At 32.7% G+C, this 71943-nt stretch overlaps 7 protein-coding genes across 12 annotated transcripts in view; 3 read left to right on the top strand and 4 right to left on the bottom strand.

Moving 5' to 3' along the window:
- Positions 1-7811: 7811 nt before the first annotated feature.
- On the top strand, positions 7812-10792 carry LOC108327985 (short-chain dehydrogenase reductase 2a). Of its 4 annotated transcripts, none has more exons than XM_017561741.2 (3): positions 7812-7954; positions 8141-8218; positions 9800-10792. In XM_017561741.2, the coding sequence occupies exons 1-3, from the start codon at positions 7935-7937 to the stop codon at positions 10593-10595; spliced, it is 894 nt and encodes a 297-aa protein (XP_017417230.1). In that variant the 5' UTR covers positions 7812-7934; the 3' UTR covers positions 10596-10792. The 4 variants fall into 4 exon arrangements, with proteins under 4 accessions (XP_017417230.1, XP_017417231.1, XP_052728093.1 ...); XM_017561742.2 differs by having other exon boundaries at positions 7814-7954; positions 9803-10792; XM_052872133.1 differs by having other exon boundaries at positions 7934-8070; positions 9803-10792.
- Positions 10793-23715: 12923 nt separating this feature from the next.
- Positions 23716-26849, top strand: LOC108329663 (transcription factor ICE1). 2 transcript variants are annotated; one of them, XM_017563988.2, is made up of 4 exons: positions 23716-24730; positions 25280-25510; positions 26057-26227; positions 26507-26849. In XM_017563988.2, exons 1-4 carry the CDS (start codon positions 23912-23914, stop codon positions 26591-26593), a joined length of 1308 nt encoding a protein of 435 aa, XP_017419477.1. In that variant the 5' UTR covers positions 23716-23911; the 3' UTR covers positions 26594-26849. The 2 variants fall into 2 exon arrangements, with proteins under 2 accessions (XP_017419477.1, XP_017419478.1); XM_017563989.2 differs by having other exon boundaries at positions 23721-24730; positions 26510-26849.
- A 4166-nt stretch (positions 26850-31015) lies between these two features.
- Positions 31016-31816, top strand: LOC108329565 (protein PXR1-like). Its single transcript, XM_017563824.2, has one exon. The coding sequence runs from the start codon at positions 31106-31108 to the stop codon at positions 31682-31684; it is 579 nt and encodes a 192-aa protein (XP_017419313.1). The 5' UTR covers positions 31016-31105; the 3' UTR covers positions 31685-31816.
- A 229-nt stretch (positions 31817-32045) lies between these two features.
- Positions 32046-34766, bottom strand: LOC108329564 (putative pentatricopeptide repeat-containing protein At2g01510). The gene has a single exon (XM_017563823.2). The coding sequence runs from the start codon at positions 34637-34639 to the stop codon at positions 32225-32227; it is 2415 nt and encodes an 804-aa protein (XP_017419312.1). The 5' UTR covers positions 34640-34766; the 3' UTR covers positions 32046-32224.
- An 11146-nt stretch (positions 34767-45912) lies between these two features.
- LOC108328080 (light-regulated protein, chloroplastic) lies at positions 45913-46802 on the bottom strand. The gene is made up of 3 exons (XM_017561869.2): positions 46555-46802; positions 46324-46482; positions 45913-46120 (listed from the first exon to the last, which is right to left on the bottom strand). Exons 1-3 carry the CDS (start codon positions 46737-46739, stop codon positions 46045-46047), a joined length of 420 nt encoding a protein of 139 aa, XP_017417358.1. The 5' UTR covers positions 46740-46802; the 3' UTR covers positions 45913-46044.
- A 707-nt stretch (positions 46803-47509) lies between these two features.
- LOC108327487 (sialyltransferase-like protein 1) lies at positions 47510-60815 on the bottom strand. Its single transcript, XM_052872972.1, has 11 exons — positions 60465-60815; positions 60302-60378; positions 59976-60062; positions 59783-59860; positions 59602-59693; positions 59308-59509; positions 58968-59058; positions 51770-51828; positions 51487-51635; positions 48451-48532; positions 47510-48369 (listed from the first exon to the last, which is right to left on the bottom strand). Exons 1-11 carry the CDS (start codon positions 60580-60582, stop codon positions 47977-47979), a joined length of 1428 nt encoding a protein of 475 aa, XP_052728932.1. The 5' UTR covers positions 60583-60815; the 3' UTR covers positions 47510-47976.
- An 11074-nt stretch (positions 60816-71889) lies between these two features.
- LOC108329111 (uncharacterized) overlaps positions 71890-71943 on the bottom strand; it is an 8944-nt gene continuing 8890 nt past the window's right edge. For both annotated transcript variants that reach the window (XM_017563144.2, XM_052872798.1), the window contains exon 9: positions 71890-71943. This exon is cut by the window's right edge and continues 297 nt beyond it. The gene's annotated coding sequence lies outside the window, so the exon portion shown is untranslated.

Raw genomic sequence — 71943 nt, 5'->3', positions numbered from 1 at the left:
ATTTATTTTAAGTTAACTTATTTATTTTTATTTATGTGATAATTACTATAGTGTGTTATGGTATCATAACAAACGATGTTGTAGAATAAGAAAATGAAGTGAGACTAGCATAGAAGAGCATTGTAATAGTTTCTCTATAACCTTTTACTAGATAAAATTACAGTTATTTAAAGTATAAAATGTTAATAATGTATAAAGATTTTATATTATGTTACAGCCTCTCCCTTTCTTTCCATTTTAAATGCTTCCAATCAAAGAATTAGCAGTAAATGGAGAGAGAATTCATTGACATTTGAGACAAAACAATATTATCAAAATCAGTACAAAACATTATTAATGAAAACGGAATCAACAATGGATATTTTTCTTTTATATTTCGCTATGCTTTCGGTGATACGGATTTGGTATCAAACACATTAATAACAGGTGGAGGAGCTTGTTTGGCGTGAGTTTATAGAATCACTACAAAAGAGTTTCATAAATAATAAGAAAATGAATTTTAAAGAGGTCAATTCAGAAAAGGGTGGAACAACCTACCATAATAACAGGATGAAGTTTAATAAAATAAATCTTTTATAAATTCATAGCTGCTAAACATGCCAGAGAGAAAATTTATAACACAAAACCATTTTCAGAAGCTTATTCATTTCATTTTACAATTTAGATTTTCCTCATGCTAAAGATAAAAATATTACACTTTAATGCATTTTAATATAAATAAATCTTTTAACCTTGATGATTGATTTGGTATCAATAAGTGTTTCTAATTTTTTTTAACTAATATTACTATAATGGTGTTAATGTATAACTTTAAAATTTTGTTATTAATTTTACTTTTTGAATTAATGTTGACCTTTAAATTTTATGGGTTAAAATTCAAAGTTAATACTAATTATACCAAAGTCAAAATTATCTTTCATGATGTATAGGAAACACATAACACAAAAAAGAAACTATATCACTTTTTTATGAATGAAAATTCATCATACTAAACTAAATCAAAGTATAATATTCACCTTTTGCTTAGAAGAGTGTATTTTTTTTTCTTAAATGAAAAGATATAAGTATTTTTCAAATAAGGAGACCTAATTTAATTCAATCTTGTACTAATTAAATTCGTTTGAATTATTTTATAACTATTTATTTAAAATTTTATATAGATATATTTAAAAAATAATATTAAATATTTAACAATTAGATTATTACATTTCGTATTTTACAAAAGAAAAAATCAATGAGTTTTTTTCTCCCTCTCTCGCTAAAGTACATCAATAAATAATAATTACAAATTATAATATTTTAAATAACATGTATATAGCTTGTTAACATAGTCTAATATTCATACATATATATCAAATGTATGATTAAAAAAAGTAAAACACATTTAGTGTAATTTAGTAATGTTTTTCAACCAAAAAAGTAGGTGTCTATCAAATTTCGTACACATACCACACTTGCACATAATATTTATTTAGTTTGTAATTATAGCTTGTCCTTATTAAGTTGTCAAGAAGGTGCATTCGAGAATAAGTTTTTATATAAGGAACAAATAAAGACCAAAAAAGTTCAACAAAAAATATTTAAGATAAAAGAAAGGATGTGGCTAATTAATAGAGGATCTATAGTCTTTTAAAAAGTCTTGCCCTTTTTGTTTCTTTTCATTTTGTTATTATGAATCAAATATAATACTAATTTATAAGCGTTGGTCGGTGGGACACATAAACTTGCATGAGAATCCATATCCTCTTTGTTGATATTCTCCTTTTTTTTTTCTTTGTAAGAGTCAATCGATTTCCAATGTGTAACAACTGGCTAATGAATGAATTTTAAATGGCTAGGGTTTATCACGTGGCTAACATTTAATTGGAGCCATCATCGTACCATATTATGAGTACCATATTAATTATATCAATATGTTCGTGTAATGTTGTAGGTTACCCTACAAAGTTTTCAATTTATTTATATATTTTTGAAGGAGGTTAATTTTAATTTTAATTTTTTTTAATTAAAATTTTGGTTGGAAATTTACGGTTGTTCATGAAAATTTAGTAGGATTATGTCTTAATTTAAATATTGTTATTTGTTTGAAATGTACATTAAAGAATAAGTATATTGGGCATCTATAATATTAGGTGTTTTGGATGGTTGTTTTTATTTTATTTTTATTTATTGATATTTTGAACAAGTAAGAGTGAGTTTCCTATTTTCTAGGAGTTAAATATGTTGTTTTATGGCCTCTTTAAAAAACTATGTTATTGGAACTTAGTTATTACCTTTTGTTATAGTAACATTTTTTGTTCTATCTTTGCATAATACTCTCCTTATATTATCATTGTATTACAATCTCATAATATCATTAATTTGGTATTAGAAGTTTATTCTGGAGGGATATTTGGAATGGACATTGCATCAACTTTCTTGCAAGTTACTTTCCTCCTATATTTGATGGGGAGAATTATGGTCTTTGAAAAATGGAGTCTTACCTAAAAGTATTGGATTTATAGGAAGTCATGGAAGAAGATTATGAAATATTTCTATTACTTGACAATTCCAAATAAAGACCCACAAAGAGAAGAAAACCAAAAATAAGGCAAAGGAAAGATCATGCCTATTTATTGGTGTTTTTAAAACCATATTTACTAGGATTATGAATTACAAGTCAGCAAAGTCAATTTGGGATTACTTGAAGGAAGAGTATATAGGAATGAGAGAATTTAAGGCATGCAAGTTTTGAATTTTGTGCAGGTGTTTGACCTGCAAATTGTGCAAGAGTTTAAGATGATTAAAGGTTACTCAGATAAATTAATAAGCATTACTAACAAGTTAGATTGCTTGACGCTAACTTTTTTTACTCAAGAATAGTTAGAAAATTTTTTGGTTACAATTCTTGAAAGATATTAAACATCAATAACTACATTGGAGAATACAAAGGATTTGTCCAAGGTTGCTTTGGCAAAAGTCATACATGCTTTACAAGCCCAAAAGCAAAGAAGACTTATCCAAGGTTGTTTCGGCAAAAGTCATACATGCTTTACAAGCCCAAAAGCAAAGAAGACTTATAAATCGCATGGTTGAAGGTATTCTCTCTAAGCAAAAGGTCAAGTGTTAAGATAAGATCGTCTAGAGAGAATAAATTGTTTAGTAACTCAAATTTTGAAGTTTAACATATAACACTTAACGAAATATCATTTGGTGAAGTATAACATCTAAGCAAAGTGCATATTAGAACATCCTTATTAAACACAAGCAAGATAAACAATGACGTGTGAATAATGAAAGGATAAACAATAACTAACAACATCGTGTCTAATGAAAGAAGCAGTAAACAATGTATATCTTATCAATTGACACTACTTTGAAAAGCATAGACTCTCGTTGAACACTTATATGACGAATCATGCTTCAACGCTCTTTTAACGTAAAGAACTTTAAATGCATGAACATATTATACTTTTTGTATGCTTTGTTTCTTCTCTCTTTATATGTGTAGATATTGACAATACTAAGTTTTACTCAAAAGCACAACACATGGATAAAAAATACATTGTGAAATAGCAAGACATTCCTGAAATGTTTCCCAAAAACTTTATGTCCTACCATAGTTGTACAAGTTCTTATTTCTAAAATAATGTTGCTCTCCTTAAGACAAAGAAAAATAAAAATCTTCGTACGAAAAGCCACTTACTCTGAAGAAGGTCAACTCTTTCTGATTAATAGTCATATCGAAGAAAGCTATATAAGGAGAACTCACAAAAGATAAAAAAAAAGAACCTTTGCTATCATTGAACTGTTACGTTGTTATTCACTTTAAAAGCTTACATAGTTTGAGTCCATTCTTAGAATAAGAAAGAATTATACAAGTTTTCAGATCTCATTGTATTCTAATTATCCTCTCCTTGAGAGTTATAAGAATATATACTTATATTCAAAACAATGATTAAGTTTATAGATTCAGAAGTGAATTAAAACACTTGTATTACTTAACTTAGTTGAGTTAAATGTTCTAGATAATTATCTAGGGTTGATACTAAAAATGGTTAAACTCCGACTAGTCACGTTGACTAAGGGATCCAGAAGTTGATGATAATACTTGTATACCAAGAGTGATTTATACTCGTTTGTAAGCTTTGAAAAAGACTAGTGAAACTCGTTAAGAGGTCTTAAGGGAGAATTAGACATAGCTCAGGTTCAGTGAACCAATATAAAAATACTTATGTTATTTATTTTTCTATTTAAAACGTTTTCCTAAACACTTGATTGAAAACACAAGTGTTTAACAACTATTGCAGTTTAACTAACACTCGCAATAATTATTAAATGTTATTTTTGCGAAAAGTTTTGAAACAATATTCAACTCCCCTCCCCCTTTCTAGTGTTTTCCTGTATTTAATGTTGGAACACGTAAAAAGAAAATCTACAACAAAAACAAGTTTTAAGGAAGTTACAATACTTAAAATAATTACAACAAAGGAAAGAGTATAAACAAAAGTTACCCACCTTGTCAACATTGTGGTAAAATGGGTTACCCTCCATTTAAATGTTGGAAAAGGCCTGATGCAAAATGCAACAAGTGAAACAGACTTGGTCATGAAGCAATGATTTGCATGGATGCTCAAGTTATTGATCACAAGGAGGAGGATCAACTCTTTGTTGCTACTTGTTTCTCAAGTAGTGGTTCAAGTGAAAGTTGGTAATTGATCGTGTTGCACTAACCATATGACTCATAACAAGGAGTTGTTCAAGGAATTAAAATGCACACAAACTTCAAAAGTCAGAATTGGAAATGAGCAACATATAGCAGCCAAGGGAAAATGTACCATTGCAATTAAAAGTTTTATTGGAACAAAACTTATATCTAATGTTCTATATTTTCCAAAAATTGGCCAAAACTTGTTGTGACTTAATTGATGGAAAAGAACTATGAAGTTTATTTTGAAGACAAATATTGTTTGATAAAATATACCTCTAGTCAAGATCTTTTCAAGATCAAGATGAGAGGAAAGAGCTTCACCTTTAATCTATAAGAGGAAGAACATGTTGTTTTTCCTATCATGGAGAATGTCACAGAGTTATGGCACAAGAGGATCGATGATTATCATCATCAAGGATTATTATTATTTCAAACAAAAAAAAATAGTAGTGAAAGGTCTACCTAATTCAAAAGTTCATCTTCCTCATTGACAAGGATGACAATTTGGAAAGCAACACAATTTTTTTCATAAAATACCCTAGAAAGCAACACAAAAGCTTTAATTGGTCCATAACGACTTATGTGACTCATAAAGAACATCATCTTTCAAAGGTAGAGTTTACTATATTATGTTCATTGATGAGTTTACAAGATTTTGCTAGATTTTCTTTTTAAAATTCAAGTTAGAAGTAGCTAAAGTGTTATGGAAGTTCAAACAAATGATGAAGAATCAAATGGACTGCAACATTCAAGCTCTACGATCAAACAATGAAAAAGAATGCACCTCAGGAGAAATTAATTAATTTTGTGAAGATGCTAGCATAGATCACCAATTCACTACTCCTTACACTCTCCTAATAAAGTAGGAGAAGAAACATATACATTATGGAAATAACAAGATGAAACATGAGAAAAATCTATCGAAACAATTTTGGGTTGAGGCAACAAATACTACAGTCTTTCTTCATAATAGACTTCCTACAAAGGCACTAAAGAATCCTACACCGTTTGAAGCTTGGTACAATGTTTAAGGCTTACAAAGTCTTTTAGCCATAAATAAGAAATATTGGCATAAGCAGGGTTGTACACTTTGTGGAGAATGAAGAATGGAACTGAGAGTAGAGAGATCAATTCGTAAAACAACCATATTTCCTACTGTCATAAGTTTGAAGAACAAAGAGAAGAAGATTGGAAAAATGAGATGGTGGATGCCACTTTAGTCAAGGGCACTAGATTGCTTTATGATATTTATCGATCTTGTTGCATTGCACTTTTTGATCTTGCGAGTTTTGAATAAGCAAAGAATAATCAAAACTAGAAGGCTGCAATGGAGGAGGAACTTCACATGACCATAAAATATAATACATGGTAGCTTGTAGACAAACCTCAAGATAGAAAAGTCATTGAGGTTAAAAGATTGTTCCAAACCAAGATAAATGAAGATGGATTGATTAATAAGCATAAAGCAATGTTTGTAGTTAAAGTTGATGCTCAACTTTTTGAAATGGACTACTCAAACATTTGCACTAGTTGCTAGGCTAGCTACCATCGGGTTGCTCCTAGCTGTTGAGCTCAAATGGACTGGAAGATGTACCAATTGGATGTTCAATTAAAATTTTTGAATGATTTCTTGTAGAAAGAAATTTGTGTTGAGCAATCTGAAGGATTTGAGAAAAAAAAGGAGAAGGACACAAAGGCCTATCTTTTAAAGAAGGCACTTTATGTATTGAAGCAATTTTCAAGAACTTGGTACAATATAATAGACAATCATCTATTAAATATAGGCTTTGTAAACAACTTTTCTAAGTCCATTATTTACATTAAACACTATAAGGTTGACACTATCATTATTTCTTTTTATATTGATGATTTTTAAGTGATTGGAAATCATTCAGTCTTAATTGATAAATTTAAGATGGAAATGATGAAAGTGTTCGAGATGATTGATCACAAAGATAATCGGATAGATGTGTTGTGCTCTAAGTCCATAATCCTATGATAACATATGATTTTAAAGAAAAAAAATGGAGTAAAAATTCTAGACAATATATATATATATATATATATATATATATATATATATAAAGAAGTAGAAAATAACTTTTTTTAAATAAAAACTTTTATAGAATAAAATTCAGCTAATTAATTTTTTATTTATAATTAAACTTTTTAATAATAAAATAATCTAATATTATTTAAGAAAATTAGTATAATTCTGTTTTTTTTATAGACCAAATATTTACCACTACTTTATTTTTATTAGACAAATTAAAGATGTATTGACTTTTTATTAAGACATTTAATACCTAATTGTTATATATATATATATATATATATATATATATATATATATATATATATATATATATATATATATATATATATATATATGAATGAATAGAGAGGTTCCGGTTAGACATTAAATGTTTGAACAAAAAAGTCAATACATCTTGAATTTGTTGCTTTACCTCAAATATTGTTTTTTTTTTCAAAATCTTCTTTAAAACCAAAGAATAAATATTTGAATAAATATGTTTTCTATTTTTTTAACTTCATGAGATTAATTGTTTTGATGCAAACACTTTTCATAATTTGGATTTTATTATTAAAAAAAACAGATGCATCTTAATTGTGATCTTATAAATTGCGTCAAGCTACGTGTTTAAAAATAATATTTTTATTAATTTAAATTGTTATATTTACTTTGCGTTTGGTTTCATTCCTAAACTGTCTCTCTTATTTGCATCCCATTGAAGCATGCAACTTGTAATTATCTTTGACTTAAAAGACATGCATTTCGTGAAATTTACTCATGATCTTATTTTTTTAATAAATTTTTATCGATAACAGAAAATATTCGTATTGGACAATGTCAAAACTCTTAAAGCAGCAATAATCACCATACTTCAAGAAGTTAGTAGTAAGAAAAAACTTATAATTTTTTTAACTAATTCAAATTTATTAATTATGATAAAAACTAAATATAATATCAGTTTTAACTCAATAATTCTTTTTGTTGATTTATAAATTTGATTATTAGGAAAGTATTTTAGGAAATGTGGTCTTAATATAATAATAGTATAGACACAACACAACACCGAGACAAAAATGTTGCCTTCTCCTTCCATAAATACTGTCATCAACCTTCATTTCTTTCTGTGCTTTGAGTTTAACCTGAGATCCATAAAAGTACACACTCCACACCTCTTCTTCTTTTCTTCAGATCTTCACACCAGTAGTAGCCATGCTCACAACACTAACCAGGTTCCTCATCTTCAACATCAATCCCTTCATTCCCACTCACTCACATCAAACCTTAATCACTTCATTAATTATTTTGCTTCATGTCTTCTCTCTTCTTAATTAATCATCACTTCCAGGTTTCAACTATTCTTTGTTTTAGTGTAAACTTTTTCTTCTGATTATGTTAACTAATTAATCTTTTTGCAGGGTGTTCAAGCACACCACCCTAGCCAATTTGCTTCAAAAACGCACCAGATTCTATGCAACTATGGTTGGTGAAAGAAGGTGAGTCTCTTTAAAGTTCTTTACTACCATTGCCAGACTTTTAAGTCCTTCTTCATTTAATGAATGCTATTATTTATCTAAATTCTTTCTTTGTAAGGAAATGAAAAACAAATTTGATCCTTCATAGCAGAAACTTTTGTTCAAAGTTTGTGTTTAGACAAATTGGTCTTGAAAATGTGAACTTGTTAACAGTTTCACCCCACCTTGTGAACTAATAAATATCACAAAAGTAGCATTGTTATGAACTACATCAGTTTTGTTTTTTTTCTTCTGGGATCCGAGACCCTTTCAAAATCTCCACTGCGTTATTGTGGAGCAAGCTTTTATTTATATATTGGAGGAAAAAGTTATTCTCTTTAAGTTTTCCATTTTCTTTCTAGAAATGGATAGTGGAATGGTAATGCTGTTGCTTGGAACTAACTTGTTTCAGATTTGAGTTTATACATATTCCAACACATAGGAAGTAAAAACCTAAGAACTATGTATATCCTGTTCTTAATATCAGATGAAATCTGTCCTATAACTCTTTCTCTCTTTCTGTGTCATCACCAGATGTGAACGGTTAATTCAATGTATATCAGATAAGAAAGAAAAAGTGAAAGAAAAAGTGAAAGAAAAAGGGTTACTGCCAAAATCTAAGAGCAATAGTTAATTGAATTTGAGTCAGTGGCGTTGACAAAGAAAAAACAACACACTGTAGAATATATATATATATATATATATATATATATATATATATATATATATATATATATATAGTTAAGTACATAGCCTTGAAGTTATCAGAAAAATGGAAATAAATTTAAACAAGTGAAGCACATGGAAGAAATGGTGCTAGCTGCCTCCAATTTGCATGTTCTCATGCTGTAGATCTACCAAACACAAACAGCTAACGCGATTTCATGGCCCAATTTTATTTTTAAACGTGTCAGCTTCTAATTAAGCTATTCTTCTACATTTCCCAACTAATAATGGATCCATCCAGCACACAAATTTGAAACCAATCTCAGTCCCCTTTTCCACAACCAAGCCATTTTCTTCTTGGTCACCACATTCTGAACCAGAATTTGTAAGTTAGTGGCACTGTAATAATAATGTCCTAGTTCAGATCATTATTATTTTCTTCCTGTGTATGTCTGTCTTCTTTAAAAGTTTATTTGAATTTATTATTTAAATGTTCATAGAAAAGATTTAGTGAAGTTTGTATATAGATAGAAAGAAAGAAAGAAAAGGTCTGTCAACTTTGTTGTTCTAAATATGTGAAAGCAAATCCCATTACCAAGGGTACTTGCTTTCCTTGTTTGGTGTTACTTTTTGAAGGGGTTAAGGAACATGCAATCTAAATCAATCTTGTGGGAAGAGGATTTGGTTTGGTCCAAGACATCATCCTCCAACTTTGCGAAAAAGAAATTATGCTTTCTGATTTAGACTTGAAGATAAAGGTGACAGCATTATTTAGATAGAGGCCATGACCATTTATGAGTATTCCATTATTCCCATCATCTGCACAATATCTAATTCTTTTCTTTCCCATCATCATTCACAATCATCATTCATATTCACCCATCTCGCTTCCAAAAGCAGGCTAGAGGGAAAAGTGGCAATCATAACAGGCTCAGCAAGTGGACTTGGCAAGGCCACGGCCCATCACTTTGTCCACCATGGGGCCCAAGTCATCATTGCTGACAATGACACCATCCTTGGCCCACAAGTTGCAAAGGACTTGGGCCCATCAGCCCGTTATGTGGAATGTGATATTGCTGTGGAGGCCCAAGTTGAAGAAGCTGTGAATGTTGCCATGGCCCACTATGGCAAGCTGGACATCATGTACAACAATGCTGGCATCCCAGGCCCATCGGTTCCCCCAAGCATAGCAGATCTAGACCTTGATGAGTTTGACAAAGTCATGAGAATCAACGTAAGGGGAATGCTTGCTGGTATAAAGCATGCAGCCCGGGTGATGGTACCCATGGGCTCAGGCTCCATTCTATGCACATCAAGCATAAGTGGGGTAATGGGTGGGCTTGGGCCTCATCCTTATACCATATCAAAGTTTACAATACCTGGGGTAGTGAAATCTGTGGCCAGTGAGTTATGCAAAGTTGGGGTGAGGATCAATTGCATATCACCAGCTCCAATTCCTACACCTATGGTTTTGGCTCAAATACAAAAGTTTTATCCTGGTTTACCCCAAGAACAGATAGAGGGTATTGTGAATGGTTTTGTTGGGTTAAAAGGTGCTAAGTGTGAGGACATTGATGTGGCAAAGGCTGCATTGTATTTGGCATCAGATGAAGCAAAGTTTATCTCAGGTCACAATCTCATAGTTGATGGAGGCTTCACCAGCTTTAAAACTTTCACATTCCCTTCTCCATAACTAACCTTAACAAACAAAATCTTCATCATTGAGTTTAGTTTTTATGCACTCTCAGTGTAAATCAACCAATCATCCAAAATCATGTTAACTATTAATTTATGATTGTAAGAGTGTAAAATTTCTCTTTTCTCTTGTCAATTTGTGTAATGTTTTATGACATGACTGGGTTAAGAATATGTTGGAGCATTTTGTGTATACATGTTTTGATCCAATGCAGCTATTTTGAGAGTCACTAAAGTCCTTAGGAAGGACAGCAAAAGGGTGATGAGATGGGATGAAACTCTTGTGTGGTAGTTGTTTAAGGCATAGAGATAGGGATAAGAGTCCTACACATATCTGGCCTGACCCAAGAGATGGTTGACATGAGCAAGCTGTGGCCTATATTTGATAATTCTGTACATTTATTGTGATGGGACATATGTGATTGAAGGTACAACACACTCCATTTTTCTGCATATAAAACTTTAATTTTCAAATTTTATTCATATCACGAGCCTCACAATTCAAAATATTAATAAACTTACCCAACCACCATATATTGTAAAACATGTTAATTAATTTGGTATTACAAACCTAATACCTCAAGGTAAAATGTTATGAGATAATGAAGTTTTATGACAGTTAATTACAAATTATTGAACCTGATATAGAATCATGTGCCATGTTTTTATATTTTTAGTTCATTATAATTTTTGTAGGAAATATAAGTATCTAATGAGATTTGTCTTAAGTTATAAAAAGTTCATTTATTGTATAAATAAAGACAAAAAGGAAGTTTTCGAAAGACAAAACAGAAGGACAGTAGCCAGACAGTACACAGTGTTCAAAAATCGCTATTTCAAATGTAAATATGTGAAGGTAAGGGTAACTTTTTTGCTTTTTATATTTTGTCACGAAAAATCGTATGTGCGTATGTTTTCGTTTCGATTTTGGACGGAACATAAAACGAGAGGTAGGGAAATACACTAAATGTATTTATTAACAATAGTTAGTTTAGTTCCTGTAGTAAAATTAATTATGTATTTGTATTATATGGTGTAGACGACTGAGCGAAAGCGGTCAGTCCGTTCAATAGGAAGGAACCGGTTGGCAGATATTTAGTGACATTAATGGGTAATAAAGGTAAATAATTATTATATCAAATGTATTATAGTTGTGGCTAATCAACAAGTGATATCAGACAGATTATGTTGGATATAAGGAAATTAGCAAATGATGAGACACAAAATATATTACATTAAATGACATTCAATGGACTGGACAATTACAAAGCCTATAAATACATAACTAATGACTAGGTAAAGTCTGATTTTCTGAGATACATTAAGACCTTGGAAGACACCTCATTGACTTGAGCGTCAGAGTGTTTTCTTACAGGTCACCCCTTGTTGAGCCGATCGGAAAAGGAGAGTTGAGCCATTAGTTACACACTTTGGTAGAGAGGAAACACGTGGAGCGCCTCGGATCCACATTCAACGTAAACAGTATTAATACATTTGAAAATAATTATGAAAAATATTTTTAAATAATTTAATATAAAAAATCAGTCTTAAAAATGTAAGTTAAACTTAAAATAAATTTTAATTGAGATAAAAGTTATTGTAAAATTTAATGATAAAAAAAGTATTTTTAAAACGATAATAATATATTAAAATACCTTACTTCAAAATTATTAAAATTTAAATTAATTAATTTTATTTTATTCAATATTTTATTATTGTAATATGTTTATTTTAATTATTTATTTATCGAAAAACGTAATTATAAATATATATAAACATATATATATATATATATATTAAATTTATAATAAAGAATTTAATTTTTTTCAGTAATCTCTTTTAAGAAAAACATTAAATTGAATTTCTAAATATAAATAAAATAAAATTAACTGAACTAAATGATCTTAATATAAAATTAAAATAATAAGAAAATATTATGAGATGATTTTGGAAGAGAAACTTTTTCTTTTTCTTAAAGAATGAGTTATCCGGGTCTGGTCTATGATTATTTAATGAGTAAACCCAATTCGACTTATTTATTAATGAATCTACAAAATTTGAATCTGACCACTAGATGTTTTTGGATTAAATGGATTGACTCACTAGCTTACGTAATCACAAGTTGTTTTTTCTTCAATCCCAATAAAATAACAATTTTTTTAATTGAAATCTAAATAAAGTTTAATCCAAAGTGATGTTAATAATACAACTTAAAAATAACAAATTGGATGGATTACACTAACCCGACTTGGGTTGGTAATCCAAAAAAATAACAAATTTTATAATATAATAATATAAGTTAAAAAAATTGGTTGTATTGGTGAGTCAACCTGTTTCACCACAAGTTCAACCCGGAGTTGAGTTCTTAGTAGTTCAAGCTAAAAATTAACTTTTTTTTATTTTCTAAATTAAATTTTCAAAAAGAATTATCAACTATTAAAAATAACTGTACGACATTATAAATATAAAATATAATTAACATATTTAAAAGTATTATTTTATTATAAATATTTATAGTAAATTGTTTTTTAGATGGATTTGGGAGAATGGATTGGTAGGTAAAAATAAAAAAAAGGTAGAAGTGGAAGTTGTTTGGATTAAAAGAAAATATGATGAGAAAGAATGATATTTTGGAGTTAATTAGTAATGTGATGGATTTAATTGATTATAAAGTGCTTTAATCAATAAAATTCATTGATTATTATTTTACTTTTTATTATAAAAGTAATTTAAAATAAAATATAAATGGTATAAATTATGTTTAAATGAGATGTGAGTTGATATTTTAAATAAAAAATATGGATGATTACTTTAAATAAAATGGAATTGGTAAAAATTAAGTTAAAATAAATTATGGGTGATTATAAAAAATATGGGATTGGTATAAATTATGGGTAATTATTCATTGAAGAGGATTTGCCTTTTTGTAGTGGTCACATGACACTCTAGGATTGAAGAAGTTTTGCTTTATGAGTGGTCACATCTTTTTTCATCATTGGAGAGGATTTAGACACTTGTCTCCGCCTTAGTGAGCTTTCAAATTCTCGGCCAAGCATTGTTCTTTAGGGTTAGCTTTGGTTTTAGGGTTTTAGGAGACACCTTTGCCTATATAAATAGGTGTCTCCACCCTTGTAATCATCTTGCATGTTATGTAATGTTATGCTGCCCAAATTTGGCCATAATATTTCTCCTTGATCAAGACTAAAGCAACCCTAGAGACCTCTCTAGTTACCTTTTGTTAGCAAAATGATGAAGACAAAGTTTTGATGATATCCAAATCAAGTCAAGATATATCGAGATTCAAGAAGATCCTTTAAAGACTTGTTTTGCTATTAAAAGCTTTTGTAATAATTGTAGTTTAATGTTTAGGACTTAGATTTGTAGTAGGTTTTGATTCTTGTACTTTCATACTTTGTATTTGCTGTTCAGAATAAAAAACACATAGTTTTAATCGATTAAATCAAGTATTAATCGATTAAAACGTTGCAGGTGCTGAAAACTCAACTGACACGGAAATAATCGATTAATACCTATTTTAATCGATTAGTTAATCGATTAATCCTTAAAATAATCGATTAAAGGTGACCGTTGGAGTTTTCTGACTTTTGAAAACTAGTCGTTGTACTCATTTTAATCGATTAACACTTGTATTAATCGATTAAAAGCGTTAAATGGCTGGAAATGAAGAACGAAAGAGTATTTGCGTGAGTCTATAAATAGGCTCTCATTTTCCTTCAACAAATTACTCTTCCCTTGTGCTCTAGTACTCAGAAATCATTGAGACTTGTGTGTTCTTGTTCGGCTTGTGAAACTTGTGTCTGTGGAGCTGGTGAAGTGCTGCTACGGTGACAGAGGAAATAGCCGGTTCATCCTTGGTGTGTCTGAGGAGGTGTTCGGAAGAGGAAGTTCATCCTTCGTGAAGTATTCGGAGGAGGTGTTCATCCTTTGTGAAGACTCAGAGGAGGTGCAGGTTCATCTCTTGTGGTATCAAGAGAGGTGGTTTCTAAACTTTTACAAATTGATTCTTTGTTATTGTAATTTTTAATTGTTTTGTGAGTAGTAAACTGTTTATCTTGTTTTGAGATAAGCGATTGGACGTAGGATTGGTAAGATCCGAACCATCTGAACTAGGATAAAATCATCTGTGCAAATTTCTCTCAACTTTACTCTCTTTATTTATCTTTATTATTTGCTTGGTAAGTTTAATTGAGTAGAAATTAAAAGGCATACGTTCGTATTAAAAACCCTCTTGGTTTGTTATCCCACGCTAACCATTCTGCTGCAACCGCTCTGACACCTTTCTCATTGAGTTGAACTAACTTCTCTCTAAGCCACCAAACATCACACCACCACCAAACTTTCACCTAAGACTCTGAGCCTTCCTTCTTGTCTACCAGCATTGCATTTTTTTCACCATTACACTCCTAGGGACCATCTTCATGCATCCTTTTAGTTTTGGCCTAACCTAGCCAAGGACGTTGTTATCACTTGGACTCCTTCTTTCTTTATAACTAGCTTAGCATACATCTTTTCATTCTGATTAACTTAATTCTTATTATTCTTAAGAGAAGTAGTCAAGTTCACCATTTCGTATTCCTCCATTATTAATCTTTCTTCTTATTGAACACACATGGTCAACAATGCATTAATAGACCACTTATCATTATGTGTGTTATAAGAAATTTTAAAAGGAGCATATTTATGAGGCAAAGTATACAAAATATAATGTACTAGAAAGGAATCAAACATGGTAACCTCCAAGGCTTTTTTAGTTGAGCCATAATATCCCTTATGCACATGATTTGATCACACTCTCTCTTAATTTTTGTGACCTTTAAGGATAAAAAGTACATGATAATAGTGTTGGTAAGAGATTTATCAAATGTTATGTGCTTACATGTTATATGCTTTTGCTTGCTATGATAAATCTGTATAAGCATATTTGTGAACATGATTGTGTTGTTCATTGCATATCACTGTGTTTAATATGTGATTTTATATGTGTATGCATGACATAAGTTTTTGGAAATGGAAAACCACAAGCACTTTGGTTGAACTTTAATGTGTAGCAAAACAATAGTTTTAAGTCGATTACATTAAGGGATGAATCGATTAAAACTCGTGTGTTTGCACAAACTTTTATCAAGTGTGCTGTGAGTTATTTTGAAGAGAAAAGTTTTCAAAAATGTGCTAAGTGATTTTTCTTAATCGACTGCATGCAATTTGTATTCGACTAAGTTGGTTGTTATTTTGAAAACTAGTTGAATGCTTGACATAACTGTTTTAACGGTCATATTTTTAAATATATTGACCAAGCATTTATTGTGAGTTGACTGTATTAAATGTGCATTCAATTAATGAGCTTGACTGATGTTAGTCTGTTATAACTGCAAGATGTATTCGACTACATTAGTAGCAAAATCGATTAAAGTGCGTCTGATGTGTGTATTACTATAAATTGACGTTGATTTGAATTCTGTAAGAACTTTTGTGCATTTGACACTTTCATATCTTTTATAGAAAGCTGTGTGATCTTACATAGAAAGGAAAAAGCTCCAAGAACCAAGATTCACCGTGGTGATCAAACACTTGAGGTTTCTTGAGAAACAAGGCTTGCTGATTTAAACGTTTGATCAATCTGCACAATTTGGTGTATTCTGCGCGATCAGGATTTGCAATCTTTGAAGATTGGCTTGGATACCCTACGGTGTTTGTAGGAAGAAGAACATTGTTCTTGACTTTGAGGGTGCCTCAAAGGGATAGATAGCAGAAGAGGGTGTTCTTGCTGTTGGTCTTGTTTGTTTGTTGCCTATATTTAGATTAGAGGGTTAAAGAGGTGTTTTACACTTTTGACGTGAGGTCTCTGTAAAAATCTTGTTGTAAAAACCTTGATCTTTATAGTGCATTTGCTTTCCGTGGTTGGAAGGACACTGGATGTAGGCAGGTTGACCGAACCAGTATAAAAATTAGTGTTTGAATTCTCTGATCCCTACACTCTTTTATTAAGTCGATTAAGCTGTCAGTATATTCAATTAAGTTTACTGCTGCATTGCATATCTTTTAACTTGCAATTCAAGAAAATTGTAAAAGCATCTTATTTTGTGAAATAGATTTTGAAAGCTTATATTTTTACACTTTACCAATTCATCCCCCTTCTTCTTGGTGTGAAAAACTAAGTCATTTTATTTTAACAATAATAACTTTACATTTCAGTTTATTGACTGATCTAAGACATTGAAATTGTGATGACTATTTTATAATATTTTATACTATATTTGAATTTTATACGAGATAAAGATGAAAAGTAAGATTGTTTGTTTTAAAAGATGAAGAGTAAAAATGAAAGGATTTAAAGGGTGAAATTTGTAGAAAATATGATAAATGTAATAGATCAATTTTATTGAATAATAAAATTATTATATTACAATTTTACTTTTATGGTTAAAATTAATATAAAATGGATTGTAATTATGATTATTTTTGTTATAATAATAATTAGTATTAATATCAATAATAATAATAATTATTATTATCAATGTTATTATTATTATTAATATAATAACTATTATTATTAATTATCAAAAGGTTTAAGAATACTTTTTATCATTATTATTAATTTTTGTTTAATAGTTTTAATTTCACAATTATTATTGTTACTATTTAAATTTAAAAACGGTTATGAAGGTTACTTAAAAGTGTAAGTGCTGAAGTGTTTCTCCTCCCTTATTTTTTTTCATTCATGTGGAAAAATGAGAATATTTCATTCTCTTAAATCCACAGGCGCAGATAAACATAAATCCTTATAAACAATCGTTTTTTTTGAAATAAAAAAATAATAATAAAAACATATAGAATATTTTGGAAATAAAAAAAAAATAGTGTGGAGGTACAGAAGCACAGTGGAGAAAGAAACACTCCTTTTAAATCAGTAAGTAACAAGAACAAAACACAACAGCAGCATAAAAGATTTCAAATTCATCAAACAAATAAATTATTCTTTTAATTGCAAAACCTAAAAAAAGATTATAGAAATGAAGCCAGTGAGCTGTGAAGACAATGACTTTTATACATTCTTTTTTGCCATTCAATTACTATATATGGTCCCACTTTCTTGTCTGCACTTTGGTTTCAACCCTGCATGTCCTTCTGACTTCTGTAATCTGCCTCTTCTCATCTTCTTCTAATTTCAAAAGCCTCCAAAAACCCTTTCTTCTTCTAAAGATGCTCATCAGTAATTATTTACTTATATAAATTATATGTCTTAGATTTATAAACTATTCTAGTATATAACTTCAATCTAGTATTTTAAAATTTTGAGCAACATTTTTATGTTTTTTTTTATTCTCTTGATAAACAACTTTTACAATTATTTGAAAAATTGGTATATAACTTTTTTATGCTTTAGTATAATAAATGTTTTCTTTGCTTTTTTTTTTTTTTTTTTACTTTTGTTACTTAAACAAAGGTTTTTATACTGATGATTAACCATTCAGATAATAGACATTATTGTGCTTGCATTGAAGCAAGAGAAGGAAGACAGAAGCCATTGTCTTTCTTGCATGTTATTCACTCACTTTCGCTGCCAACCATGATTGCATGTTAGCCACGTGTATTGCTAAGACAGTGATAATGGTATCACGTGCAAGAGTAATTAGGTTTAGAATGATTCTTAGCAGTATGAATTATCGAAAGATGCAAAACAAATAAGACTACGCTGTATACGCAACCAATGATGTTTTGTTCTTTTCTCTGCCATTGCGATAGAGTTGATGAATAATACCGTCTCAGTCTGGTGAGTCTGGTGAATTTGAAAGTGAATTGAACTTTTCTTTTGAATTCATTTACGAGGTGAAATATTCACCAAATCTACCTTGCTTTAATCTCAGTAATAAAAGAAATTCATTAACTAAGAAGAACAAAGTTTTCTTTTTTAGAAAACAGTGATATTTACAAATGAATTTCATTTCAAACAGTCACGGTAATATTAATGTCATATATATGACAAATATATGACAAGCTATAAATATTTTATAAGAAATATTGAAAATATACAAATGTTAAGATAAAGAGTAATATCTTCTCTATTTAACAATTTTCAGAGTTATTTTAACCTATATTGATACAATTTAAAAATATAGAAAATCTTGTCTTGATGATAGAAAATGATACTTAGGGTGTGCTGGTGGTTTCAAACACACTCTTGTATTTTTATCTGTATTTTTTATAGAAAAAATTACTTGATTCATGTAATTGTAAAATATTTAATTTTTTGACTTTTTACACTTAAAATATGACCTTCACATATGTTGAGCTTACCTTTTAATTCAAATACTCATATTATTTGCATGTTTTATGTCTTAGTCATAAATACTATGTTTTTAGTTAACCAATCATTTTAATATACAATAACTTACATAATAACTTACATAAGTGTTATGTACCAATACTCATCAAGGGGGTTAACAAGTTAACAATAAAGATAAAATAGTTTTCTTCTTAAAAACTATATACACTTTAAAAAAAAGGAATTATTATAGATTAAGTTTGTATAATTGTAGAAATTAAATGAAATACTTTCTTTTTTCTGAAAATTTGATGAGAAAACTTTGTTAGTTTGGTATGCAAGGAGAGAGTGACAAGTGGGAGGGAGATATAATAAGTGTGTAAGAATAGGAAATTGAAAAGTTAGGATGAAAGTTTGAAGTTAGATTAAAGAGTACGCAGTGTGATTAAAACAGGGGTAAAAGGGATCACGAGAAGCTTGGCTTTCTTTTGAAAATTTTATTCCAAAGACTTGGCTTTGAATATTGCTTCATTCAAATGGCAAGTTGGGGTTCACTTTCTTATTCAACCCACCATAGAGGGCTTTTAGTTACATTACTTAGTTTTTCTATTTTCTAGGTGTTTGATTCATATAATTAAGTATATCTTTTAGTTATTAAATTTTTATCATGATCTTAAAACTTATAAATATATGATATGATCACAAGAAATAGTGATAATATGAGTTACTCAAAATGGGTAAGATATAAAAGAGAAGTGTCACAACCTAAAAGAATTATTCTAGTATGTTCAATATATAGTCATCTAATATTGTTTAACTAAGACTTTGTTCTACTTAAATCCTCAAACACATTTTTGTATGAACAAAGTCATAAAGAAACTTAAATTTCAGAATATCTCTTTAATCCAACAATGTTATAAGTTGTAAAACGGATTCTCTTAATCTTAATATTAAAACAAATAACTTGTCTTGAACTCGTCAGAGAATTAATTAATACAGAAAAGGTGCAAATTAAGAAGTCTTAAAAGCTACACTTACATTCCCACCAAAGTTTTGTAAAAAAATGTAAAGAAGAGAATAAGAAATTTATGGTTTTGGCGCCTGCATGGTGGAAAGTTGATAATATATTTTGAAACTAATAATAATTATAAAAAAAAAATGGAGGGAGGGAGTGGGAAAGAAAATCCACTTGGTGTGTTGAAAATAGGATGTTTCGCTTTCTGGTCCCAGTGAGTAAATCTTGTTTATATCTTACACAGCTTCTTGGATGAATTAATAATTGAATATGTGCATGTATGTCAGATATCATTCAAAATGCAAACTAATCAAAAGAAAACTAGATAGACATGTAACAACCTTGTGATTTCATTAAATTCTGGCTGCTGGTTTCACTTCTTAACTTTCAAATGTTTCTTACGTTACCTTGTGGAAAATACACTTCTTCAACATAACAACACTATAGTTTATGAGTAATGCTTGCTCTTTCATCATTCAAAATAATCATGAGGATACTGGCTAATACTGAACTCATAAATCTGAATTTTATTTATTATTAAGAATAGTTGAGAAATAGTTAAACAAATTGAAACATTCATGAGAGATTTCAAATATCTTGAAGATTTTATACAAATTGATGAAAAGAAACATGCATACAAAATTTGTATTATTATTTTTTTATTTGAATGTTACAAAATTATCATTATTATGTAGTTAATTGGTTTAAAATAAAAGTGATTTAAACAAGATAAAATATAAATTTTTATTATTTAATTATCAAGCTTATAAATAAAAAATTAATTATTTAAATTTTATTTTACAAGAAAATAATATTTTTTTCTATCTTTTATGTAGACTTCTAAAATAATTGTTCATCTTTCATAGATTTGATTCCACCTTAAAATTCTAGTGAAGAGTATTTGGGATATTTCTAATGAGATTTTATGATTATTGTTGAACTCTCATAAAAAACAGTATCAAGTAGTCAGAATTAAATGAGATTCTTATTATGACCTAGTTTATTGTGTGTCTTGTAAATCATATAAATTCATCTTGTCATATGAATAAATCTGTTTTTACTGTATAGTTTTGTTATTTTATATATATATATATATATATATATATATATATATATATATATTAAAGTCTAATTCAAACATTTACATTTCTTTCATACATGATGATGATAATTGGTAATTAATAACATGAGATGTAACTAGTGAAATGAGAGTAAACCCTAACAGCTAGCACCCTCTATTGCACATGTTGAATCACGTTTCAACCTAAGTTGCGACATGTGGGTTTGTCTAGGCTAACCACAACCCTGTAACCATATACTACGTAAATTTAGCCATCACTAAATTTTTACCATCAAGATCTGTCACATTTTTCCTCACTATGTTTTATTTATGTTAAAAATTAAACAGATACTTTTTGATTATGACCAGATATAATTTTTATTATATTGTGTAATAATTCTTTAAATCAGAAATATAAATGTTGTAAATATTAGCAAAAGATATGACTCACCATGAATTATAGTGTAATGATTAGGAATAAACAAACTCTTCTTATATTTATTATGTGTGTAGTAATTCTTTAAATTATAAGTAAAATATATTTGAACACAGATTCTTTTTAATATTTTGATATAATATTATTTTCTTAGTAGTTCATTATTTATTTATTATTATACTAATATACTTTAAACTTAATAAAATAAAATCATATGTTATATCAAAATATTATTAAAAATTTGTGTTAACGTATCACTTTTCTAAATTATAAATACAATACAACAATGGTAATGATTATAAAGTAACATCTAAATACGAGTTTTAGTATAATAATTATAGAGAAACAAACTTTTATGTTTCTATTTAATAGTTAAGATGTATACATACCGAATTAATTTCTCAAAAAGTAGGAATAAGGATAAGCTGTAACTGAAATATGAGTAAAGAACATGCCTAAACATTAATGATAATTTAACTAATGAGAGTTACTTTATAAACTTTTGACTAGAAAAAAATTAAACAGGTGTTTTTAATTAAAAATTTCTATTCATCACATATTATTTTTCTCTAAATTTCAATTGTTTAACCCATTCTTATTTCTAATTGTGGGATTTGCCTCTTTTACTAATTTTCTTAATATATAAATATTTAATTGACTGATAAATATTGTTAAATATATTATTTTTATCTTTTATTTTTAATTAATTTATTATTATTTTTTATTTATATTTTTTCAATTATAAATAAAAAAGCTAAGTATTTAACTTCATATATAATTTTTCATAATATATATTTAGTATAAAGGATGATTAACTTCATATATAATTTTTCATAATATATATTCAATATAAAGGATGATTAACTTCATACATAATTTTTCATAATATATATTCAGTATAAAGGATGAGTAACTTCATACATAATTTTTCATAATATTTAACTAACATAATATTTAATTAATTGATTGGACTGTTTATTTAGAATTATTGAAAATTTAAAAGCAATGCAAGTGTTTAAAGAAAAACTTACATAGGTATTAAAAGTTATTGATTAAAATTAAGATAACAAAAAATTTAACGATTAATTATAGATTGTTTAAGTATTCAGCTAACCTACAAATTTGACCATATTTAATTTTACCAGAAAAATATTGATTTAGATTTAAGATATTGTGGATCTGAATTCGACCTGACTTGCTGCTTATATTAAAGATGTTTAACTAGAGTAATGAGTTTTTGATTTTGAATTCCCAAAGTACATGTTCAAAACAATTTTTTTCTAAACTTTATTAGCTTGATCAAAACTAACTCATTATTGATTTAGTTTATTTGATTAAACTTTAATAGATCAAATTCAAAACTCCACTGGTATTTAAATCGGGTTGGACAGAAAAATTAATTAAATTCAAGACCGTTAATTAATTAATTTAAATATAATTTTAGGCAACGATCCTTCTTTTTTATATGTATAATAAATACTCTGTGCATTTTAAACTAATGATACGATTTTAGGATTTTTTTTATACAAATTAAGAAATATTTAACTTGTATAAATTATCCACTCTTGTCGTTTATATTTTTCTATGCATTCCAACTAATTTATTTATATTCATATAAACATTTTTTATACTAGTTTTTACTAAAAAAAATAACATTTAGTTGCAATCTAAATACCTTGTAAAACTCGAAATAATTAATATATGTAAAAATACATACAACCATAAATTTTTCTGTAAAGTTAAAATATCAAATTTAGAATTGAGGAAGAAGGAAGTACACAGTGATTGGACATTATAAGTATTTATTACAGATTATAATAAATTTAATGTATATGAAAGTTTATTTGAAAGAGAAATGTTTTAACCATATTAGATGAATACAAAAATAGTGAGAAAACAACAAAAGTGAATAACAGTAGTAGTACATTGAGAAGGGTAACTTCTAGAAAACGTAGGCCTTTTTGTTTTTATTTGTAATATACAAATGGCAATATTTATGTAGATTTTGATATTATAATTTTGTACTTTAAATATAAATATTATTATAAAAACTTGAAAGAAATGAGATTTTATAAAGTAGTGATAAACGAAATTAAAAGTTAAGAGAGTATAGAAAAGGACAGAATCAAAGGTTTGAGCTGCAAATGTTGTTACAGGAAAGAAGATTGTTTGCTGTAGCAATAATCATGAAACTTTAACAGAACACAGTTACCACTTCCTTCCTTAGGAACTTTACCATAACAGAAGGCACACATCACACTCTGATGCGATAACAAGAGTTAAAGCAGAGAGTTTAAGTTTTCTCCAAATAAAAAAATCACGACACACACTCTCACACACATGGATAAACCACACCCTTTCAACCGTTTCCCACTCCATTCATTTTCTCACCACAACAGACAAATATAAATTTCATTCGCACACACACACACACTCACACACAACATAACCATTCTCACTCACTTTCCCACCTTCTTCTCCGTTCTCTCATCATCATCATCATCATCATCATCATCATCATGATGGAGGGCTATTCTCTTCCACCACCGCCCGGTGAAGAGGACGCGCCACCACCGTCATGGGGTAGGCCCAATTCACAGGAAGAGGACATTGCCATTGCCTTGGGTGCCCCTCTTTCCTTTAAATCCATGCTTCAACAACAGCCTCAACAACCACAACCACAGCCACAGCCACCGCAACTTGACTCTTACTTCAACTTCAACATCAACTCTGCTATTCCCATTCCCTTTGTTCCTACTATGGAATCTTTTCCCCCTCTGGACCCCTTCTCACCTTCACTTTCATCGTCTCCTTTTTTCAACAACAGCAACAACACCGGCATGCCCTTTGACCCGGGCTTTGACTTGGGCCTCGACAACGGGCTTCACTCTTCATGCCCCCCTCTTTTCTCCCAGGTTCAGCCGGGCTTCGAGTTTGGAGAACTGGAAGCTCTTACTGCTGCACCTGGGCATGTGCCCTTTATGGAGGGACCGAAGGGGGAGAATCCTCTTGAGAGGGTGCAGCCGACCCTTTACAGGAAGAGGAGGGGAACAGCGGAGATTCCGGGGCTGGAGACGGTGAGGAGGAAGGGGAGGAAGTGGGAGGAGGGGGAGGCTGAGGAAGGGAGCAGTGCTGACGTGGATGGTTCTGGGCTGAATTATGAGTCTGATGAGAATGATAATGGAAATAATGGTTTGAAGAGAAGTGAGAATGGTGAAGATCACAAGGGGAAGAGAAAGGGGTTGCCTGCCAAAAATCTCATGGCGGAGAGGCGCCGCCGGAAGAAGCTCAATGATCGGTTGTACATGCTCAGGTCTGTTGTGCCCAAGATTAGCAAGGTATGAAAAACCAAAACAAAAAAGAACTAAATTTTTCATAAATTGTTCTTCATTGTTCTTGATTATTGGTTTGTTTCAATGTTCATTGTGTTTTGTTTTGTTTTGGGGGTGACTGGTTTTATCTTACAAAAGTAGAAATGGAACAAAACTTATATGTAATTTTTAAGTATTTTTGGTGTTATATTTTGTTAATCCGAGTAATTAAAGTTTATATTAGATGTTAATGTACATTATTGAGGTGGAGTTTTGATTTTGGTAGAAGAATTCTACCAAAAGAATCTAATTTTGGGGTTGTGCTTGAGGAGAAATATAAAAGTTGTTTATGAAAGAATTGCTTCTGGAGAAAATTTTCTAAACATGATATTATTCTGAGGTTCTCTATTTCCGGTTGTTGTCTCCTATGCTGATAAATGTCATTTTGTGACTTATGTTTGGTGGAGAATCTGGTGTGTGGTTGTGCATATTGATGACAGTTTTGAAGAATTTGTAGTTCATTCGTGTTAGGAGCTTAGGAAGGGTGCATGCTGATGTTCTTGTATTTGTTTGCAGATGGATAGGGCTTCAATACTTGGGGATGCAATTGACTACCTGAAGGAGTTGCTGCAGCGGATCAATGATCTCCATAACGAGCTGGAGACAACTTCGGCGGGCTCGTCACTGCTGCCGTCTGCTTCTACAAGCTTTCAGCCTCTAACACCCACCCTGCCAACTCTTCCCTGCAGGGTCAAGGAGGAACTGTATCCTGGCACCTTGCCAAGCCCTAAAAATCAACCTGCAAAGGTAATTTTTTTTGTTGATTTAATTGCAGAATGGTGATTGTACAAGGTTGAAAATGCAGCTTGTTGTACGTAGACCATGTGAACTATGCTGCAATTGAAACTTTTAGAAAGATAACTTCTGAAAATTTTCAAAAATTTTGAAACTGAGTGATGCACGGAAGTTTCTTAGTCACATATTTGTATGCTTCAAACAGAAGTTTCTCTGGACTTTGAAACACACTTATATGCTTCAAACAGCAAGAGTGAACTCAAATTTGAAACTAGGAGACGCTAAGGTGTAGCGAAAGATCCTGGTATAAAAATTGGTATACTAGGAACTAAGAAAAAGTGTGGGTGAAAATGCTCCAATTTGAGTTGTGAAAGCAGAGAAAAATTTACTCCTACTACTCCTGTGTCTTCCATTGCAGTTGTATACCATTCAGAGTCTAAGAAGAAACCAGTGATGGCCAACTAGATTGATATACATTTTTATTCTGACAGAACTTAATTGCATGGTGATTGAGAAATTGTTTTAAAGTGACTTTGGTACTTCTGATATTATATATAGGTTGAAGTTAGAGCAAGAGAAGGGAGAGCTGTGAACATTCACATGTTTTGCACCCGCCGACCAGGCCTTTTGCTGTCTACCATGAGGGCTTTGGACAACCTCGGATTGGATGTACAGCAGGCTGTTATAAGCTGTTTCAACGGCTTTGCTTTAGATGTGTTTAAAGCTGAGGTATAATTTTCTCTCCTTTTCCAATAACTATTATTTAACTTACTTTTGCATTGTGATGCTTGTCATTGCTCTTAAGGCTCAGTGATGCCACACATTGCATGTTCAGTATTGATTTCTGGTGCCTACATCTGTTCTGTTGGATAAATTTGATTAGTTATGCTCAGAATCTTGCAGCACTAAAATCATTAAAAATTTATGTTTGAGTTTGTGAGTTGCATTTGGTATTGAGTATATGAATTTGAAGTTTTTAGGTTTGATGTAGTGTTTGTTGTTTGTTAGCAGCAATGCAGAGAAGGGCAGGATGTGCTACCTGAGCAAATCAAAGCAGTGCTCTTGGATTCAGCAGGGTTTCATGGTATGATGTGATGAAAATGCTTGATGAGTTTCCCTTGTAGAGCAACCAACCATAGTTGCTGTGGCTTGCAGTTTGTAAATGCAGTGCTTCTTCTTCTTATTCTCCTCTGTAGAGGCCTTACTGTTTTGGCCATGATCAAATAGGTTAGTTGAATCTGTAGGTTGAGTTATCTTTGGTATTTTTTTCTTAATCGTTCTTTTGACAAAAGCCAACTTCTGTTGTTTACTTAATTTTCAACCGATGTAATAAATCGTTTTATTTCTTTTCTATTCTTTCCCAGTCTTTGATTTTCGTCTTTTTATCTTGAATTTGATGCAACTCAATGAGTCTTCAAAGTTGTTATTTTTCAAGAGAATAGCGATGAAAATCATTCACTTTCTTCAAATATTTCAGTTTACACTCTAGAATTAAACCAAATCAGTTATTTTGGCTACAAATTCATGCTTGGACAAATTTCACATTACCCAATTTTAGATAAAATTAGTTAACAGCTTTATATATAACTTCTGCATATTTTAATGGAATGTTAGGAAACTAACTCGATTTCATATATGTTCATATAGTTCACGTTTTGAGATTGTTAAATATAAGAAGATAATGATTAGACTTTTATGGTAGAAAAAGAAAAGAGCAATTTTTGAGATGCTTTATTTTATTTTAGAGCAATATGCCTTTTTCCTTTGTTTAGGTCATAACTGGGCTTCAGTTACGTGATTGAGATTATCTTGTTATTTATGAACAGCTTAAACAACGCTCTACACTTTTTTATGAAGATACTGTTATTGATCGTGGATATTAGAGGAAATTACACATAAGTTGTAATTGATACTTTATTCTGCTACAATTTCAATTAAGTTGGTACACTAGCTAGTAACAATTAGTTGCAGTATATCCAAATATTATTAAAAAATAACGAGAAAAGAAAAACAACAAAAGTATGGGCAAAACTAAACCAGGCCTTTGTACAAGGCAATTTCTTAGTGCACCCCATTAATTTCTTCCTGCACCCCATATACTTTTAATTCTCTTTCTAGGTTTATTTACAGAGGGCGTCCATTTTAAATGGTATTTTCGTAATAAAGCTGTTTTTTTAAATATTACCAGATTGAGTGAAGACATGCTAGACAATATAATTTTGTATTTGTGAAGTCAATACTTCTAATACGACTTGACTTTACATTTGATAAGTCAAATTTCTCTTATTTGAAATTGAAATTGTAGGAGGTAGTACAACTTTAATTTATTTTTCTTTTAGTGTTTAGTATGATTTATTTAATATGATGTATTTTTCTTTTAGTGTTTAGTAAGATGTATTCAGTTATTTCTTTTATATTCATATACAAGTTGTGTTTGGTATAATGAATTCAATGTTAAGGTGTTTGATAAGAAAATTTAATAGAATAAATACTTTATTATTATATAATATAATATTGTAATTATTAATGTAAAGATTTTAGTTAATTTAATTGAATATAGTTATTTATATTAATAGAATGAATACTTTGAAAATTTAATAGAATAAGACTAAAATTTTATAAGCAATTAGATTATCAATGAAAACTATGGAAATTGACGTTCCGAGTGTTTTCTTTCATAAAGAGTTTTTTGAAATTAAACATAGAGATAGAGAAACTCTTAATGAGTATTGGAGAGATTCAACAAATTTTATGTTTCTTGTCCTCGCCATCAAATAGAGGAATAATCCATTATTCAACACTTTTATGAAGGCTTGAATTCGTTAAACAAGGTGTGAGTAGATGCTGTAAGCGAAAGATCTTTCCTAGACAAATTACTAGAAGATGTTAAAAAGTTGAGAGAATGAAAGGCATTAGACAGTCAATAGTTTGAAACAAGAGCAAATTCGATGACCTTATTAAAAGGACTTCACAAGAGGGAAACTTGTGAAACAAATGGAAAGAAGATAGATGAAAGAATAAATGAGATAAAGAAAAAGCTCGACGAGTTTGTTTAAAACTTCAACTATGCAAGGTGCTAGAGTATGTAGAATTTACACTTCAACCAACCATTACACTAATTCAATCTAGCTTAATAAAAACTATTGTGGAGGAAACATCTAAAGCTTTTATTGCAAACATGTTTAGAGGTAATAAATCATCGCAGAATAATTATAACTTATCCTTAAATAAATATGATCCAAGTTAAGGAATCATCCAAATCTAAAATCGGCAAATCAAGAATCACAACAGTAAAATCAGCAACACAAACAACCTTATTTCCACCTCAAGTAAGGCAATAATCTCAACCAGATATGATGTTACAAGATTTCGTGAAGATAATGGTTGAGCAAAATACGAAAATGAAGAAAGCAATTGAAGAATTGACTCAAATGATGTACACAATGGAAGCTAATTTTGCTAAAGAATAAAATCAACTGTCTACACAAATTGTGATCAACTCACAAAATGTAAGTGTTATTAGTTTAAGGATAGTAAGCAAGAACAAGGCCCTGAAGAACCCAGGAGGATGAAGATAATGAGAATGAAGATGCGTCTAAAAATAGAGGATCAAGTGAATCATCACAAGTTACACCCATGACTCCAGGTTAGTATCCTCTAAATCTTCTTCTAAAAATTCTTCTTCATCTTATTCTCTTCCTCCTCTATATTCAAATTGGTTGAAACCCAAAAACAAGAAAATGGAGGAGCTAGAAAAAAATCTTGAATATTTAAAAAAAGGTGGAGATAAACATCTCTTTATTAGATAATGTAAAACAAATCTCAAAATACATTAATTTTTTTAAAGAACTTTGCACAAATAAAAGACGTATTAGGGATAATGAGGTTGTAAACTTGGGAAGAAACGTGCAAGCTTGATTAAGAAGCATATTAAAATACCCAAAAAAAATGCAAGGATTCATATATTTTTTCTGGTCTTTGTGTTATTAGAAGTTTAAAGTTTGATAATGCCATGCTAGATTTAGGGGCTTCTATAAATGTAATGTCTTTATAAATGTTTACTTCTTTATCTCTGGGATCTCTTAAGACTATTGGTGTGATAATTTAACTAGCTAATCGTTATAAGTGTGTTAGACGGTGCTTGTCCTTGTAAACAAGTTATTTTTTCTATATATTTCTACATCTTTGGATATGAAGGATGGTGAATGAATTAGTTCAACAACCATTATCTTGAGAAGACCTTTCATGACGACAATATAAATCGAGATAGATGTGCATGAAAGATCATTGACTATAGAGATAAGTGATGAAAAGATGCAGCTTAACGTATTGGAGGCCATGAAACACTTAATGATTTATCAAGTAATGTTATAACTAATTTTTCTTGTAGTTTCTTTTTTAAAGTATCATTTTTCATACTTATAAAAAAATTTATAGATACATTTTTTATTTACTTATATAATAATAATAATAATAATAATGATAATAATGATAATAGTAATTTAACAAATAATTAAGCTCTAGTTAATAACGTTGGGAATCACTATAATAAACGGAAAAAACACATAATTTTTTTAAATATTGTACATATTAGTTTTAGATTTTTATTTTGAGAAGGTACAATAATTTTTTTTTCTCTTTTTAAGACTATTTTATTTAAGCTTTTCCATCAATTTTCATTAATAATAACTAGTGGAATATATTTATGTGTCTATCTTTATTTTATGATAATAACTAGTGAAATATATTTCTGTGTGTCTGTCTTTAGTTTATGATAATAAAAGAATAAAAAATATTTTTTATATAATTACTAAAATAAAAACGTTATTAAATTTTTAAAATATATGTTCACAAAAAGTAATTGTAGAATAATTTTTTTTTGACAATGTTATCATACTTAACATTTGTAGTTAAGAATAACTAATCAATTAAAAAGTAATAATTACAAAATCAAAATAATTAAATAATTGTTAGGATAATTTACGCTAATGAAAGTAAAATTAACATAAAAAAGTAGTTATCAAAATATTGTTTTTATTAATAGTCACAAATAATTTATATTAAAAGATAAGCTTAAATGTTTATTTTGTCGTCATGTTAAGAAGTGAATTTATGTTTAGTTCCCAGTTTTAAATGAAGATATTGGATCCCAATGTTATGAAAAATATATGAATAAAATCCATAAAGAAAGAACAACTTCAACAAATCATCAAAGAAAAAGTTGAACAAAAGAGAGAAAAAGCTGGATAGAGAGAAAAAGTACGACCACATCAGCATAGACTTAACTTTGTTAACTTAAGAGACAGAACCTTATTCATATATTTTTCATAACCTAGGAACCCAATGTTTTCATTTTTAAAACTGGTTACTAAATAAAAATTCACTCTTAACATGATAATAAAGTAAGCATCTAAACCTAAAAGATAAATTAAGCACTATTAGTTAATTTACATCTCCATCAAATTGTTTCATTTATTATTTGAATTAACTTTTTTTATTTTTAACTTCATCTTAACCTTTTAAATACAGTGAATTATACTATAAATAGTGAGGAGAAAGCCAAGTACAAAATAAACCCTAAAATCCAGGGTTTTGTAAACCTCGCTCATGGCGTGCACAATCGATTTTCGCTGCCTTGATGAGGGTTTCGGCGGCAAAACCTACAAGCGCAAGAGGGAGCAGCAGTCCCAAACACAAACGGACGACGTCATCACCGGCAAATATGGCGTTTCTCTCATGGACACAGACGAGGCCGTCCCGCCTCCGGCGAAGCGATCAGCGCTAACGTCGTCGGAGAATCCGGACAAGCCTGTATATGGTCAGCCGAGCTACGACGGCGTGATTGCCGGGAAGGTATCCGGTCGGAAGTGGAAACAGGTGCGGCAGAAGAGGGCTTCGGCGACGCAGGTGAGCCGGAAAGGAACTACTTTCGAGCAGAGAGAAAGAGAGAAGATGATTAAGAAGGCGTACAAAGAGAGGATGATGGAGCTAAAGGAGGAGATTCGGTTGAACAAGGTGGAGAAGCGGAAGAAGAGAGAGGAAAGGGAGAAGAAGAAGCAGGAGAATATTCTCAAATCTGGAACCAAGTTCCAGAAGATTACCAACCCTAACACCTTGAAGAAGATTGCCAAATCGAAAAACCGGAAACAGCTTAGAGTTGTTCCTGATGAATTGTTCAAAAAATAAATACCTGTATTTTCATTTATCTGTTTTTATGCTCTTAAGGATTCATTCGGAATGGTCCAAGAAGCTCACAAAAATTGAGGTGTGATGAATTGAGTGATTAATTATGAATTCAAAGTTTTTGTTTTTATTTTATTGGAATCCCAAAATTCAGTCATCATCTATATGACTCATCCTTTTATGAATGAAATCGATAAAGGGAAACCAAGGTTTAAAATTATGTTGATGTTGGGGAAATTGTGATGGAAAGAGTTGATGTGGATAAATGAAGAAAATAGTTTATATGACCATGGGCATTGATATTGTAGCCTCTATATAAATAAAAATAGAAAAAATGTGTGATATGACAGTGGAAGCAAACTCTGTCAAGGATTTCTTTTTCCTGCTAGGAAGGAATAGTATGAAGGAATAGTATGTTTTCTCCTGACCAGTAGTGTAGAAAACTGGTATTAATAAACAAGGGTACATTTGTTAATAGAGACGAATTGTTTGTCAGGGTTAACGCCTTTTCTTTGTTAGTAAAATTGATGAAACAAAGGCAAATTACCAGCAAGATCCATCTCTGAAATGATGGAATCTACTTGAATCCCTGACTATGATTTCCCGGTTTACAATCTTGGAGATTACCTTGATGGCAGCGTGACAATCGTTACAAGCTCGTAGGTTCTTCATCACCAATATGGGTGACCCTTTTGGGGTGCTAATAAGTGCAAACGCAATGGCAATGCGTTCACTGTGATACTTTAGGGATTCTACCTTGATTTCCTCATCCACATTGTGCAGGGCACAACTTGAGTCAGGTTTATACCCTTGTTTCTCCATTTGCTCTTCCAACTCATCAAGCATCCTTGTTATCTCTTTCATCTGTGGGTGAGACATGTCATTGGCTGAGAAAACATGAGTCTTCTGTTTGATTTCAACCCAACTGTATGCTGGGACCTTTCTGATCCCTCGCTCTCTCATGGCCTTCTTCACCTTTCCCACATTCTCCCATTCACCAGCTGCTGCATAAATATTGGAAAGGCTAACATATGGAGCAGCATCTCTAAGGATCTTCATATTGAATAGTTGATCTGCTGCTCTCTTTGCCATCTCTTGATTCTTATGGATCTTGCATGAGTTGAGAATCGATGTCCACATTACCTCATCTGGTTCAAACGGCATCCGAGCCATCAATATCTCAGCCTCATCAAATCGCCCACTACGACATAACATATCAACCATTGATGCGTAATGCTCTTTTTTGGGTACAAATTTATACACTTGAGTCATGGAGTTGAAGTATTGTAATCCTTCTTCAACTAGACCACAGTGGCTGCAGGCACACAAAATGCTAAGGAAGCTGACAGAATTTGGTTGCAGACCTGAATGAACCATTTGTTCAAATGATCTAATAGCATGGCCACCGGCTCCGTTTTGTGCATAAGCTGAAATCAGTGCATTCCAGGAAACACAGTTCCTCGTAGGCATCTCTTGAAACATATGAAGTGCTTCTTTTATGGATCCACATTTTGCATACATGTCAACCAGTGCACTCCCAGAAAATACATTTGAAATGCATCCAGACCTGATTATATGTGAGTGTAACTGTTTTCCCAGTGTTAGTGAAGCTAGATTTGCGCAAGCTCTTAAGATACTGGCGTAAGTGGCTGAGTCGGCACGTATTTTGGCTCTTTGCATCTCAACAAATAGCTTTAGGCCGTCTTCATGAAGCCCCTTCTGAACATAACCTGAGATCAGGGCTGTCCATGGAACTGAACTTTGATGAGCCAGATCAACAAAAATCCTATTTGCTTGCCCAAATTTGTCACATTTAGCATACATGTCAACCAAAGAATTCCCAACCAGAATTTCTGAAATGGCATCTGTTACAATAGTCTGGGAATGAATTTGCCTACCCATTTCCAGGTTCAAAGCATTTGCGGCAATGCTCAAAAAGGTTGCAAATGGGAATTGCCGCCGGTTAAATCTTGTAAACTGTAATTCCCTGAAAAGTTCAAGCGATTCCTCCACTCTTTCATTCCATGCACAACAAGTGATGACTACATTGTAAGAGATACCATCCACCTCTGGCATTTCATAAAAAAGCTTCCTCACTTCAACAACACGATCATGCTTGGAGTAGAAATCAAGCAAAGCATTAGCCACAAACACATTCCACACAAAATTACACTTCACCATAAAACTGTGAACTTGTTGCCCAAATTCTATATCATCCAACTGTATGGCTGCAGTTAAAACCGCAGCAAAAGTAAAGTCAGTGGGCTTGAACCCCAAATTCTGCATCTTGAAAAACAGGTTGATAGCATCATGATTGAAGCCCTCTTTGGAGTACCCCGTCAACAACACATTGAAAGTTACATTATCTCTCTCCGGCATATGCTTGAAGAGGTGACAAGCCAAACCAAGGCTAAGCGTCTTACAATAAGAATCAAGCAACGAGTTGCAAACCGTGAGGGTGGAATCATACCCCAATTTGACAACATGGGCATGCACTTGTGCGACTTCATTGACACTGTCAAACTCAGTGAACCCAGATAAGAGAGTCGTCAAGGTGACATGATCCGGAACCAAGCCGTGCCTACACATATCAGCGAAGAGACTGAAAGCGTCGCGGAACTTATTGTTCTGAGCGTAGCCACCAATGAGCATTGTCCAGGTAACAACCGAGCGTTCAACCATGCCATCAAACAAGCTCCTAGCAGTGGAAAGATTGCCAGAGTTTAAGTAACCCGTGATCATAGTGTTGGTGGAGATGATGTTCTTTTGAGGCATTTCGTCGAAGAGTTTGCGTGCTGCATCCAAATCCCCATGTAGGAGATGATTCTTAACTTGAAAGTTGAAACGATACGTGTTGGGATCGAAGCCTGTCTTGATGATGGAAGCATCGACCTGAAAGTGTTGTTTTTGAAATGTCAAAATTCCGTTTTTCCTCGAACATGCTTTGATGTAATTCATGGAAGAGAAACGGAAAATTGAAAGCTCGTTCTTTGCGCCAAATTCAGCAGTTTGTAAAGATGTAATGAACTTTCCGGTGAAAAATCAATTGACTGTCTAAACTTTAAATTTAAAAAAATAAAATATTATATTAATCAAAGAACATCTTTCAAACTCAAATGTATTAATTGCATCAAGTGTTTCAAATTAAATTTACTAAACTCCAAAGGGAATGGACTTTTTATCTTTCAAGATGTTGATATCCATTCACGCAAAAAATAAAATAAAATAAAGACTATCATATCAAAAAATTTATGAATAGAAAAATTCTAAAGATTTAAATCAATTCTCTCGAAAAACTTGTTTGTTTTGAATTTACAATATTCTGTTTTTGGCGATATAAAATAAGATTTCCATATGAATCATTCAAAAGGATTTTCAAAAGAAATTCTCATAATTAAATAGCTTGAGCCTGGTCTAACAAAATGGCTTGTTAGAACTTATTTTAAATTATTTAATAAAATAAGCAGATACTTTTTTATGTTTGTTTAATTTACTTATTTAAAACTAAGAAAAATTATAAGTTTATTAAATAAGTAATTTTTAAAAGACTGATAATTTAAAAAACATTTATTTTAAGGTTATACAAACAAACCTAAAGATACAATAAATAAATAAATATATATATATATATATATATATATATAATAATAATAACAACAACAACAACAATAATAATAATAATAATAATAATAATTGTCTTGGGAGACAAAGGAATAAGTTATAAATGTAACATCCCAAAATATATACTATAAACTATATTAAAGAGAAGGTACAAGCATGATAAAGTATACAGTTATCCATCTAAGATATAAAGGGTTACCTTTACAGTCATCCAAAAACAATTATAAATTTTAAACTTTATATATACATACTAAAGGATACTCCAAAACTATACACAAACGTCTACTAAACTAAGCCAACTACTCAGCAACATCACCTTATCCAAAGCTTGCTCCAGAAAAACCTCTTCTTCCGCTGCTCACATATAAAGGATGATTATTGTAGAAGAAGAACATCAGAACATACAAAATACAAGCACACAATAGGGTAAACTAGTTTAAACAAAGATTAATCATACATCAATTTATTTAACTTCATACAATCATATTATTCGTTCACATCACATAAACTCTTCACACATAACACCACATTGACTTTGACTGTCCGGACTTAGAATGATTGTCGAGCTATGACGTGTTGTGCTCTCGTGGTGGCTTATACTGCTTTGCAAAGCCATTGCCAATAGGTTTCACCCTACCACACTCACGAGGTTAATCCGTTATCACTCACCTTAGGCCATACTGGAAGCACCCAAGACTAGGACCTCCTGCTACTCCTCACGACATGGATCAATCCTCTCTACTTGAGAATGAAAGAGCATTGGAGTTTCAGGATAACCCCAAGACTAAGCTCCTGCATTCATTCTAAACTTAATTGAATCTCAACTAGAGATTTCACTTTGAATCACAACATAGGGCACCACCATGTTTCCTCTCCTTGAGGATCATGGAATTACGTCTATTAACCATAGTTTGAACTTTACACTTTGAAACCACCAACTTACACTTTGAAATACAACATACATCAATAACCAATGATATTACATGATACAACTTCAACTTTCTTCATACAACACTCAATGTTTCATTTAAAACAATCTAAGATCAAAAGAAGAGTGAACTAGAACTGAAACCCTCGCACAACGCACACATTCACATAGCGAAACTAGAGGCTTCTCGCACAACGACCTAGCTCGCTGTGCGAATCCTCAAACAAAGACCACACCCTCTAAACCATTCGCATAGCGGTTATCTTCACTATGCGAATAAACCCTGACTTGAATCAGACCCTAGACCCCTCGCATAACGTCCCAGCTCGCTATGCAAAAACCTCAAACAGTGGCTCATGCTCCTTAAGCACTTGTAGAGCGAAACTCATTCGTTGTTCGAATAAAAAGAATAATAGTTCTAGACCCCAACCAGTAGCATAACGACTTGATTCATTATGTGGATTGACAAATAGAGATCAACCCTCTCAATTCATTCGCACAACGCACCCATTCGCTGTGCGAATGCCTTGGCAGAGAGCACCTTGCCAAGGTGACTCGCTATGCCAATCCATTCGCACAGCAAGTCTGCATAATCTGCATAACGAAATTCTGCATAACGAATTCTGCAGAATTATGCAACTCAACCACAACTTACCAATTCTACTCAATTTTCTCAACTTCTAACATTCATAAATTGTTGTACAAACTTAATTAAACTTGACTAAGTGATTCTAAACCTTCCTAACATCAATCTAAAGTGTTTATGCATCAAATCCTACTCTAAAACCTCCATTTCCTCAACTTAGAGATCCAAATTCCAATTTACCACTTTGAACCTAATTTTGACCAATTTGATGACTCAAACAAGTCACATATGACTTATCTAAACTGCCCCAACAGACCATAACATCACTTGACCTCTAATACTCAAATTCATTACCTCACTTCCTCTAAATTACACTAAACAAGCTCAATTCACTTCACTTTTTATCTAAACCCTACCATAACAAGTTTCTCACATAAAATACCTCCAACCAGTTAAATCACCACTGATAAATTCATCCATCTCAATTCATAAACATCACAATACAGTTTCATTCATTAAACATTCCAGTACATACTATTTAATCTACTCAGCATACAAACAGTGTCCCAAAACAACATACTAATTCAGAATTTATCATACATACATATCATACAACCAATTGAGATAAAGATTCTAGCTCCCCTTACCTTAGAGATTAACAGTCCAACTCACAGAGATACGCTAACAATGCCTTACAATGCAAGGAAACTCAACAGAAACCTACAACTCACCAATTGGTGATAGAAAACAGCTCTTAGAGCTTGAATTTAACTAGAAAATGAAGGAGAAAACTGCTAACCACATGCAAAGCAGAAATGATGCATGTTCTCAGTCCAAAAAGGTACAGATAACAATGGAAACAACTTACCAGCTAAAGAACAAGATATTGATCGGTCCAAAACAAAGCCTTCAACGCCAGGATCGTTTAGGCACCTTCTGATCGTCGAACAGATAACTCAACAGTGAGAGATTGTAGAGAGAAGTCAGAGAACTCTGGGGAATAAAGTTCTAGAGAGATGAAGTGTTCTTAGAATAATGAGAAGTGTTTATAAAATTCTATTTATATTATAAGATTATTTTAAAATAAAATAATTTGTTTCATTATTTTAATACACCTATATGCTCTATAATACTCTATTCTTTAGGTCCTTACAATAAATGAGAAAGCTCTTGAAGATTAAAAAAATGACTTTCTTCAAATTAATTGTTTCTTTAGGTAAAAATGGAAAAAATCAATTGCAAAGACTAAAGAGAAAAATAGAAAAGTTCAATTATGAAACTATATTTGGGCAGTAAACCAGAAGAACTTTATTTTTTTTTTTCATTAGAACTAGTTTGAAACTCGCTCGTACAAAACGAATGGTGTTTGTTTGTATATTTTTTTAGTAATAAATATATATTATATTAGAAGAGATTTAAAGGTTGTTAAAATAAATAAATCAATATAATGGTAGAGAAAATACTAAGAAGTAAATGATCTAATAATATATAAAAAATAGATGATAGAAAAGAATATAAAGAATAGAAGATCGAAAAATAAAAATGTTAATCTATGTAAAAAAATGTAAATGTAAACTCTAAAAAGTTATATATAAGACTAGAAAAATAAATATTTATAAAATATTATAACGATGAGAGTTGCTATTTAGAATAAAAAATAGATAATTATTAAAGAAGTGAAGAATAACATAATCAGTTTAACTCTTTATTATAGATCGATGTTTATATATTTAATTTTTGTTGGTATATAATATATGTTTATTTTTTTTATTATTAAAATAGATTTTATTATTTAAAGATTTTTATCATAATCAATTAAAATAAAATATTAAGATAGAGTATATTCTTTAGAAACTTATCAAAATTAATTAAGTTAAAGATAATTTTATTTTATTATAAAAATAATGAGATTTTATAAATATTTAGAAAATAATTTTGTATCTTAAAAAAATATCTTATTTTTATCTTTAGTTTGTTTGTTATTACTCCTTATTAGTATTTTAAGCTTATTTTATTATGAAAATAAATGAGCTTTTATAAATATTTAGAAAATAACTTCAATTGAGTTAGATAATCCTTATGTTAGATAAATTCTTATTATATATCTTAGAATTATTTCTTATTACTATTTTGGGCTTAGTTCATATTTCTTTTATTAAAAATAAAGTATTGTATGTATATATTCAATTCAAAAAAATTAATCTCATAGTTGTTATTATATTAGAGACCTCCTATTCTTGTTCTCTATTTTTAACATCTACAAGACTTGTTTCCTTTGTAAATAATATCAAGAATTTAAAAAAAAAATATTTGCTTTCCTTTCTTATTTTGTTTTCTTTTTCTTTTTCTTATTTCTCATTACTTTTCATACTTCCTTAACTTATCTAATCTTTCTAATAAAAAAAATTAAGAAGAACTTGGATTGGGTTTGTAGAAACACATAGAGGTCAAGCTACCCGTTGGTTTAAAAGGTAAGGGAAACTTTTTATGGCTGATGCGTGAAATTCATGTGAGTGTGTACGTATTCCTAATGCTATGATAAATGTTTTTCTCTGCTGTTTCTGAAAGTATAAATTATCCATTTTCCTTCATGCTGTTTTGGCCAGTCTTGTGGTGACATTATATTGTGAAATTGTATGTGTTCAAGCTTTTAATAAGTGTGTAGTCAGATATTTTAACAGCAGTTGTTGGCACATTATATTTACTTCAAGGTTTGGGAGTGTTTTTAATCTTTGTAGTGCAGGTTTAGGTTGCTGCATTTGCCATATAGGAGAGGGTATTCTGCTGGTTGGTTATTCCTAAAAGCAAGAACTTTTGATTGATTGAATGACTGCACCTTTTGCCTAAAATTGTATTAATGCAGTGTATCTTTGGGATGGTAAATATTAGCTAACATTTTAGGATATTCCATGTATTAGTAATTAACCTTTTAGTGTAGTTTAGTGTGTCTAGGAAGGCTAATTATTATTGTAGTTATTTTTTTTATGTTTGTGATAACGTGTACATTGTGTCTTTTTGTATACTTTTTAAAACTAAAGGTGATGATCGAGGTAGTATCCTAATTAAATTAATAAACAATTAGAAATGTAGTATAACTAGAAGTGACTTATAGGTCGTTTCTGAAAAGGACCAAACTTTGGTTCAAACAATAGATTGAACATGTGGTGGGAGTTGGTTTTTGGACAGTTTTGTATAGTGAAATCAAACAACTAAAACACGAAATCAAACACTAATTGAGAAGGATTGGCCACTAGCTCAATTGAATTGTTCCAATCACGGATTAGCAACAAATACCCACTCCTCTAACACCTAATCTAACACAAATTAACCAACACTAATACAGTAGAAGGAAATGGCATCGGTTGTTTTTGGTCATAGGCAGCGGTTTCTCAACCGAGGCATATACTGACGAGGTAAAAAGTCTTCCTCTTATGCCTCGGTTGTAAACCGAGTTAGTATCTTGTCTTATACGGTCTCAGTTGAAACCTGAACCGAGGCAGTAAAGTGATTTTTTTTTTGGCCACACCTTGTAGAGCATAGGCAAGCAGAAGTGCATCCAGAGAGTGGTTACACAAGCTTTGAAGACAACAAACAATTCATCTCTGGGAGGCAGGCCCTCTTTGATGACAGGCGATTCACAAACCCTTGGCTCAACTTGGCAGCAATATCTCAATCCAATATCTTGGCAGCAATAACTTGGCAAACAATTTCCTGCAATATTTCAACCCAATATCCAATGAAATTGGCAGCAATATCTACCAATCCTATGCTCTCTCCTTCAAAGAACCTCTTCTCCTTCAGTGCTTCCTGCAGGATCTCCAAAGCTTCCATGGCTTCCTCCGTGGTGCCTTCTCTCGCCCCTTCTCATCACTCCATCACGCATTCCATATTGCAGGCAAAATCTACAAAAATAAAATTGAATGATGAGTTTTGAAACTGAAGGCAGAGAACCCAAAAATGCAGAAGCCCTCGCTGCCAAAAACGAAACCATTGCTGCCAACGAAACCCTCGCCGCGCCACCGTCGCCGCACCATCAGTTCACCCTTGTCGGTCCATCGTCGCGCCTTTGTTGTTCCATCACCTCGCCCTTGTCAGTCCATCCCCTACGAAGGCGAGATCCACCGTCAGCTGCCAACCGCCGCCAACGAAGCCTGAGTCTCGCCTCCCACAGTGTCGCCAAGCCCCAAATCGAAACCCTAAATCGAATCCCCAACGCCAAGCCCCAAATCGAATCGACGCCCTGCTGCCACCTCCACGAACAGGGACCGTCACGCCGCAGAGACGAAGTTGCGCCGGCCGCCCCTCCCTACGCGAAATCGCGTCTGAACCTGAAAAGAAAGAAGGAAGAAGAGATCTCGCCGCCACCTTGCTGCGACCTCGCCGTGACCTCACCATGCCTCGCAGCACTTGCCGCCACCTCGCCATGCCTCGTCGCACTCGCCGCCAACGTTAAGTTGTTTCTGGATTTCGCATGATGAGGAGAGAAAAGAGTGGAGGATACCCAAGTCTTCAAAATGAAATTAGGGTAAATCACCCTTTAGGATTTTGGAACGTTTATGCCTCGGGTTAGAGGACCGAGGTATTCGGAACGTTTATGCCTTGGTTGGGTTAGAGGACCGAGGTAGTAGGGCAATTTCAAAAAATTAACCAGTTTTAGGTGGGACGTGGCAGAACATTAGGTCTCGATTTTTTTTTAACCGAGTTAATTTGGTTTTTATGCTTCGGTTTTTCTACCACCGAGGCATATAAGTTTGTCGAAATTGCGAAAATGCCACCGCCTTTACATATGTTTCGGTTTTCTAAAAATCGAGACGTATGACCCGTGTTCTTATCCCTATTTTGCACTAGTGCAACTAAGTGAAGGCTAACCATGTTTTCATAAAAGCGAATTAAGCAAACGCGATGCACACATTCAATCAATTCTGCACCATACAGTCCAATCGACTAAGCGAAGATTAAACACCAATTAGGCAACTAAGCGTATACCCAATCGCAAGCGCAAAACAGATTCAATATTATGCCAAGTCAGAGTAGCAGAATGACAATTCATAGTCCAGAAATCTCATAGAAACGATGCAATTTCACTAATGACCAACCAAGCACACTTAAGCTAACATTAAAGCAAAATCAAAACAGGCAAAACGAAGATGAATTCATTGTGTAACTTAACAGCAACATACAAAACACAATTATGGAATCAAAACAGAAATAAAAACGCCATTCAAATCAGAAAACGAGATGGGAAAACGGGAATGAAAGTGTAGGTGCATAAACGAAAATTCAATTGGGGGAAACGAAAATTGAAAAACAGAAAACGTAAATTCAAAAGAAGAATAGTAAACGAAATTGAAATTGCAATTAAAAATGAGATTCAATACACAATGGAGAAGAAGAAACAAAAGTCAAACCTAAGCCCCAAGTGGGGGAAGCTAAAAAACGTCCAATGCTAGAAAACCTAAAAAAAAAGGTGGAGAAGAGAATATAAGTGAAATATGATTTTGGGTTTTGTAAACCCCAAATTACAATTCTGCCCTTCATATGGGCTTCTACAAAAATTTGCCCAAAAATTGGCCCAAAGCCATTAAAAACGAAATTCAAATATAATGTTGATTTGAATAATGGAAAATGATGTGGACACACTTTTTTTTGTCCCTAATATGATTTCAAAATTGTCCTACATATAATTATTGGAATAATTAGTCCCAAATAATTCAAATAAGAATTAATCGTCAAGCCCAAATAGTGAAAATGAGACTATAATGGAGAATTAAACATAACTCACTAATACAATTCGGTGCACAAAGCTAAGTGAATAGTACAAAATAATGATTCATCAATGGTATCTCTTCGCCTTTGAGAGGCGGTAGAAGAGATAAGTCTCTTCATCTATAAAGGACAATGGAAGGGACCAATGTTCGAGTATTGTCCCTTTCATCTTTCGAGGGAGTGGAAATGGAATGATGTCTCACCCAAGTTTCCAGTCGAGTTGAGTATAGTGCCCGTTATGAAAGTAGTGAAGTTTTTTTTATGGCAATCTCCTAGCTAAGTTGGGTCAAAGCTAGAAGAAAAGCTGTGAAGGTGGGTGAATAATGAGTGTTTGCGGAAGTTGGTAGAAATGAGAGCTAAGCTCACGATTTTGTGATGTTTTATGGTGATGGAGGTGATGTTTGATGATTATCTAAGAGAGGTTGGGCCAACTCTTAGAGAAAGGTGGCTAGAGGATGCCACTTTGGTTGCTCTAGTCTAGGGTGACCTTACAAAAGTATTATGGCATAAAAATGGTTGCATAACTTTACTCTATTTCAAAGGTAGTTACATGAAGGAGATACGCCTTTATTTATAGGTTGAGGTGTCTCAAAATGTGCAGAAACTTTAACCTAAAAAGAGCGACTTTGGCTAGCTTGGAGAGCAAGGAGAAATCCTCGGAAGAAGACAAGTGGTGAAAATCCTCTCAAATGAGAGGATGACATGTGACCACTACCTATGAAAAATACTCTTCATTCCTAGAGTGACATGTAGCCATTAATTAGGAAGAAAAACTCTCCAATATGAGGGTGACAATTGTCAAGGCCATCCGCTCTCTCTTGTCCACCAAGCTAGCTAAAAATGTTGACCTCTTGGTCAAATCATGGCGTGGAAGTCCACCTTGGTCAAAATTGGACCTTAGCCCTTTGTTGACTTGGGTGGTCAAAATTCTATTCTACTTGGTCCAAAATACAAGGCTCAAATTATATCTTACACTACTAGGCCCATTACACAAAGCCCAAATAAATCCTATATCACTTGGCCCAAAATTATTCTTACTCCAAAAGCTTTATGATATCCCAAGATGGTCCAAGAGATTGAGTCTAGACCCATCTTTCACATATGACTTCAACTCTTCTTGAAAGTGTTTAACCATGGCTAGAGGATATGCCATCATTTTTACTTATAAGTCTTAGAGGAGCAAAGAAGATAGGTCTGAAGCTGCGGTGGTGGATGACTCGAACGAACCTTCATGTTTATGTGAACATGTTTTGTACGGTAAGGTACGGTAAGATGACACATGGACTGTAACTAGTTAGTATTGATACTTTTTTGCGTGACATGTGGTTGAGGTAATCGAGTTGTTGTGATCTGTTGATTATATTGATTTGACGTATACTGGATATTGTTCTACTTTCTACATGGATGTTTTTATTTGGTGGCTCACCCTTACTTTTTGTTGTGTGTTGCAATAATCATATAACTCATGTTGTTATAGAGAAACAAATGCTATTACAAATGCTCCAGTTGGATAACAAAGCAATGAGGTGCTAGGAGAGTCTAAAAGTTCTTAGTGTTTTACTTTTAAACATTTCCGTTTTATTTGTAGTAGTTAATTTTAGAATTTTATTTGAAAGTTATAAAAATTAGAATAACTTTTCTTTTATTATCATTTTAGTAATTAACAAATCAAGAGAAAAATGGTTATAATTACTCGTGACATAGAAAACAAGAAAAAAATGGGACGTTACAAAAATAAAATTACAAAGTGATAATATTAATAAAATTAAAATATTTTAATTTAATATTTGACTAAAATTAATTTGTAATAATGTGAATAATTTTATCATTTTATAAATAAAAAAATTTAATTTATTATATCAATCAATCGTTCACAATATTTTTTTGTTAAATATGTTTTTCCATGTTCAATTTATTATAAAAAATTATATTTTGTTCCTAAATTATATTATAAAAATATTTAATTAGTGTATAATATGAAAGTTATATAAATAAGCTTTCTCAATAAATAAGACGTGAAGGATTACTCATATAACATGCAGAGTTTTACATCAAATTATAATATAATTTCCTGCATTATTTTTAAAAGTAAAATATAAATATTTTATAATATAGTTTAGAAAGTGAACATAATTTTTTATATTATTTAGATGATAAAAAATGTATTTAATATGTTTTTATACCATTTCACTTTTCAATTTATTTTTCTTTATCCAAACGAAGTATTTTCACTTTTTTTTTCATCATTTCCCACGCTTTTCAAGTCTACTTCTTTGCTGAAACATACATAATAAAGTTCAAAATATTTATTTAAAATATACAAATCTAAAATTATAAAAAGAAAATTTCTCTTTAAACTAAAAAGAAATTGATAAAACACTCTTATGTAACTATTTTAAAATTTTTATTTATCTTCTGTAGTTATTTTTAGCTTAAAGAAAAAACTATTTAATTTGTTTAAGAAAAAGTACTTGTTATCTAATAAATCCGTGTACATGTGTCACAATGGAATATCTGAAATTTGTGGTTGCCATTCATGTTACTGTGAATGGGATAAGCATTAGAAAGTTGGATTGCCTTAGCTTCTGTGAAAGTGCTATGCCTATCCACCATGCTAGATATTTCCAACTACACTTTTATTGTCTCTGCACATATTTTAGTTTCTGTTGCGTATCTTTTAATTGTGGCTTTTAATAAATAAATAAACTTATGGTAATTTATAATTATATGACAATCATTTAATATTGGCTGAGATGTATCTTTTAATTGTGGCTTTTAATAAATAAATAAACTTATGGTAATTTATAATTTTTTGTCAATCATTTAATATTGGCTGAGATGCACGACAAAGATTATTTTAAATAAAACTAACTAATAAAATAATAGATAATAAGCCTAATGTATATAAGTTAATGGATTTTGTTTCCCTCAAATTTTAATTACAAATTTAATCTTTTAAAGTTATGTGATTTTAATTAGCCAATAATTTAATTGTTAATATATATATATATATATATATATATATATATATATATATATATATATATTACTCTGATTAACATATTGTAAAACTAATTACAATAAATATCTTAGATATATATAATATTTTTATACAATCAACTAAATGAAAAATTAACCTTCCATTAAAATTGTTTAATTTTACAAAATCTAAAGATTTATCAGATCGCATCAGAAAAAGTTGATGTTTGCTTTTAGAAAATCAAATTAATATTAAAGAAATGTTAACAAATTATGTGAAGAACTAAAAGAATGCCGAAAACTCATTTTATTTAATTTAATTTTAAACCAACGAAGAAGGAGAGTCAAAGCTATCAAATTTAGTGTATAATTATTGTAAAATTTATACGAAACTCAAAAGAGTCTATAACTATGTACAACCAAACACATAAGTTGATATGAAAAGTTAAGTAGGCATGAAAACATGAAGATTTTGTGTTTGGTCTAATATACATTCTTCTGAAACTCGGGCTCACAGAAAGTTCCTCCAAGATCATCACAAGCCTCTCCCCGAAATACCCTGCAAAACACATCCACAAAATCATAATGCTTTTCCACTGTTCTGAATTCAAATCAATGAAGTCCATAAAATGAGTATATTCTGAATTGCATAGATCCATCATCCTGCGTGTATAAATCTTTATAACAAAAGTGTGTGAAAATTGATCTCAATTGATTTGGTATTTGTAAAAGGGTGTCTTTTTGGTTGATGAGAGATCTTACGTTTGAGGATCATTGTATTCAAGATACTCTCTCTCAACGTTCTCTGTAGCTGTTCGTGGTGTGTCGTTCTTAGCTTGTGGCTGCAGCTTGGCTTCAGGGTACATCTCTGCCATGCAGGCTTCCCCTCCTACAGTTTCGCATGCTTCTGCTGGAAACACTCTGAAAACAGAGCAACCATCAAAAAACACAAACAGACATGTTCATGCAAGGAAGATAGAAGGAATGGCTTACGAGAAGGCCGAGTTGTAGTCCACTGTTGAAGTGTCGGGATCCACAGTTGCAACCCTTATCGGAGAGTAACGAGGGGAGGGGCGTGGGGTTTTCAATTTGGTAGGGAAGTTGGTGAGATGGGTGACAGTCTTTGTGGGTGCCAAAGGCACAACGTTCGGGACAGCAAAGGTTAAAGCTGTTTGCATCTTGAAGGTGTTGGTTTGCTGAACTTTGAGCTTGGATTAAGATTATGAGGAGCAGTGGTTCCTTTTTATAGAAGAAAATGGAGTGAGATAAGGTTTAGGATATGACAGTGCAAGAGTGTAATGAAGTGAGATATTTAAGGTGTGGGATAAGGTTGTCTTTTTGTGTTGGGAACCCTCCTGTTATAGCGGGTTCCATCAACTCAAGATATTTATTATGAAGCTCTTGGAATTTTTTGATCATTGTAATAATAAGAACCATCCTGATTTTTCTTCTTCACCTAAGGTTTTAAATTTAAGTTTTGTAAATGAATAAAGTAATTGTTAGAGAAGCTCTATCCGTAAAATGTAACTTAATTGTTAATTTAAGTTTTTTAAGTAAACAAAGTAATTTAAGTTTTAAATTGTTATCAACTTTACAGTAAAATTGACAAGCTGATAAGGGAGAAGAAAACGAAATAAAATGTAAAAAAATGAGTTTGTTGATGGATAACTTTGACAAGGCAAAACTTTTTATTTGCATAACTTTATAATTGAGAATTGCCTAATAGAACTAGTTAAATGTTAGAGGAATAGGATCAACTTTGAGTTACCCATCCAACAATAGATAACATGCGGCATGAGTCACATATTTGAAGAGCTATTGGTCTTGAGGCTGACCAATTAGTAAACAAAATGAAAAGGTAAATTCAGCAAAATAAGTCACGCAACAATTTGTGGTAACAAACTCAAGATAAGTAGTGGCAAGAGGAGCAAAAGAGAAAAGACATGAATAAAGAGGAAAAAAAACTTAGCAACAACATAAATACATTGAAAATCTCGTAAAACAAAACAGCTCACTATCATTTTCTTTATCCATCATCATAAAAAAAATGTTTCTTTTTTTGCAGATACTTCTTTAGACAATTAGTACATTATAGAAGTTAGATACCTATCATGCCACGGACTAAGGACTGTCCATTCCAGAACTGAAAAAAAAAATGGTACAACAAACTTCTGGGGTCAGAATTCCTGTAGTGTGATTTCTAACATGAATCACCAGGATTGGTGGAATTATGCATATTCACTCCATTTTTTCACTTGGAGTTGAGATTGGTGCTACGCTCTGGCTGCAATAAGTGAAGAAACAGAACGCTGTTGGGAAGTAATGTCAGCAGCCCTCAGAGAAAGTAACTTCATCCAAGATTCTATAGAAGGTTGGGCACGATCAAATAATAACAATAGAAAGCAAAGGCACCACTTACGCATCAGATTTTGAGGAATGTCTCACACAGACTAGATCATCCAACCTATTGCCGTCCATTTTATATAGAGAGACCCCTTGCATCTGGTTATAATGATCCTGTGCTTCCCTCCTCAAACTCTCAAAAGGTATCACTTCCCATTTACTATAATTTGAATATTTCCTGACATCACTCATGTCTGGTGATCCTGAAACAGGTCCACTGTTCTCTGGATCCACATTGCCCCACACCTTACAATTGCCAAACTGCCCTAAATCACCTCCATGATCGTCTTCATTCCTTTTCAAGCGCAAAGCTGCTGCATGTGCTTGCCTTATCATTTCTCTACCAGGTATATCTGACCAGTCTTCCCTCCTCTTAGATCTCATGGGCGAGTGAATCCTGATTACCTGACAATAAAACAACTCGAAATTATTATAAAATATACACACTAAATATATTGTGTATAGAAATTTATAATTAAGGTATACCCCAAGACATTCTAGAAGTTGGTAATACGCTCTTCCTTGAAGTGGATTGTGTCCCTTCCTAGGCTTAGAGAAGTATCTTGTCCTATAAGAAAAAAAAAAGATAAAAAGGGAAGATGAAAAGTTAAAAAATAAGACTGATTTATTATTCTCAATCATAAAAATACATTCTGATACCCTCTATTTGTAATAATTTAATTCTCCTAAAAAGGAAAATAGGAAAACTAGGAAAATAAAATAAAATAAAAGATTATATATCTATTTCCTCTAATTAAGAAGATTATAAAGATATTATCTCAAATTACAACACTCCCTCTCAAGCTGGATCATACAAGATTGTATGAACCAAGTTTGGAATAGTAGTCAAACTCAATTGTAGAGAACGTCAATAAACCAAATTGGACAGCAATGGACAAAAGCGAACTAGCACCATGAAACTTCAACTTGGACAGCAATGGACGAGGGCGAACGAGCACCATGAAACTTCAACTTGGACAACAATGGACGAGAGAGATTTCCATCAAAAATGGATGATGACTTGCAGCAGCAAACATCAAAAACTACAAGAACAGATGAAGGGCCTCCAATGGCGAACAACAACAAACTGCAGGGACTGGATTGCTATCAATAGTGGCGAACAGTAACAAAACTTTAAGAACATGATTTCTATTAGTAACATATGGAGGCCTTCAAAGGCTAACAGCCACAAACCTATAGGATTTAACTACCCTAAACAACAACAAACCTTAAGGGATTTAACTGCCCTGAACAACAACAAGCCTTCAGGAAACAACTGTCCTGCAGAGGCTAACAACAACAGACTTGCAGGGACTACACTACCCTGCAGTGGCTGGAACTAAAAGGCTAACCCACAAACATGTAGGGACTTAACTACCCTAAACAACAACAAACCTTCAGGGACTTAACTGCCCTGAACAACAACAAGCCTTCAGGAAACATCTGTCCTGCAGAGGCTAACAGCAACAAACCTGCAGGGACTACACTACCTGCAGCGGCTGGAACTTTCTCCTCCTCACGACTGAACAACAGAATGTGTAGGTGGAAGAACTGGTGAGAACCGATCTGTACGAGGGACAAATCTAAATCCCATAACTTCGAAAGAGTCAATTCAGCGGGCGATCTCAAAGAACAACTCTCAGTGAGCTATTATAACAAAGCATTGAAGGTGAAGAGAGCCTTTCACATTAGTGATGGTAGAAACCAAAAAACACCAAATATCGAAGACACTTTGGAGGTCCTAAGTTCTCTACTGGACTACTCCCAAATGGTGATACTTACACTGTATCACAAAAGTACGGGCTAAACTCTAGCCCAAGAAGAAAGTTCTCTGCAAGGGTGAAAAATATTTTCCCTCACGACAAACAGCGGAAACGACGGTTAATGCACTTCACGAGACACTCTTAATCTTGACTAAAGAAAATGCGGTAGCTTATTGAGGCAACATCGACAAACTTGAGGCAGTAACGTACAACTGACTGCAGCACCAGCGACATTAAAGCACCTGCCAACAAGGCTGATGAATTGTTGACTGGAACATAAACAGACTCCCCTTCATGCCACAGGCCAACGGGGACATCACACTTGCAAGAGAGAATCACGGAATTGTAACCAGACAGTGGAGACAGATTGGCCACAGGTGCCGGTGCATTCGGCGGCACAAGCGGCAGAGACGTCGGCAAGAAGCACCAATCAATGCCGCACAAGAAAGAGGAAGAAGAAACCCATTGGTGGTGGCAGAAAGCCCGTGAAGGCAGAGAACCCTTCTCAATGGAGAAGAAGATGACGGAAGCAGGAGAAGTAGTACTAGGAGCTGGCGCATCAGTGGTAGTGGAGACGAAGCACTGTTGCTCGAGAAACAAAAAAAGAATGAAGCTTGCGACGGATAGTGAGAAGCAAAGAAGACGCAGATCCTGCTATGGAAGGTCAGAACAGAGAGGAGGAGGTCCGGCGACTCAACTGGAAGCGACGCGGTGTGATTCCGACACCGGGACAGCGGCACGTGACAAACATATACACGAGATCTGACGGAGAAAGGAGGCGTGCTGAGATTCCTGGGCCATGTTCCCAAATTGAACAACTCCAGAAGATGGGGAGAGACAGAGAGAGATTTTTCTCTGGGTTCCAACAGAGTGAAAAACCTGAGACGAGAAAGAGGTGAGTGACGACACGTGCAGAGGAGTCTGAGGTGTCGACCACCAGGGTTAGGTCGCACTCAAAGAGACGATCCAGATCCGCTAGTCACCGGTCAGAACTACGACGGACAGTAGCTGGCAACGTATGGAGGCTGGCGGCGGACGATGACTAGCGGTGGAGAGGGCAGTGCACAGCGGAGTAAGCAGCAAAGGCAGTGGCCTTTCTTGGGTTCTTCGAAGAGACTTTCGGTCTCTTTGATTCAACTAGTAGTCAATAAGAATCCCAAAAGGAGCCAAAATTGATTGGGCATCAACAGATCTAAAGCGCCAGTTTCAGCTACTGGTCCGAAAGGGAATGGGTTCGAATCCCATTCTAATCATACTCAAACAAGCTTTGTATTTGGTAATAATGGATAAAAGGCCAGAATTCTAAGGCAGAACTTGACTAGGACAATTGGAGCCCAATAAAAACACATGTTAAAGAAAAGACTTTTAGGAGGCCGCCGGCAGACAGCAAAGACCACGGAAGCGGATCAGACAGGCTCTGATACCAAGTTAAAAAATAAGATTGATTTATTATTCTCAATCATAAAAAATACATTCTGATACCCTCTATTTGTAATAATCTAATTCTCTTAAAAAGGGAAATAGGGAAACTAAGAAAATAAAATAAAATAAAAGATTATATATCTATTTCCTCTAATTAGGAAGATTCTAAAGATATTATCTCAAATTTCAACATGAAATGTTTGAAAGTCTTTTAGTATCACAACCTAACATTTACAAAAATAAATAAACAAATAATTTAAAAATTAAGATTTTGTGTATCGATGGAGGAAACACCAAGAATTTGAGAAATAATCAATATCAAAATAGAGAAACTAACCATTCAGTGTATCCTGGATCAACAGTGAATCCATATATATCAATGATATCACACATGGAGAGCGCTAACTCAATAGATTTCATTCCAGTTCCTTTGGCACCTCGACGTAGTACAATTCCTTGGAAGAGATAGACTGGATTGGGTATGGTCTGCCATAAAAAGTAGTTTGAAAAAATGTAGATAAAACTATTCTAGTAAGTAGCTAGGTATCCAGTTGCTCCCATCCGTACTGATATATACCTAAAAGCATTCAATAAAACGGTTATAAAGAACAGATTCTCACCTTTATAACTGCATTGATTTCTCTGTGTGTCAGACTTTTGATTATGAGAACCTCAGTGTCTGCAAAAGAACAAGTTTTAATCCTTTCATTATATAGATACCATGAACTAACATACAAACGAAAACAAGGAAAAAATTAGGATTAAAATCTCATAATATCTAGTAAACTTCTAGATTTCTACTTCCCACAACTTGTGCAGGAACCAACCAATTGATCCCGGTAAATTTGAGCTTTAGACACCAGATGTCGAGATATATTAATATATTTGTCTACACATAGTTACAGGAATCTAACATTTTATTACATGTTTATCAAAATAGCAACTTTTTTAAAAGGCTTAAATATGGTTTTAGTCTTTCAATTTATAATACAATTGTTTTTCCAAGTCGTTAAAGAAAATATCTGCAGAAATTAGTTCCCCAAAACATCGGCAGTAAATAATTAAAAACATATTTTAGAGGAAATGAAACCCATGGCCCTTGAACGAACACAATCTAGCCAATGGAAAACATGATTTCCATATTCCATCACTCACCCAACTAATTTCATCACTCAAAGGAACTAACTTGTAGCCCCTTTTAATAAAAATTTATAAAAAATCAAAAAAGAATAAACTGGCATGTCTAATAATGATACATGTCTTATTTTTAGAGTGAATTCATTAGTTACGAATGACAGTTGGTGACATGTCCTCTGTTTGTCATGTAAGCAACAATACTAACAAAGTGGACAAAAAATGACTAAAACTACTTTTTTAGGACTAACTTTTGTAGATTATTTTCTAAAAAGGACTAAAGAACAATTTTGTCTTTAACGACTAATTTCTACAAATTTGTAAGGACTAAAAAGACAACTATCAGATCTATCAAACTAAAAACATTGTTAGAATAATTACTGTTACATATTATCATTAAGGCTAGTCTGCTAGACCAGTAATGAGTAGTACCTAGTTTTGTACCTAGAGGTCTAGTGCAGACTCTTGGTGTTCCATATACTCTTGCTTTTTCAATATATATAGAAGATAATGAGAGGGATCAGTGAAGCCCTCAAGAATATATTTTTATCAGTTTTTAATCTCAAGTTGGTATTAGAGCAGGTTCATCATGCTCTGGTTTCTGTCTTGGATTGTCTACCAGCATTGTCATTGTCGTTCGCATCTGTCCGGTGCCCTTTGCTGTTGTCCGCAGTTGTCTTGTCACTACCTGCAGCTGTCAACTGCAGTTTAAAGCTCTTTAACTTGGTTCTCTGCCATCTCACATTTGTCCGCCGTTGTCCGCCGCCGTCTGCCGCCGTCCGCCGTCACTGTTTCGTCCGGCGACCACTGGATCTGGTTCGTCTCTTCGCGCGACGACCAACCCCACCAGTGCCGGAGTCTGATTCTCCTCCACGCTCCACCACGCGCCGCTTCTTTGTGCGCTACGAACAGGCGCGTACTGTTCACGCGCCGCCCTCTGCCCGTCGAAAGGTCACCGTGACACCTCCATAGCTGTCGCCTGAGCCTCCTCTCTCTGTTCTGACCCTCAAAACCCTACTTCAGTGATGTCCAGAAGCTTCCCTTGAAGAAAACCCTAAGAAACCCTCTCGATTTTTTGGTTCCTCACTACCGCGTTTTTCTTTCTCCTATTTTTATCAAGAATGGCGTCTGGAAGTGTTCTTTCTTTCTCTGGAAGTCCCTCCATTACTTTTGAAAAGCTAAACGGAAAGAATTATCTGTCTTGGTCTGCTGCCGTGGAAATGTGGTTCCTCGGTCAAGGACATTATGACCACCTTGAGCAGGATGGAAGCCATGTACCTTCTGAAAAGGCTGAACAATGGAAACAAGCAGATTTCCAATTGTGTGCCCTATTGTGGCAATCTGTGGAACCCCGACTTTTGATATCTCTTAGAGCCTTCAAAACATGTCACTCATTTGGAAGAAAGCTCAAAGCATTTATGCTAATGATATTCAACGTTTTTATGATACAACAAACAAACTTGCATGTCTCCAAATGACAGACCATGATATGGTCTCCTTCATGACTGAAGCCCAAGCTACTGTGGAAGAGTTGAGAATGTTCTTAGAAGTGGAATCTTCGGAAGACATCAAGAAGAAGCTTGAGAAGTATTATATGGTGATGATCCTCCGAGCTTTACATCCACATTTGAATCATATCAGAGATCAACTTCTGATAAGTCATGAAGTCCCTTCCTTGGAAGCCTTGACCACACGTCTTCTTTGTGTTCCAGTGCCTCAATCTCAGGAAGCTCATGAAACAATGGAACCATCTGTCATGGTTGCCACACGAGAAAGAGGAGGATGTGGCACTATAGGAGGAGGACGTGGAGGTCGGGGACGTCCACAGTGCACTTACTATAAGAGGGTGGGTCATACTCAAGAAAATTGCTACTCCTTGCATGGTTTTCCTTCAAAAACCGCCAATATCTCTAAGGCTGAAACTCCCATTTCTGACTCCAAGTTCACTGAGGAAGAGTATCAAGAGTATCTGCGATTAAAGTCTAACAGCTTGGCCCAATCATCTCAATTCCCAAGTACATCCACAGCTTGCATTTCTCAATCCATGGAAGGTCAAAATTCATGGGTAATTGACTCGGGTGCTTCTGATCATATCTCTGGTAATACCTCATTGTTCTCAACCCTTCCCCTCCAAGAAAAATCCCATTTCATTACCCTTGCAAATGACTCTAAAACTTGTTCAAAGGGAGTCGATCAAGTCTCCCTGTCTCCCTGTCTCCCTCTCTCACTCTGAAATTTGTTCTTTTTGTCCCTAACTGTCCATTCAATTTACTTTCCTTAAGTCAGTTAACCAAAATGTGACATTGTTCAATAACTTTTGATTCAAAATCTTTTGTTATACAGGAGCGTGGCTTGAGGAGACAAATTGGAGAAGGATATGAAGCTGGAGGTTTATACCATTTTGGATCTCGTCCACGTGTATCCTGTGTTGCAGCTCTTCCCCCTAAAGTGTTACATGACCGATTTGGCCATCCTCACTTGTCAAAGTTAAAAAAGATGTGTCCTGAACTTAGTAGTCTTCAGACTTTAGAATGTGAGTCTTGTCAACTAGGAAAACATGTTAGATCTATCTTTCCTAAAAGGTCTCAATCAATGTGTGATTCTAGTTTTTCTATTATTCATTCTGATGTCTGGGGACCTAGTCGCATCTCTTCTTTTGGTTTTAGGTATTTTGTTACATTTATTGATGAGTATTCTAGATGTACTTGGGTTTATCTAATGAAAGATCGCTCTGAATTGTTACCCATCTTCACATCCTTTTTGAATGAAATCAAGAACCAATTTGGTCAAGTAATTAAAATCTTAAGAAGTGATAATGCTAAAGAGTATTTCTCCTCCACTTTTTCTGCAATCCTTAGCTCCCATGGTATTTTGCATCAGTCCACTTGTCCTCATACACCCCAGCAAAATGGTATAACCGAAAGAAAAAATAGACACTTGGTTGAAACTGCTCGTACCCTTTTGCTTGGTGCCCATATTCCTGTTCATCACTGGGGGATGCCATCTTAACTGCATGTTTTCTTATTAATAGGATGCTCTCCTCCTCTCTCAATAATAAAGTCCCTTTCTCCATTCTCTTTCCCAATGATCCTCTCTTTCACACCCCTCCTTGAGGTTTTGGTTGTGTTTGTTTTGTTCACGACATGTCTCCGGGGCTAGACAAGCTCTCCGCTCGTGCAATCAAATGTGTCTTTTTAGTCTATTCTCGGCTTCAAAAAGGGTACCGGTGTTACTCCCCTGAAACCAAGAAGTACTACATGTCTACCAATGTTACATTCTTTGAACAAACACCTTTCTTCTCTCCATCCGTTCAAGATGTTCATATCCTCCAACAGGTCCTTCCTCTTCCAGTGGTTGAGTCCAATATCTCCAATGTCTCAGTCAATCCAAATCATGCTCAAGGTCCTCCCGAACCTTCCTCTCCACATATTGATATCTTCCGCCACAGTACCCCGATGGGTAGTCCTCTTCCAGAAAATGGTGGATCTCCTCCTTCAGATTCTTCTCCCTCACCGCCTCCTGCCACGCCTCCTGGTGAAAATGATTCTGGTTGGCCCATTGCTCTCAGAAAAGATACTCGTTCCACTCGAAACCCATCCCATTTATAATTTTCTTAGCTATCACAGACTGTCGCCCTCCTTTTATTCCCTTTTATCCTCAGTGTCTTCTGTGGTTATACCCAAAAATGTGAAAGAAGCACGTGATCATCCTGGATGGCGACAAGCCATGATTGCAGAAATGCAGGCTCTTGACCACAGTAATACTTGGGAGCTTGTGTCACGTGCTTCATCATGATTGCAGAAATGCAGGCTTTTATTATCATTCGTCTCTCGGGAAATGTGTTTACTTAATAGTATATGTTGATGATATAGTCATTACAGGAAATGATACTGCTGGAATATCTCAATTGAAGGAGTACTTGTGTAGACATTTCTGAACCAAGGATCTTGGAAGCCTCAAATACTTCTTAGGCATTGAAGTAGCTCAGTCAAAAGATGGAGTTGTAATCTCCGAAAGGAAGTATGCTCTGGATATTTTGCAAGAAACAGGCATGATTGATTGTAGACCGGTTGACAGTTCTATGGACCCAAATCAAAACTTAACAGCAGAAGGTGAGTTATTCTCCGACCCAGAGAGATATAGGAGGCTAGTTGGAAAACTAATCTATCTCATTATTACAAGGTCGGATCTATCTTTTGCAGTTGAAGTGGTTAGTCAGTTCATGCAAGCTCCATGTGTTGGCCATTGGAATGCTATCATTCGCATTCTAAGGTATGTGAAAAAGGCTCCCGGGCAAGGGCTGTTATATGAAGAAAAAGGAAGCCTTCAGGTATCAAGATATTGTGATGCCGATTGGGCAGGTTCTCCTATTGATAGATGATCTACTGCTGGATACTGTGTTTTCCTTGGACGAAACATTATCTCATGGAAAAGTAAGAAACAAAATGTAGTGGCTCGATCAACAGCTGAAGCTGAATATAGGGCAATGGTGTCACTGACATGTGAACTTATATGGGTGAAGCAGTTCCTTCAAGAGCTTAGCTTCTTGACATCCAGAGTATGAAGATGTATTGTGATAACCAAGCTGCTCTTCACATTGCATCAAATCCAGTGTTTCACGAGAGAACTAAACATATAGAAATTGATTGTCATTTTGTTCGGGAAAAGTTATTGTCAAAAGAAATATGTACCGAGTTTGTTGGATCAAATGACCAACTTGCAGATGTGTTGACCAAGTCATTAAGGGGACCTCGGATTGAGTTTATTTGTTCCAAGCTTGGTACATACAATCTGTATGCTCCAGCTTGAGGGAGAGTGTTAGAATAATTACTGTTACATATCATCATTAAGGCTAGTCTGCTAGACAGTAATGAGTAGTACCTAGTTCTGTACCTAGAGGTCTAGTGCAGATTTTTGGTGTTCCATGTACTCTTGCTTTTTCAATATATATAGAAGATAATGAGAGGGATCTGTGAAGCCCTCAAGAATATATTTTTATCAGTTTTTAATCTCAAGTAACATATTTAAGTCTTCTTTAAAATTATTTTATTTGCTAATATGTACTTTTTACTTATTAATAAATTAATTTTAAAATTTTATATCTGTTAAAGACAATCATCAAGAGCAAGAAATAATATAAATGTCTGAAAATATAAATTCTAAAATACGAATTTAAGTAGAGGGAACTAATTGTTTCCAGCTACATTGATTTATTGGTTAGAATTAAACTTTAGTAATTTTTCTGTAAAAGAGAGTGACTATAGGCACTAAAGTAGTTCAAACCTAGGAGATAACCTCTCTGTTTGTTGGGATAAGGGCCACTATGCTGTGCACGTCCACCTCCTCAAGACTCCATTAGGTAGGAGCATCTTGTACTGGGTTACTGTCTTGGGTTTTAGATTGATAATAAGATCACTTGTAATGTGCTACCGACCATCCTAATCAAGGGTTAGCATAAACTTTTTTAATTTGATAACTACGTCTAGAATGGTTGCATGGTAATTCTTTGGTAGAGAAATGCTCAACAGACAATATTGTTATAATTGTAGGATTGTAGCTCCCGACACCATAGTAGTCAAAATCGCATTATGATAGTCTATTGAGTATTTCCCTCTCCTCCTCAAGCAGAACCAAATATTGTTCAAGTCAATTGGTAGCCTCCTAGTATCCTTAGATTTAAACTTCAGAAAATATGTCCTTGTAATTGTAAATACTTGTTATCTCCTCCCCAATTCTGAAGCCTGTTGCCATCTATAGGCACAATCTCCAATGCTTTCTTTTATGCTAGTGTACTCATTGCTCATATATATATATATATATATATATATATATATATATAATTGAATGCAAAAAGTTTGAGTTTTCTTCTCAATATCTGAAGTGTTAAGAGCAATACAATTCGAGTAGCACGTGGGAGTTTTGGACATGCTACCAATGCATGTATTTTCTTAAGGCACTAGAGGTGTTTTTTTATGGGAGGATTTGTGGCATAAGTAGGCCTAATTGTTACATTCTGAGAGGAGATCATGGCTGCTATCATAGCCTATCGAACAAGCATATTGAAGGAAATGAAGCAAATTTGGTAGGAATGAGATTCAAATCTTGTGATTGAAGCTCCAAAGGATGTTCATCCTGTACCATGGCAAATCCAAGGGAGATGGATAAGATGTCTTCAACTTTGTTCTTGTATGCATTTTTTTTCTACATCATAAGATGTCTTCAACTTTGTTCTTCTATGCATTTTTTTTTCTATATCATACTTATAGAGGGTAATATAGTCTTAATAAACTTGCCAACTATGGTTTTGAACAAAAAAAAATGAGTTTTATTTGTTTGATATTATGCCATAATTTATTAGGGAAAGTTTCCTAGGAACAAGTATGGGTTACTTGCGTTTAGATATTTTTGATTATGTTATTTTGAGGTTTGACCTAGCCCCTTCATGTTTTTGTTGGTAATTTTTATTTTTCTAGTTTTATATACTTTTTGACACATTACAAATATAGATGGATATTCAATGGACAAGGATGTCTTTGTTCTATAGTGATGTTTTGCATGCCAAATCTTTAATAGAAAATTAAGCTATATTTCACACTGGATAGATTCCCATTACAACTAACATGTCCCAAAATTTCAACAGAAGTTTTGCATCTCTGTTTAAATATTTAAAAAATAATAACTTACCAGATCCGTTTAGAATAGGGACCATGTTACGCGCAGCACCTCTGACAACTAGACGGAAATCCCTCTTAAGACCAACATATTTGGCATATTCCTACACAATCCATAAAGGGACAAAATAAGTATCCGCGACTCTTTTAATAGCATATCAGATAAATGCACTACAAACTCTAATACTATATCACTTTTTGGGATCTTGTTCAGAAGTAATAATATAATGGTTGGATATTGCAGAAGCAAGTGGTCGTTTCATCTATGCTTTGGATAAACTAACAGGATTTCAAGAAAACAGAAATGAAAGAAGAAATTGTTAAACCCCATTATGATGGGTTGACATGTTTACCTCATTAACAGGGGCCTCATTCTCCCGAATAACAGCATCATGGCTATCAATTTCTTTCCCAAATGTAGTCTTCAGAAGGTCCCCAGAATTCCCAACAACAGCACAAGTTCGGAACTGTCGTGGGTGAAATGGGGGCTTTGCAGGTAATAACACATTGAGGTTCTCTTCACAAAGAGTCTTGTTGCTGCACTTCTTTGTCCCCCTACAAGAAGAAAAGGCATTAGCACACATACACTAACTGCTAACACATGCAACCCAATAAACAAAATTGAAATCAAGTTTCAAGATCCATACAACTGTGCTATCCTTTGTGGAGCGTAATCCATCCAACCACCAGGTCGAGAATCAAGATACTCTCTGGTCAACACAGTTGTTATGTTCCGATACTGCAACATCTCAACACATCCGCCCAAGTAAATACTCATTCTGAAACTTCAAATGAAACAGGAACAAAAGGAGTGTCATTACAATGCACCTGTTCCCACAACAGGATTGCCTCACACACATCATATTTGTACTCCAACGGCTCAAAGTGCTTAAACTGTGCGTTGTACTACAATAATTTAAACATTGAAAAAAAAAAAGAAACTCAACAGTTTAACCATTAACGAAACATTAAAAAAATAAGAGTTCTCAGAACTCAGAATTGAGGAGACAGAAAGACATACCCAAGAGCTGTTGGTACCTTCAGGGTATTTAAGGATCAAATTACAATGGTCAATTATATGAGCAGTGAGTCCTAGCCCCCTCTTATCCTGTTTCAATTTCCAACGTCAGCACATATCTTAACACAACTATATTCTATCCTTTTAAAAAAATAAAAGCACAAGACTTGGATTCAGATGCTTATATGTTTTTTATGTGAATCTTCTATCAGAATTGGAAGTGAGTGTATCCAGAGTTACACATCAATAATATTAAGAAATGATACGATGAATAAATAACCACATCAGTATTATTCATCAAATAGAAATGTTTCAGATCGAACAGTTACCACACATTGCTGAACACTGGACTGAAAGTTAGACAAGACGCGGATAATTTCGGATTTGCGAGCCGAAGAAAGGGACCCTGAACATGCGGATTTAAACGGAAATTAAGAAAACAGAATTAGAATGATTGATATTCCAAGTGTGGGGTGGTTACGGTGATAATACCTGCGAAGAGAGAGGATTGGATGTAGAAGAGGAGGAGGGAGAACAATGCAACCGCGCACACCAGATAAAGGACGGTGGGTCGCCGGTTAAGGGCTGAAACCTGCTTGTACTGCCTCATTGGTCTTTGAGTTACTCTCAGAGAGAAAGAGACAGAACAATGTCACATACAATGGAACGAAAATGTGGCAGAGAAGAAACACCTTCAGCTGTCCGAAAAACGAAAACGTTTTAGGCTCTGGCGAACGTCACCGACTTTCTTCGCTTCATGAATGGAATTGGAAACGCAAATGGAAGCGCGTTTGGATTCGCGTTCTGAGGTGAGAATCGCGTTTTGATATGGTGCCAAATCAGACCGAGGGACTACTGATTCATGTATATATTTCAGATAATATATATACTATTGGCAAATAAACCATTTTATTTTTTAATGTAAGCATTAGGAATGGTAAAAAGTCCCACAATATTTCTTTTGTTATTTTTGTGATTTGTTTCGTACGATTTATTACTAGAAAAATGTAAAGGTTAAGTAAGAATTAAATTTACTATTAAATGATCACATTTTGGAATTAAATAATATTAATATTTTTTTACATGTGAGAGATTAAATCGTAAAATTATTATTATTATTATTATAAGAAGTTTTGTAAGAATATTGTATCATCAAAATATCATTTTAAAGGTTAGTTTGACATTAAATTAAGAATATTTTATTAAAATTTATAATAGATTAAATCAAATTTATTATTACTTTAAGGATTAAATTAACAATATTTGTATCACCTTTTAATATCAAAAGTTAGTCATATATCTTGTATATATTTTTAATATAATATCTTACATATATGTAAAACACATGTGTTTGTATATATTTTTTTTATATGTGTTTGTGTTTGTGTGTGTTTGTATTTGTGTCTGTGTTTATGTTTGTGTTTGTGTGTACGCACATGTTTATATGTGTAGGTGTGTTTGTGTTTGTGTTTGTGTGTGCATATGTGTATTTGTGCATGTATGAATGCATTTTTTGTATTTTTGTATGTTTATATGTATGTGTGTTCGTATTTGTTATGTTTGTATGTTTGTGTTTGTGTGTATGTGTTTGTGTTTGTGTGTATGTGTTTGTGTTTGTGTATTTGTACCTTCGTGTGTGCATGTGTGTTTGTATGTGTATCTTCGTGTGTGCATGTGTGTTTGTATGTGTATATGTGTGTCTGTTTATGTGCGTGTGTTTATTTGTGTCTGGGTAAAAATATTGATTTTATATAAGATGGTGCATAAAAATGGAATTTTCAACAACACTATTTTCGGAAGAAACATATCCCCAAAAAGAAAAATTCCTTATAACTATTATCTATCTATTTGTAAGAATCTAGAAAATCGTGTATTAGATATGATAGTGTATTCTAAATAACGAGACTCGTTTATTTTAATATTAAAAGTTCAAAAGTATAAATAGAATTTCAACTAACAAGTTTCATTATATAGAAAAATACCATCTTTCTAGAAATTGTTCTCTAAGAGCCTTTTTCCCTCTTTTTAAGTCTTTTAAACCATAATACAACTGTTTGAATATCAGAGAGTACCTAAGTGATCACTAAAGAGAGGTTTTCAAGTTTGTTCAATCAGTTTTCGTAGAAGAGTAAGTTAGTTATGCTATTTTCTTTATTTTGTGTGTTTTCCTGTGCATGTGAGTTGTTGTTCTTTGTATGTGTCATCTGAGTCTTCTATAAGACTCCATGTTGATTAGTGGTACTAACGATATACATTAATAATTGTTTTGTGGCTTGTAGGAGCATATAAAGTTTCTTGAGTTGTTAGTCATTCTAGGTTCCTTAAAGTAGATTGATCATCGAACAAGAATCAAGTAAGGAAAGCTAACTACTAAATTTTAAAGTTATTGATATGTTTCTAGTATATGATGCATTTTTGAATTTAATCTAAGATTGGTAGTCTAGTATGGGAAAATATTTTTGTGATTGCTTGTTGAATGAGTTCTTGTTTTTGGTTGTTTAATATTGATGAAATTGATGTTTTAGTTACTGAAATTGATGTTGAAATTTGGTATGAAATGTATTTATGTGTTGCTTGAAATTGAAGTTGAGTTGATGAATTGAGTAACTAGATAATTGAGTAAATTTGTATTCCCTTTAACACTAAAGCATGTTTTTGGACCAAACATTAAGTCAAGAATACCAAATTTGAGTGTTAGTGTGTTTTACTATGATTTTAAGATCCTTACTTATGTGAAGTGGGTTTATATGGATGCTAGGTATGTTTAGTGTGAATTTGTGATGTTTCATTAAGTATATTATGACTGTTTCTATATATAAAGTATGTTGTGAAAGAAATTTCAAGGAGAAGTTTCTTGTATGGTTTCAAGTTGTGTGTGTATTGATGTAAGGGTGGGGTATGTGGTGAGAGGAGCATGAGGTCTTAGTTTAGGGCTTTATCTTGGTCTAAGGCGTTAACGAACTAACCTTGTATGTAGTAGGGTGAAACTCATTAGCAATGGTTCTGTAGAGCAGTATAGGCCACCACTGAAGTGACGGGAAACATTATAAGGGGGGTTGAATAGTGTTTCCATATATCTTTTCGCAGTTGATGTTTTGATCGTAGTCGTTGAAGGTTGAATGATCCACATAAGCTACTTAATCGTTGCCCTAAAAACGTTGTTCTGGTGGAAAAGTTCATGGTCTTTATTTCAGCTTATCTTCCTGTCATTTAGGAGGAAGTGAATCTTTAGAGAAGAGGGTGTCTATTAATAGGTGAGTATGTGAGGATTTTGTTTTCATCTAAGGGAATTAAGCTACGTCCAGTTCTTCTCTAAGGTAACTTAGAGGGTTTCACTAGATTTTCAATGAAATACATATGAGTATTTTTACCACTCCTGATTACACCTTCAAATACACTTGTCAAGTTTAGTTTGACCCATTTCTAGTTATCGGTATCAACCTATATGGGAGATTTACTTAGGTTCTAAAATAATTCAAATTTTTTCGGTCTAACCTAAAGGACCCATACAAAGTTGTTGGGTACCTAAATAACTTGTTCTTTTTATTTTGCAGGTACATTCAAAATCTAGGAAGTCCATGTGGTATCTTAACAGTGGATGTTTAAGACACATGACCAGGGATAAGAAGAAATTTACAAACTTCTGGAAAATGGAATAATGCTTTATTACATATGGTGGTAACAATAAGGGAAAAATTTTGGGATTAGGAAACATTGGAAGTGCAGATACCTTGATGATAAAAGACGTATTGCTTGTAGAAGGATTGAAGCACAATCTACTCAGTATAAGTCAACTTTATGACAAAGGACTCAAGGTAACCTTTGAAAAAAAAATTTGCACTATTCATGGAAATGATTCATCTGAAACTTATTTGAAAGGTGTTAAGCATGATATATGTAGAAAATGCATCTAGTAAAAATATTTCATGTTTAGTAATGAAAGAAGAAAATTCATGGTTGTGCCATAAAAGGCTTGCTCATATTCAATCGCAACAATTGAATAACCTTATGTATAAAGATTTAGTAATTGGTCTACCAAAACTAAAATTTGTATATGATAAATTATGTGTTGCATGTCAAAAGGGAAAATACGTAAAATTTATTTTTTCATTCGAAAAAAATTGTTTTAAGTTTAAAACACTTAGAATTTTTGCATATGGATTTATTTGGTCTTTCTAGAATAAAACGTTTTGGAGGAAATTATTATGTTTTAGTTATAGTAGATGATTATTCAATATATACATTGACATTCTTTAGTACTCTTAAAATTGAAAATTTTGAAGTATTTAAAAAGTTTGTAAATCAAATTCAAAATGAAAAGGATTCAAAAATAAAAGCTATTAGAAGTGATCATGGAGGTGAATTTCAAAATGAATCTTTTGAATTTTTTTGTGACGAACATGACGTTTCTCATAACTTTTCTACACTTAGAACTCCTCAACAAAATGTAGTCGTAGAAAGAAAGAATTGATCTTTAAAAGAATATCCTAGCACTTTGTTGAACGAATCTAAAATTCCAAAACATTTTTGGGTTGATGTTATGAATACTGTTGGTTGTGCTTTAAATAGAAAGCTTACTAGACCTATTTTGAAACTCCTTATGTATTGTTTAAAGGAAGAAAGCTTATTGTTTCACATTTGAAAATATTTGGATATAGTTTTTTTGGATTAAATAATGGAAAACAAAATTTGGAAAAATTTGATTCCAATTCGATTAAGCTATTTTTCTAGGATATTTTCTTACAAGTAAAACTTATAGAGTTTTTAATCAGAAAACATTTGAAAAGAAGAATTTATACATGTTATCTTTGATGAAATTGTGGACCTTGAGGAAAAACCTCTCAAGTCAGATAAATCAAATGCAGGTGAAGAGAAGACTTGCAAAAGACAACAAATGAAGAGCAAAGTAGTAAACATCCTCAACCGGAATATTTAACCAAAACCTGGAAACAACCTCGAGGATTATCACTAGACAATATTATCATAGATGTCTCGAAATAGTTAAGTACTAAGAAAAATATAGTAAATTATTGCATGATTATGGCTTTTGTCTCACAGCTAGAACCTATAATGTAAAAGAATCTCTTCAAGATGATTAATGATGTATAGCAATACAAGAAGAACTAACCAGTTTGAAAGAAATCAAGTATGAGAATTGATTCCTAGAAAAGACATTCATCAAGTAATAGGAACAAAATGGGTATTCAGAAACAAATTGGATGATGATGGAAACATTACCAAGAACAAAGCTAGGCTTGTGGCTTGGCACAAGGATATAGTAAAGAAGAATGTATTGATTATGATGAAACATATGCTCCAATTGCCAGGTTAGAGGCAATACGCCTACTTCTTGCTTATGCATCTATTATGAAATTTAAATTATATCAAATGGATGTTAAAAGTGCTTTTCTAAAAGGTTTCCTTAAAGAAGATGTGTATATTGAACAACCACCTATTTTTAAGGACTATACAATTCCTTATCACATTTTTAAATTAAAGAAAGCCCTTTTATGGATTAAAACAAGCACCTAGATCTTGGTATGAAAGGCTTAACAATTTTCTTTTGGAAAATAAGTTTAATATAGGTAAAGTTGATTCCACTTTGTTTATTAAAAGAGTAGGAAAGCATATCTTGCTTACTCAAGTATATGTTGATGATATTATATTTGGATAAACTACCAAATCTCTTTGAGGATTTTGCTAAGACTATGTAGTGTGAATTTGAAATGTTAATGATGGTAGAGTTGACATTCTTCCTTGCTTTACAAATCAAACAAATGAAAGAAGGTATCTTTATTTCTCAGACAAAATATTGTAGGGAAATCCTTAAGAAGTTTGAAATGGACAAAGCTAAGGGGACATCCACTCCAATGTCCTTGTTATTTTGCCAAGGTTGAATTAGGTAAGGACGTAAACCAAATTTTGTATAAATGCATGATAGGTTCCTTATTATATCTTATTGCTAGTAGATCATATATTGTGCAAAGTGTATTCGTATGTGCTAGGTAGCAGTTTGGTCCTAGAGAATCACATCTCACTACAATTAAGCATATCTTGAAATATCTTAAGGGAACAATGTTTTTTGGGTTGTGGTATCCTTCAAGAGTTGAGCCTAGTCTTGTAGGTTTTTCTAATGCTGATTATGGAGGTTGTAAGATAGATAGAAAGAGCACTGGTGGAACATGTCACCTCTGAGGAAGTTCCTTAGTCTCCTAGCATTCTAAGAAACAAGCATATGTAGCCATATCAACCATTAAGGTTGAGTATATTGTTGTTGGAAATTTTTGTGCATAGATTTTATGGATGAAACAACAATTAGAGGTCTTTGATATTTATCTAGATCATATTCCACTTAAGTGTGATAATACAAGTGCCATAAATCTCACCAAGAATAATATAATGCACTCTAGAACCAAACACACATCGATTAAGCATCATTTTCTTAGAGATCAAGTTCAAAAGGGAGATTGTGAGATAGACTATGTGGATACCAAGCACTAATTAGCTGCCATTGTCATCAAAGCATTGCCCAAAGATATATTTTATGAGCTTAGAAGGGATTTGAGGATATTAAAAATTTCTTAGAGTTCAATTTATGTTAAAAATTCTGTTTTTCGTAAATCCTCATGCAATAATTGATTATCCCCTGTTGATAATCGATTATCCAATCCCTTAGAATGTACCTTTAGGTTCTGGAATAATCTATTATGAGAAACCATAATTGATTATCATACATTATGGTTTATTATTTTAAATGTATATGTTTTGCATGATGCTTCCTTTTTTCTCTTAATAAAATTCGTTATTACTTTAATTGTTTATGGCTTATATTAAGGGGAATATTATTTTAGGTGGAGTATCTCTTTACACAACTTTTTTTATAATGATAAAAAAAAGGGAAGAAAATTTTGTTTATGTTTAAAGCATTGATTTAATTTTTTCTAAGTCCACTAATGCCCTCTTGATGATTCGTTATTTTCTATTATTCACTTAGTTTTCCATACCAAAATTGATTAGTGAATTGTGCTTAATTGTCCATTATTCTTTTAATTTTGTTATTTGGACTTAATCTGACAAATAATTCATATTTTAATTAATTTGAATTATCTGAGTTGAATTATTTCTATTATTATTTTTCAAGACAATTTTGGAATTACATTTTGGGACTTAAAGAGATATGCCACATCATTTGTATTATAATTTTCACTATTGAATTTCGTTGTAATTTTCATTTACATTTCATTTTATTATAATTTGGGTCAATTTGTAATTTTGGCCATAGTGAAGGGCATTTTCGTCCTAGGGCATTTTTTCTTTCCTTTTAAATACCCTTTGAAATCAGATTTAGGCTAAGTTTCTACATAGGGAATTTTCGTTCAAGTGGCTAACCAATGGTGTTAGGTTTTTCATTTCTTCTCTTCCTTGTAATTTTTCATTGTTCCTTGTTTAGACTTGCATGAATCATTGTTAGTTCTTTTGAATTCCGCAATTTGAATTCAAGATCTATTCCAATTTCGTTGTTTAATTTTGTTATGCAATTTCTATTTCATTTTTAACCTTCCAAACCCCCTCTCATATCTTCCAACATCTTCTACGCATCAATCAAGTCATTACCCTTTCTATCTTCTCTATCTTCTCTCTTTGTTCCTCGAAACTTTAAACCTTTGACGTCGCTGCTCCTCCCACTCTCATACGCTGCTGACTAACACTCTCTTCTCAACATCTTCTCTGTATTCAACAGACGTAAAATCTCTTTTATGAATCTTTCCATACTAACCACATTAAATGGACGAGACTGATCAATCGTCCATGACTAACTTTTTCCTCTATTTAACACGCTTCTCTTCTTACTTTCTTAACACATTGTCTCAAAATCCTAACTCCTCTCTCGCTGTCATGCCCTCTCAACTCCCTGATTCTTCAGTCCTTCAACATTCCAAACCAATGAAGCCTCTTCCAAACCTACTAACCATCATTGTCATCTTATCTGATAATCGGAACAAGATGCACATGATAATTCAACATCCTTTGCTACTCATATACTCAGTGCTAAAGACAAAATCGTCTATATGACCAAACGATCTCATGCTTTGAAGTTTAACCAAATAACATTAAAATGGGATTAAAGATTAGAAAGCAACCTAGGATAAAAACTTAGAGCAAAACCCCAAACAAATAAAACTAGAACCTAAACCCTAAACATAGAAAGTATAGGAAAACACTTTGGTCCTAGAAAATAGAAAATGTCCAACATTCAAAAACAACAAAAGTGATAAGAAAAGTCATATTTGTTTCATGCACAGTTTACTCTAATTTTAAAGATGAGTTATTTTACACGCATCCACAATGCTACAGATCAAATATCAAATGTGGACATGAGAGACAAAAGAGATAATCATGGAATGTTCCTCTCTTGAAGCAAAGTCAAAAAAGACCGTACTACCTACTTCAAGCAAAGGACTGAAAAAGCATGTCTATTTTGATAAAGTTGACTTACACAACGACTGTTGTGAAAAGAAGAAAGACAAATATTCACAAAGTCTATAAATAGAAGATCTCTCACGAAGAAAATTAAAAGGATAGCAAAAGTGCGTAAAGCTTACAACACCATATTCATCTTAAAGAGAAGAAAAGAGAAAAGAGCTTAAAGAAAAAAATACATCTGTGCTGAAGAAAAGAGAAGAGAAGAGAAAAGAGAAAGAAATATTATCGAGCTTAAGCGTCAAATCTCTTATTGTTGTAAGATTTTATAGAGAAACATCTGCGAGTGTTTATATTGTATTGTATTGTAAACATATCCTTTGTGTGAGATTTATGGTCTGAATGACTTGTAAGCAATCTTTGATTAGAATTTTAAAGAGAATCAAAACACTTACAACTTTACTCTGAAAGGTTAAGAAAATCTAGGCTGTTAAGACAAAGCCGTCTACGTGCCTAAACGCACTTTCTAGGAGGCCTAATTTTCTCTAAACTTGGATCCCAAATTCTTGGATTTGATCATATGGGTGAAATGTATGAATACGATGATTTCTTCTCCTCCATCTTTTCAAGTTGTAAAAAGAGGGCTAAGGGGGTTTTTATGTGTCCAAGGGGTACTTGCTTAAAATGGGTAACTTGTGTGTGCGTCAAGATTCCCATAGGAAACTCCTTATCAAGGAGTCACATAAGGAAGGTATAACAGGTCATTTTGGAGTTGAAAAAACTCTAAGCATTCTTCAAGAAAGATTTTATTGGCCACACATGAGAAAAGATGCTAAAAAACATTGTCATAAATGCATTGCATGCTTACAAGCCAAGGCCAAGACCATGCCTCGTGGCTTGTACACCTTTCTTCCTATTGTTTCATCCTCGTGGGAAGACATTAGCATGAATTTTATCCTTGGTCTACCAAAACACAAAGGGGATTTAGCAAGATGGCTCATTTCATTCCATACCAAGGTAGATGATGCAAGCTTCATAGTTAAACTCTTCTTTAGAGATGTGGTAAAGCTACATGGCATGCCAAAGACCATTGTATTCAATAGAGATATTAAATACCTTAGCCATTTTTGAGAAACTTTTTGGTCAAGGTTAGGAACCAAGCTTCAATTTCCCACCTCTAGTCATCTCCGGATAGTTAAACCGAGGTATTGAATAGGTCCTTGAGCACCATGTTAGGAGCTATTCTTAAAGGCAACCACAAATCTTGGGATGACTACCTTCCCCATATTGAGTTTGCATATAATAGGGTGACTCATAAGATCATGAAGATGTATCCCTTTAAGGTTGTGTATGACTTCAATCCTCTCACTCCTTTAGACCTCATACATTTCCCAAATCCTAGTAAGTTTATTCATAAAGAAGGGGTATTTAAGTCCAACGTATTGAAGAAAATGCATGAGAAAGTGAAGTCTCGTATACAACATCAAACCGAGAGATACATTAAACACAATAACAAGGGAAAAAGGAAAGTGATTTTTGAAAAAGAATATTAAGTTTGGCTCCATTTGAGCAAAGATAGATTTTCAGAACAAAGGAAGTCCAAACTCAATTCTCGTAATGGTGAACCTTTTAGAGTGTTTCAAAGGATCAATGATAATGCAAATAGGCTAGAGTTGTCATGTGAATATGATGTGTGTCACATTCAATGTGTGTGATTTAACCCCTTTTGTAGAAGATTTTGAGTAAGATGAAGATGAAGAGCCTCTAGATTTGAGGTCAAATCCTTTTCAAGAGGAGGAATGATGGCAAACCCCTAGCCGAGGGTCCAATAACAAGAAGCATGACCAAACAAATCCAAGAAAAGTTAAACATGAAAGGTGAAATCAAACTCTTCTTCTCTTAGGCCATAATAGAGTAGAATAATTTTGAGCTTTGTATAATAGGCCTAGTAACGCAACATTTATTTTTTAACCTTGTATTTTGAGCTAAGTAAATTAACATTTTTCACCACTTAAGTCAACAAAGGGCTAAGGCCTAATATTGACCCAAATAAATGTCCAAGCTTATTTGATCAAGGGGATCAACATTTTCAAACTAGCTTGATGAGCAAGGAGGTAGGTATCTCACCTATATGTTAGTGGTTATATGTCACTTTCTTATTGGAAAGGATTTCCCATAAGTACACATGTTCTCCTCCTAATGGAAAAGATTTTTGCCATATACTTCCTATTAATGAAGAGTACTTTTACCTTGTTTTCCAATAAGTTTGAGATTTTAGATTTTGTTTCTATAAGTTAAAGACACTTTCAACTTATAAATAAAGGTATTTCTCACTCTTATAATTATTTTTGAATTTAAGTAATGTTATACTGATATTTTTGAATCATATTAATCATCTTATATCACCCAAGACTAAAACATTCCAAATAGTCTCCTATAATAATCTTCCTTCCTCGTAGAATTGATCCAACATCTCCTAAAGCATTACCAAACACCATTCCCTTCCACTTTATATTATCTTTGGCCAACAACCTTACCTCCTTTCCCCTCCGCTTCTTATCACCTTTGGCCAAGAACCTTACCTCTTTTCCCCACCAAATTTTCGTATCCCATCAACATTCCAACTATGTCCTGACATCTCTTATAATTTTAGTCTAACCTAACTAAGCGCAGTGTTATCAACAACACATCAAATTCCAATAGTGTCTCCCGAAAAAAGCAATTTCAAATAAAACAGATAAAAATAAATTTCCAAAAAATTACAAGATCCAAGTAGAAATTGATGGACTGCAAAAAAAAATTGCCACAAACTTAGGCAACTTATTTTTTGCACCTCAACAAGCATTCATAAATTTGTTTTAGATTATATAAATCTGAAATATAAATTTTCAATTTTAAATGATACCATTCAAAATATATTATTTATACTTTTGTAGCTCAACAAACAACCACAATTTTTTAAATTTTAAATTACACAATCTAAAACATAATTTACATTATAAATTATGCCATCCAAAATTTGTTTTATTTTATATTATAAAACATACAATTCAGAATTTAGTTTTTTATATTTTGAAATATACAATTCAAAATACAAATATCATATTTCAAATTATATAATCCAAAATATTTTTTATTTTATATTTTAAAATATATAATCTTAAATACAAAAATATTATATTCCAAATTACACATTCTGGAATACAAAGTTAATGGAAATACAGGTTGAAATTATAGAGATGCAGGAAGAAGCTGCCAATCTCTCAAAATGTTTTATGGTTGGTTGAGAACAATTGAGACCACAGATGGTGTACTCCTGCACGTTCCAAATAAGTTGTATAAAATCCATTCTTATTATAATCTTCCAATTTTAATGGTGAGCCATACATGCTTTTATAACATTGCTATTTTTTTTAGGAGTGCTCATTAGAGTCTGAATTCAATTAACATATCTGCAAAGACGGCACAGTTTTGCAGAGCCATAGAAACAATATACTAAACTTGCAACTGTCATGGCTTGTTTATGGTTGAAAACATTTATTCTCTTCAC

The sequence above is a fragment of the Vigna angularis genome, chromosome 2, assembly GCF_016808095.1.
Source record: "Vigna angularis cultivar LongXiaoDou No.4 chromosome 2, ASM1680809v1, whole genome shotgun sequence".
Classification (NCBI taxonomy): domain Eukaryota; kingdom Viridiplantae; phylum Streptophyta; class Magnoliopsida; order Fabales; family Fabaceae; genus Vigna; species Vigna angularis.
The sequence above is the reverse complement of the archived record's forward strand: the minus strand, read 5'-3'. Positions and strand labels throughout refer to the sequence as shown.

What these genes read in the sequence shown, in the direction of transcription:
- LOC108329564 (XM_017563823.2), bottom strand. Translation starts at nt 34,639, where the DNA reads ATGAATTACATCAAAGCATGTTCGAGGAAAAACGGAATTTTGACATTT.
- LOC108328080 (XM_017561869.2), bottom strand. Translation starts at nt 46,739, where the DNA reads ATGCAAACAGCTTTAACCTTTGCTGTCCCGAACGTTGTGCCTTTGGCA. An exon ending in GACTACAACTCGGCCTTCTC is followed by an intron (nt 46,483 to 46,554) that starts GTAAGCCATTCC and finishes CTCTGTTTTCAG; the next exon opens with AGTGTTTCCAGCAGAAGCAT. An exon ending in GAATACAATGATCCTCAAAC is followed by an intron (nt 46,121 to 46,323) that starts GTAAGATCTCTC and finishes TGTGTTTTGCAG; the next exon opens with GGTATTTCGGGGAGAGGCTT.
- LOC108327985 (XM_017561741.2), top strand. Translation starts at nt 7,935, where the DNA reads ATGCTCACAACACTAACCAG. An exon ending in ATGCTCACAACACTAACCAG is followed by an intron (nt 7,955 to 8,140) that starts GTTCCTCATCTT and finishes ATCTTTTTGCAG; the next exon opens with GGTGTTCAAGCACACCACCC. An exon ending in ACTATGGTTGGTGAAAGAAG is followed by an intron (nt 8,219 to 9,799) that starts GTGAGTCTCTTT and finishes CGCTTCCAAAAG; the next exon opens with CAGGCTAGAGGGAAAAGTGG.
- LOC108327487 (XM_052872972.1), bottom strand. Translation starts at nt 60,582, where the DNA reads ATGAGGCAGTACAAGCAGGTTTCAGCCCTTAACCGGCGACCCACCGTC. An exon ending in AAGGTACCAACAGCTCTTGG is followed by an intron (nt 59,861 to 59,975) that starts GTATGTCTTTCT and finishes AAATTATTGTAG; the next exon opens with TACAACGCACAGTTTAAGCA. An exon ending in AACTTCTAGAATGTCTTGGG is followed by an intron (nt 48,370 to 48,450) that starts GTATACCTTAAT and finishes TTTTATTGTCAG; the next exon opens with GTAATCAGGATTCACTCGCC.
- LOC108329663 (XM_017563988.2), top strand. Translation starts at nt 23,912, where the DNA reads ATGATGGAGGGCTATTCTCTTCCACCACCGCCCGGTGAAGAGGACGCG. An exon ending in TTGTGCCCAAGATTAGCAAG is followed by an intron (nt 24,731 to 25,279) that starts GTATGAAAAACC and finishes ATTTGTTTGCAG; the next exon opens with ATGGATAGGGCTTCAATACT. An exon ending in CTAAAAATCAACCTGCAAAG is followed by an intron (nt 25,511 to 26,056) that starts GTAATTTTTTTT and finishes TATTATATATAG; the next exon opens with GTTGAAGTTAGAGCAAGAGA.
- LOC108329565 (XM_017563824.2), top strand. Translation starts at nt 31,106, where the DNA reads ATGGCGTGCACAATCGATTTTCGCTGCCTTGATGAGGGTTTCGGCGGC.